Source organism: Peromyscus eremicus, chromosome 12 (assembly GCF_949786415.1).
Source record: "Peromyscus eremicus chromosome 12, PerEre_H2_v1, whole genome shotgun sequence".
NCBI lineage: Eukaryota > Metazoa > Chordata > Mammalia > Rodentia > Cricetidae > Peromyscus > Peromyscus eremicus.
In genome coordinates this window covers 14,956,735-15,028,823 of record NC_081428.1, presented here as the reverse complement: position 1 = coordinate 15,028,823, position 72,089 = coordinate 14,956,735, and the positions used below count along the sequence as shown (strand labels likewise).

Genomic DNA, 72,089 nt, shown 5'->3' with positions numbered 1-72,089 from the left:
GTTACAGGTTAAACACCTGAGCATCTTCAATAGGTCAAAGTCCTTTTTTATTTAAATTGTTTTTTGTTCATTTTACATAACAACCACAGATCCCCCTGTCATACCTCTTCCCACTCTCACCAAGCCTATTCTCCACACCCATCCCCCCATTCCCTCCTCCAAAAGGTTAAGGTTCCCCATGGGGTGTCAGCAAAACCTGGCACATTCAGTTGAGGCAGGACCAAGCCTCTCTACCCTGCCTCAAAGCTGAGCAAAGTATCTGACCATAGGTAATGGGCTCTGGATAGCTCACTCATACACCAGGGATAGTTCCTGATCCCACTTCCAGGGGCCCCTCAATCAGACAAAGCTACACAACTGTCTCCTGTATGCAGAAGCCCTAGTACCATCACCATGCAGGTTCCACAGCTGTGGGTGTAAAGTTTGTGATTTTCTGTAAACTTGGTTCAGTTGTCTCTGTAGATTTCCCCATCATGATCTTGATCTCCCTTGCTCATACAATCCCTCTTCCCTCTCTTGGACTGGACTCCTGGAGCTTTGCCTCGTGCTTGGCTGTGGAACTATGCGCCTGCTTCCATCAGTTAGTGGATGAAGGTTTTATGATGACAATTAGGGTATTCACCAATCTGATTATCAGGGTTGACTAGTTCAGACACCCTTTCCACTATTGCTAGTAGTCTAATCTGGGGTTTGACCTAAGAGAGATGCATGGATCACCTTGGGTAGGGGAAACAAATGAGATCTCCATGAATAAACTAGGGACTGGGGATGAAGTGGGAGGGAGGTAAGAAAGGAGAGGGGATGGCACATGAAAACATGAGGGAACAGGGTGGTCTAGCTGGGGGATAAATCTTGACAGAGGGAGACATTATGGAGTAAGGCAGAAAACTGGTGCTAGGGAAATTCCCAGGAATCCACAAGAACGACCCCAGATTAGGTCAAACTCTTAAAACTAAGATATTATGATTTATTTTATCATTTAATGAAAAATAGAACATGAGGATAAATATTAAGGAATACACCTGAGAAATTCTCAGAGTGGCTGAGACATGATCCTGCCTCCTCACTTCCTCAATCCAAGAGAGCAGACAACCCCTTGGCCCTGCCTCATCCTTCTTTATGTGCCTCTCTATCTCCTCTTAGTCCAGAAGAGAACTGGATGGTCCACACCTGTCAGTGGAATTTGGACTTTATCTTCAGAATGGAGATCAAATCCAATGGTGGTTTGGAACAATCAACATGAGCAAATCTCCCCCAACAGTAAGGGGTTTGATTTAATACAATATAAAGCGAATATTTGAGGGGAAACAGTAAATAATCTATTAAATAAGAGATTACAGAAAACAAGCTTGCATGAAAGTAAGATGTAGTAATTCTTTTTAAACAGGTCATTGAATATCAGGTACTATAATTCAGTTACACTTTGGAAAGGAAGGATAAATTAGAAGTCTGTGGAATTCCTGTTCTGTTATAGTCTGTTACTGAATTTCTGGATTCATTGATAAGCCCGTATATTTACACATCCCCAAGAGTTGTCAATTCTAGAGACAAGACTCAAATTCAGCTTCCAAGGCAATCTCACAATCTGGAACAAGTACTTGAGAGCTTACCCCACTATTGATTGTATCTATAGCCAGTACCAAGAATATTGACTGCTGAGGAAATACTGTATATTATGTTGCACACTCTTATAATTATGTATAATAAATGTAAATATTAACTTTATTATAGTATTAAATATTTGTTAGAAGAATAATCAAAGTAACTTGACAAAAGAATTCATCAAACCTGCATCTTGGGATACAATTGTATTTATTTACTTTTTGAAATAGACCAATATTGCATTGTACACAACATAGGTCTTCAGTATAGTCAGTTTTCCTATCTAATAGTAGAAATATGGAGGAAAGAAAAATTGTATCAGGATTCCAAAATTCTGATGTTATTTTGTATTTAGAAACATTATTTTACGTGAGAGTTTTACAGGGAAAAGTACTTTGGCAGATCAAGGCCAAAGAGTACCACAAAGATCATGACATGCAACAGACCTCACGTAAGAGATTTATGAGGAGTGATGGAGAGGGAAAGAAGATAGACAGGGGGAGGAAAAGATGGAGAGGAAAAGGGAGAGGTGTTGTGGGACAATCTTTTTGTTTACTGTGAAGATGTATCTCTGTCCTCCCTCACTAACCTATGGCACCTTCTGATGTGTGCACTAAAGAGCTGAACGGCCAATAGCTAGGCAGAAGAGGATAGGTGGGACTTCTGGGCAGAGATAGAATCTCTGAGAAGGACAGGAGAGGTGGGAAATTTACCAGCCAGACATGGAGGAAGTGGGAGGTACTGTAATGAGGAGAGGTAGTGAACCACTTTTGGCAGGATGTAGTATATAAATATAAAGGGGTTAATGTAAGATTTAAGAACTAGCAGGAACAAGACTAAGCTAAGGTCAAGACTTCACAATTAATAAAAAAAAAAAGTCTCCATGCCACTTTTTAGGAGCTGTTGGTACAAAGAAAGTCTATTTACAAAGAGGAGAAAGGGGAGGAAGCCTTGATAGCGGGTACTTCACACAGGGTATTTGACTTGTGGTGGCAGTGAAAATGTTTTATATTTGGAGGCTGGTGATGACATGGATGCTGATGCTGTCTGTGTGCGCTGGGGGCACAGAGGGTTTTGAAATTTGAGCAGTTTCCAATAGCAATGTTTAAACTAAATATACAAGTAATAGGAAGACACAATTTTCATCCATGACCTGGTGTGCAAATTGAAGTTTGTTTTTACATCTCTTGTTCTTGAAAACTTCTCAGCACTCAGACAGAGACCTTGCTTTCTCACTTGATTATAATTTCTTGGAAAATAAATGTCACAAAGATATCTTAAACAAAATATACACTAAAATATAGTTATATATATTTCCACAGAGAACTAGGAACATCAGTAAGTATTTTTGTTTGAGTACAACTTGGAACATATTCAGCAATTGTAAATAAAAAGTGTCTTAAAGTTTCTACGACATGAAAAATGAAACATTCATAGATTGTGAAAAATAGTAATGTAAGCAATATAGAAATAAATCAAGTCAAATTTTGTACTATGAAGAAACATAGACAAGATAAAGAATGTTTTTTATAGATAACTAGATTTTGGATATGCATTTTTCCTTTAAAAGATTCAGCATAAGTTGTTCCCAGTTAAAATTTATTAACATAGGGATGAGGAAATGCCTCCATGGACAAAAATACTTCTCCTGAAGAGAGAAGGACCAGAGTTTGGATTCTAGCACCTAAGTAAATGTCAAATGTGGTCCCAGTCACACCTCCAATTTCAAGGATTACTCAGACTTGCTGACTATCATCTTAGCCATAAAATAAACCTCCAAATTAAGTGACAGACCATGCTTCAAAGAAATATTATGGAGCAGAATAGAGGGGAACATTGACAATCTTCTTTGTTTTCCAAATGCTCAAAGGATTGACCTCACAATCTAGGGCATACACATACAAATAAAAACATCTAAAGTATTTATTAGCACATTTCTGTAGAAATATGAGTACTTTTATCATCAACACCCACGAAAACTCACAGGTAGATTTTCTAAACAAAGAAAAATTGACATTTTTGTTTAAACAAAACTTATCATGATTTTTGTAGCTTGTATTACAGCTGCTTCAATCATTTAAAAATATTTTTTGGCATAGCCTTCCATACCCAGAGGAAAAATCTTAAAATAAAATGCTTATATATCTGATAATCTCATTTCCAAAAAATAAAGAAAATAATATGATGACTTTTGCCTCATAGCACCTGTTCAGTATAAATTCCCTATTTGCAATGCAATGCCTATTTATCCCACATGCAAAGCTTCAGGGCAATGTTTTTAATTCTGTGGAATGTAAGTAGCTGTTTTGAAAAATAAAGACATTTTCTTATGGAGAGTTTAGTATTAGAACTTGCTTTATTCAATCATATTTTATCTAGATGATTCCCAAATCACACCAAGCTGTGCATCCTTTGAGTGTGAGTTTCAGACTGCTGTAGAGCATAGTGAGTGCCATTCATATTTATGATAAGATCCTGCTCAAAGCATTCTAGTCCTTTACTATCATGTTTCTTGAAATCCTTCTAACCTCATCCACTGACCATTCTAAAGGACATTTCCATATTATTCTATGTTCACATTTCTAGTGTGAAAATCTGCATCATGAAATCTGCATTATGAAAATAAACATAATAAGCTGCCAAAAACTTCCAGTGCCAGGAATGAATTATTTCTTTTCTAGTTGCTGTTCAGTGAGCTTCTGTAGACCCTCTCAAACTCTTAAGTCCATTGCCTTTGATTGTGTTTACCCTCCAGAACTTGATGGGAGTACCCTCTTTCAGACACTGCATACTTGAGTTATAAGACATCAGTAAATCGAGCTGTACTTATCTGGAGGCAACATACCAATTGTCTATTTTTCATCGTATTAGAAGCTTCTACACAAGTGACAACATTTTACTCAGTTGCGAATCCTATAAAGTACAGTAATGATTACCCTGGCAAGATATACACATTGGTGCAATAAAAGTATGGCTGTTATAAAGATAATTAATTACTTTCCAATTTGACTCATTTGTTCCACAAGAAGAAGTGCGTGTCTAGTACTATAAGTCTAACCAAGAACACAGATGCTGCAGAGCTCACAGACCCAAGGGATAAAGCCATTATTGTTATTCTGCTAAATAGACATAGTATCAGACTGGGTAACAAAGTCCAGGCCTAGACTGATTGCTGCTTTTACTTATTCAAGCTTTGGGAAAGAAAAGGGACACCTCAACAATTTTGTATTCACTGCTACTTCTTTATCTGTCCACCAGAAACTGCTTTCCATAATGCAACAGTATCATAAGAAAGAGTCCATGATTAAAAACTTTCAAATGGAAAGATTATCTCGGATCATGTTTTTGGCAACATTATAATCACAAGGGTTCTCAGGGATGCAGACCAGGAAGTTACAGATGGGATGTTTCAATAAGATTACAGGTGATGATGGACAGATACATAGCCATAAAAATAAATGAAATCTCCTTTTGCCCCCCTCTCTCCATCCCTTCCTCTGCATTCTGAATATATGTATCTGAACTTTCCATACTACTGACTTCAACTATACAGTAGGGATCAGAGGTGGAGTGAAACTCTGGGAATGAAGTTTGAACTAGAACTGTAGACATTGGCAAGGTAAATGATTGTCACCTTAAGTTTCCAGAAAGAATGGAACTAGGCAACCCCTGAAAACTCTAACCTCCAGATTCAAAAGGACAATCATCTGAGCAGCTTTAAATAACTAAATCTGTGTTCATTCCTTACAAAGTTAGGAAACTATAGTAATCACCCAGATATTTCAGAGTTTAGGAAAATAAGCAAAGAACTAAGTGAATGGACTTATTAGCCATTGCCTAAAATGACCATTTGCACTTGTTTCTTCCTAGTCTTCCTAAATACAAGTGTTTGTGAGTTAATAGCCTTAGTTAGTGTTAAAGTCCTAATTTTAGCATAACTTCCAGGACTTTTTCACACATCTTCCTCTGTGAATTTAAGCAATGTTCCCTGAATATTCAACAACTCTGTGTTGCCAAGTACTTGTTTATGAAACATGCTGGGCCAGAAACTCAAAGCACTGCTGGTTTTGAATCCAAATGGCCACAGAGGTTGTTGTCTTTAGATTGTTCATTTTGTGACTCGGCTTCTGAAATTGGGTGCCGGCCACTGCTGCAACATTTTCTAAAACAAGCAGACATTTTGCCCTGGCTAAGACACAGATGCCTCTTTCTCACAGAAGGCAACTCTATTATAGCAAAATAAATAGTAAAAGGACAAAAACAAATCAACACAAAAGCCTTTTATACTTTTCCATGGCAGGCTACCATTTATTTCTTTATTTTATTTTGTTTTGTTTGTTTTATGTATAGCTCCCTCCAACTCATCTGCCCATATACTAATTAACACTTTGACAGTCACAAACAAGACTCTGGCTCTATCTGATGCTAGATACAGTCCATGCTCTGAAATAATGCAGTTTTCACAAACATTATTCTTGTTTTGTTGGAGGTTATGGAGAATTTGATATGAATATTTACAGTTATTATCCTGGCTTGTTTTTCCAAAACATTCTCTCTTTGTAATAAGGGGGATCACAATGTCACTCCCAGAATATTATTTTCATGAATTCTCATCTTCATTTTGGCTGAATGTGTTCTAGTTTCATCACAAAAGTGGATTCTTCACCATGCAATGGAATTCAGCAGGCAGGCCATGCCTTTGGTTGCCACACTCATCTCCCAAAACCGTGTCCAAGAGCATAATAACCATCTGTCAAAATAAGTTGACTGTATTTCCTGTAGTTTTAAGATGTCTATTTTGCAGAATGTCCCTGGCCTGAAGTCTTAGCAAACCCCAGTCCAATCCTCCTAGTATAAAGTGCAAAGCAAAGCATAGTTTATAAACTACAAATGTATGATGCATGATAATACACACACACAAACAAACACACATTTATAATAGGCTAACAAGAAACATTATTCCAAATTTATGGTGAATTAAAGTAGACCCTTTAGAAGCAATCAGTCCATCTAAATTAATAAATAAAAATAGTAAATGGGCATTTATTCAAACTGTGTCCTTTATTAGTCTAAATGACAGGTATTTATAAAAATTATTTGTTTTTTTACAAAACATTAATAAATGAACCCTGAAGAAACAAAAGTTCCAATTTTGAAAGTAACATCACAATAGATTTTACTTAAACTTATTTTTGAGGATAAAAGTTACATATATATATATATATATATATATATATATATATATATATATATATATAAAATTGTTTATTATTAAATACATTTTTTAGATACTGTATCAGGCATCTTCATTTTCCACTCCATATAAGAATTTAATGAAAATGAAATACTTTCTACTGAAAGTAAAGCATATTTGTGTTCCTCTTTTTTTTTATTAGAAATTATTTCTCATACATATGTATATCTGTTCATTCTGTGACTGAGCCAAGCAGTTTTTGAGCATTGAACTCAATTCAAAACTTTATAATGAACTTAAAAAGTATGTTAAAGTCAGTCATTTTTCATTTGGTCTTTTCATTAATTCTTAATCTTTAATGATTTTATTTCTCAAAAGATTTTGCCTTAGGGCCTCATTTGTGGGTAACAGGGTTTGCAATTCAGCTGTTTGATATTTCTTTACCAGTAAATTACAAAGTGATGTACCGTTGTTGTGGCATATAATATGAACATGAGGATCATATGCTCACAGTGTCTCCATTTCTTATCACTATGTAGCAGCGGTTCTCAACACTCCTAGTGCTTAAAGTCTTTTCATACAGTTCCTCACGTTCTGGAAACACCCAACCATAAAGTTCTTTTTGTTACTTTAGAACTGTAATTTTGCTACTCTTCTGAATTATAATGTAAATATCTGATATGCAGGATGGTATTACATGATCCCTGCAAAAGTGTCTTTGGATGTCCAAAGGGTTGTAACCTACAGGTGGAGAACCAGTGCTCTGGGGTGTCATGGAGACTCAACAGAACAGGATGTGTTAGATGCACTGGCCTTGCTGGTTGTCACTGGCAGACCACTCTGTTTCTCTATTGCTGTTATGTTGCCAGACCACTGAAAACCCTGATGACTTGCTAGATGTAGCTGCTCTATTAGAAGCTTATGGATATATGCCACACTTAATAAAACGTCCCCTCAAGTTTCATGTTTTACGTTCTGTTGTAAAGTGTATGAGTTTGGATTGTATTTAGCCAACAGCAACCCACAATTACTTCTCTTTAACAAATTAATGTGCATTTGTTTCCTATATTTACAAAAGAAATCCAGTAGACATTGTAACTATGTCTTGACAATGTGATTCAAAGACAAGGGGCTAACTATTACATGCTTTAACTTACTCATAGTCAGAAGTCAGTAATGTGGGGATTTAACAAGGCACCTCCATGTAGTTAAAAAGGTTTATTTTGGGGTAACTTACAGCCAGTAAAGGGGTTGGTTGTAGGATCCAAGATAGGTGAGGTGCAGTCCAGTAGGGTTCTCTGGAGAACTCTCACTCAGTCTACCATCCAGCATCCAGAATCACGAGGAACCAAGAGGCTGGCATGTCCAGATCTCAGGTCTTAAGGGCTCCCGTCTCAGCCGCACCCCAGAGGCAGGTCTCAGGTAGGCTTGGCAGTGACCAGAAGCCTCACTAGGGGTAATACTTCCAGGTCAAAGCTGGAACAGCTACCATTACATCTCCCCCTTTTGTCATATAAGAAAGGTCTAACATAATACAAAACTATATACTATAGGAATGATTATCAAATATTGTCCAAGAGGAATAAAGGATAATAATGACCGAGACAAGATGAAACTAAAACCAACATGAACAACATCAAACAAGAGACACATGCTAAAATACTAAAACCTAGAGAAATCTGGAGCATAGGTAAATGGCACATTACAGAGATCATTCCAAAAGGTGGCCTATCCTAAAGAACCTGAGTCTAATACTTAATACATTCTAGCTAAGATACAGGAAGATTGTAACTATAACTGTTAGCATTCAATCCCATCAAAGACATGAGAAGAAATATAATAATACCTGAGAAATGGAAGAAGGATACAAGCAACTTTCAGGAGTCTTGCGAGAGTAGACGGAGACAGCTGGCCGCCTGGAGAGTAACCTAAAGTTTCTCAGCATCATTGGTGCATTCAAACTGGCTACAGACCTAGAGTATCTCTCAGACCATTTTACTGTCAGCAGTCAAGGCAAGGGCATATATTTGCCCAGTAGGCCATTTTGTGCCAAATTAAAGACAAACTTTCAGATGTAAATATCTCAGAAGTCCAACATTCTCTCAGGATCAGATCAGTGGTGCCAGGAGCAATCATGTCTCACATCAACAAAATTCTGAGTTATCAAAACATTTAAATACTATATGCTGTAGGTCCTATAAAGTGTTTGAAGACTATCTATTCATCTGACATATGTTTTTGTAAGTCTGAAGAACCTAATATAAGTATAGAGATGACAAGCATAGGTGACTATAAATCTGTAAGTCTTATCTACTTAGATAACCTAAGGACTAAGGCTTCACATAAACAGGGTAAACAGTCTGTAAGCAAATGTACAGTAAAAGGACAATGAGCTGAAAATTGTGACAATACACAAAATAGCTAAAGCAGAAGTAGGAATCTACAATGCAATATGCAATATGGCCGGGCGGTGGTGGCGCACGCCTTTAATCCCAGCACTCAGGAGGCAGAGCCAGGCGGATCTCTGTGAGTTCGAGGCCAGCCTGGTCTCCAAAGCGAGTTCCAGGAAAGGCGCAAAGCTACACAAGAGAAACCCTGTCTCGAAAAACCAAAAAAAAAAAAAAAATATGCAATATGACAATAATCCTAAATATGTACCAACATACCAAATATCCTAAACCGAGGTAAAATATACATACAGTATGACAAAATATAATTTTACATTTGTATTAATATACAAGCATTCAAATAAGAGTAGAAATATATGTACATTGTAACAAATATGATTCTGTATTTATATCAATTCTCGGTCAGGGAGAGTCTCATGCTCTACTGACTGAGCCCAGCTAGCTCAGTCAGTAGAGCATGAGACTCAATCTCAGGGTCATGGGTTCGTGCCCCATGTTGAGCACCACATAATGTGGGGATTTAACAAGGCAACTCCACGTAGTTAAAAGGAGGTTTATTTTGGGGTAACTTACAGCCAGTAGAGGGGTTGGTTACAGGATATGGGAGAGGTAAAGAGAAGTCCAGCAGGATTTTCTGGAGAACTCTGACTTGGTTTGCCATCTAGCATCTAGAATCATGAGGAACCAAGATGCTGGCACATCTGGATCTTGGATCTTAAGGGTTCTCGTCTTGGCCCCAGCCCAGGGGCAGGTCATAGGTAGGCATGACAGTTACCAGAAGCCTCACTAGGGGTAGTATTTCCAGGTCAAAGCTGGAACAGCTACCCACTACAAGTTATCCTTTCACAGAAACTTTCAATGACTTCCACGAAGTAGTAGATATTTCAAGCAAAATGTCAAGAAACAGTTGAGAAAAGGAGTTATACTGTTTTATTTTTCTAAAATGAGTCTTCATTGCATTAAAATGTATAATCCTCTCTAAAATAATATATTTGGAGTGCTATCGTTATAAGTTTGAAGTTTGATCTGAGCAAAGTATAGAAAAACTAGGTCATTCTTATTCTGGGTTTTTGACCAAGTTAAAGTTATTTCACTGTGCTTTGTTCATTGGAGAAAAATAATAGCAGGACAGGAACAGGTCAGGTAGAAAACAGTAATGTGGACAAAGAAAAGTAAGTGTCTAATTCTGAAAATATTTATAAGGGAAATTATCTTCCACTTGAGCAGCAGCATTGGGGAAATTTAACTCATTCCTGTAATTGTTTTTTGTCTTTGGTTTGTCTTATTGTCACTTAAATGTAGTATATGTTGAACATTTAAGTCAGGCATGCTTCAGGTTACTTTTGTGAAAGACCAAGTAGATAGTGTAAATACAAGTGTTTATGTGCTCCTGTGAATCACACTGTAACTGCACTAAGTTGTCCTGGTGTGGTATACCCTAAATTAGGAAGAAATTGAGTGTTCTAAGCTTTGCAGAGAAGGACTTGCTCAGCTCTGAATTTAACATATGAATAATGTTCAAGTAGTTAGGAGGGTTTCCTTTAGTTTCTATTTTTAGTGTTCTTGCAGGAACACCATCTGGAAGAATGCATTACTGTTTTTTGTTGTGGTTCTTGTGTTTGTTTGAAGTGACATAGTTAACAGTCAGTTTCAATTTTGGGACACACTAAAGGAAATTCTCAACCACCTCTTTAAGAACAGTATAAACCATAGGATAACATATCAGCTAATAAAGCTAATGGAGTCCCCGAGCAGGAAGATTTATGAGGTCATCACTGTTATGATGTTATAAAGGAAGAAGGAGTCACTGGAAAGTAAATTATGGAAAAAAATGTATTTTGGAAAATACATTTTTGAGCTCTCACTTTGAAATCCTCTCTATACTGCTAAACCTCCATCTAAATTTATAATGATTTCCCAGAGAACAATGTCCTAAATGATATCTTGGCATACAATTTTCTCTAGGCCATTGTTAATGGAAGTCTTTTCTTTTGCTCGACTTCTACCTCCAACACATTTTTGCCTTGTTGCTACAGACAGTCATGAAAAGGTTATAACATTGGACCTGCCCACAGTCAGTAAGGGGTCTGGGAGAAGCGTTAAGGGCTATGCGATGCCCGCCAAGTTCTGAACAACTGGCTGTTGAAGGATTCTTGTGGAGGAGTAGACGGAGTAGACATTGTTTTCATTGGAGGACTCACTTGAGAGCCTGTCAGGCCATAGCAGACAGCTACAAAGCCCATGGTGGCACAGAAGGCCCTGGTTAAATTCAGTGAGTTTCAAATAACAACATTTACAACAAAAACTATGAATTACAGGTGTGCAATAAAGTCAGGAGGGAGGTTAGGAGAGCAATAATCAGAATGTATATTTCTATATTATGCAGGTTTGAAACTGTTAAAGAACACTAATTCAAAGTTTAAAATTCAATTTCTTTTTTCAGGGACTTAAAGTTCTTGTCATATAGGTCCTTCACTTGCTTGGTTAGTGTTACCCCAAGATATTTTATGTCATTTGTGGCTATAGTAAAGGGTGATGTATCTCTGATTTCCTTCTCCGCTTTTTTGTCCATTGTATATAGGAGGGCTACTGATTTTTTTGAGTTGATCTTGTATCCTGCTATGTTGCTGAAGGTGTTTATAAGCTGTATCAGTTCCTTGGTGGAATCTTTGGGGTCGCTCAAGTATACTATCATGTCATCTGCAAATAGGGAAAGCTTGACTTCTTCCTTTCCAATTTGTATCCCCTTAATCTCCTTATGTTGTCTTATTGCTCTGGCTAGAACTTCAAGTACTATATTGAATAAGTATGGGGAGAGCGGACAGCCTTGCCTCGTTCCTGGTTTTAGTGGAATTGCTTTGAATTTCTCTCCATTTAATTTGATGTTGGCTGTTGGCTTGCTGTAAATTGCCTTTATTATGTTTAGGTATGTTCCCTGTATTCCTGATCGCTCCAAGACCAATGGCTCTCTCTCTCTCTCCGTGTCTACAAGCTTGTGTGTACTTATGAATGCATATCCATACATGTATATCAATGTGTGTGTATGTATGTGTGTGTGGAGGGGGTGTGGGTGTAACTAAAGTCACCTAACATGAAAAAAAGGATAAATAGCATAAATGCTTCTGGAGTAAAGGCATAGATGTGATTTAAATAGTGCTGCAGCTTCAAACAGCTCAGTGGTTATAAGCACCGAGTTCTCCTATAAAAGACCAGGTTCTGCTATCAGGATGCATATGTGAGTCACAGGCATCTACAATTCTGGTTCCAGAAAAACTGACATTGTCTTGTGAAGTCCACAGGCACACACATGGTGCACAGACAAATATGCAGTGAAAACATCAACATGCATGAAAAATAAAATAATTTATAAAACAATACCGTTATAGATAAATTTATAACAACATTATACAGAGTACCATCATGATGCAGAGCAGCGTAAGTGTAGGTTTTATTTAAATATAGAATTTGTCCCTTTACAGCTAAGAGGCAATGGGGAAACTTCATTTGTAGTTTTGACTTATATTTCTCCTAAGTTTCACATACAAAATTACATAGTATATTTGAAGATATCATTACGATTCCTCCTACACAGTTTGGTCCATTTTTTTAATAAAGACGTGTATGGGGCAATCTTACAAAGTTGGAAACTGGGCCTCATTCATTTTTACCTATATTAATTTTATATTTAAAAATTATATAGTCTAATTTGTAGAGGTTCAGTACTTATATTCCTATATTAAAGAACATTGGCTCAAAAATTTGTATATATAATATATGCACTAATTTATACAGGTTCAATATATATATTTCTTTATTAAATAGTTTTTAGCACACAAATTAATATATATAATAAACATATATCATCATATATGTTTTAAAATTCTGCTTTCCCTTTCTAAAGTTTTAGGAATTGACATGTTGCCTGAAATATGGAATTATTTCCAATATAAATGCAAAGTTCAATGATATCCTTCACTCTAACAATTGTTAGGATTGTAATATAATCATTTACTCTAGATTATAAAGCAGTTCACCTTGAACTAAACTTAAAAAATAAATATTTCCATCAGCAAGTACAATACAAATACATAATAACATATGCTTGCGAAGTTGCTAGAGCACAATAAAAATAAGTGAATGAAAATTCAGAGACAATTAAAATACAAACCTATCATTCTTAATACCTTATGCTCAGCAGAGAATTTGACTGACAAAGCACAAAATGCAAGGCACTTTAATCTATCTTAAAAATGAGAGTAAAAGAAGCTAAAATATTATTGTCACTAAAATTATTAAAGGTGCATTTTGAAAATTACTGTATCGAAAAGAATGTAGAATATCCATGGAAACACGACCTAAACTTTTGACAAGTTGCTGACATTCTAGTACATATTCTCCTATTTCTAATCCAAAATTGTTATACTAAGTTACTAAATACTTTGGACTAGAGAGATGGGTCAGTGGTTAGGAGCACTTTCTCTTCTCACTGATAACTGGAGTCCAGTTTGCAACACCCAGGTTGGGTAACACACAACTACCCGAAACTCAGAGTAATCAATACCTTTTTTTAGACTCCGCAGGCACTGCACACGCACAGATCCAAACACACACACACGAGAGAGAGAGAGAGAGAGAGAGAGAGAGAGAGAGAGAGAGAGAGAGAGAGAGAGAGAGAGAGATATCCACATAATGCTTTAAAATGTTAGTGAATTGTTTGATTTAATTTCCTGAATTACAATTCCAACAAATTGCTCATTAATCATCCATTTTTATCAACATTTCTTGTTTTTATTGTTTTTCTTTGTTTGTTTTGTTTTACTCTTTTGAGGGGCCCACAATCCAGCTCCCAAATAATTCACACATATAGAGGAGTCGTGTTCTTACATACAAATGCCCAGCCATAACTTATATTGTTTCTTGTCAGCTTTTCTTAACCTAAATTAACCTGTCTACCTTTTGGCAAAAAACCCCTCTGGTCTTTTACCTTTTCTTACTTCTGTATATCTTACTTTCACTCTTACTCCATGGCTGGCTGTGAGGCAGGGTGGCTGGGTAGTTGGCCCCTGGAGTCCTCCTTCTCTGGCTACTTCCTTTTTTTTCATCTCAGATTTTTCCTTCTATTTATTCTCTCTGTCTGCCAGCCTCATCTATCCTTTCCCCTGCCTTACTATTGGCCATTCAGGTCTTTATTAGACCATCGACTATTTTAGACAGGCAAAGTAATACAGCTTCACAGAGTTAAACAAATGCACCATAGCTTTGCATCATTAAACAAATGTTCTACAACAAAAATAAATGTAGCACATCTTAAAATAATTTTCTATGACAATATCTACATTTTGTAATGATCCAAATTCAGGTTCAAATGAAACTCCTGCCATTTATTTTATTCTGGGAAGGGACTGCTTACTTTGAAATAGTGAAGCTGCACAGCTATAAAACATATGTAAATTTTCCAAACCAGGAGGAATTAAACAGAAAGAGCTTGACTAAACAGTAGAGAAAGATTATAAGCCACAGTATATGTCCAGAATATATTATTTTAATAGTCATTTTATTATTAATCTCTTTTAATTAGAGTTTATTACAATTCACTTCATTTAACAAACACTGAGTATTTTGCATTTTTTTTTTTTTTTTTAGATATGCTGTGTGTGCATAGCCATGTGTGTTGAGGCCAGAGGTCAATGTCAGGTGTCTTCTTCATTCCCCAGAGAGCTTATGTTTTGATAAAACATCTTTTATAAAATCTGTAACTAGCAGCTTGTCTATATTACCTAGCAGGTGAATTCCCAGAAGCTATCTGTCTTGTCTCCTTAGCATAAGGCTACAGATGGATAACTCCCAATACTTTTGGAAGACAGTTGAGGATCTGAGCTCAGGTGGCAGAACAATGGACTCTCTTTACTGAAGTCAATTACTGCAACTATTTTTTTAAAGTGGGTAATTTAATTTTATTGTAATATCCATGACTAAAGAATTAAGAATAAAGATGTATAAAATATGATGCTTTCAATGTATACATCATGTTTTTTTCTTAATATGTTATACAATATTGAGTGGCTAAATATTTCAGGCATACAGGGTCAGAATTTTATAGAGTACTAAAATTGTATATGTAATTTGAACAGAAATTAATACTTTATTTATATCTAAACTGCATGTGATATTACTTTACATTAAGAACAGGGCCATCGAGTAGTAACTGGTTTGAAATTATCTTTAAATCTACTATAGTTCAGGACAGTGTTGGATCAAATATTTCTGAACTATCACCACCACAGAATTTTATGCACTATATCATATTTATATAATAGACAAAATAAAGCATTTTTGTACGGTCTGTAAATTGGCCTTTGCCTCTCCACTCCATAAACTGGGCCATATCTTTATGCCATAACCAAATAAATGGCTTACTTCCAGAAATCACTATTGCAAAGAACAATAAAAATAATAGTGGAATCAACAAGGCAGAGAGTACAGAACTAACATACGATTTAAAACCCATTTAAGAATAAATACACATCATTTTATTCTACTGAAAGCTTTAATCAACTACTTTCAATATTAAAATTGCTAAAAGTCTAAGATATTAACAGTAGTGGAAAGTGTTTTTTTATGACATGAAACAATAATTTTAGATGTGACCATGTAGCCTTTATTTGCATACAGCTCTGAAGTCTAGTGTCTCAGCTCTTATGCTTTCAACTTTCTTACAATGTAGAAAGATGGGTGATCATGTCACAGATTTTATATATTTTCATAAAGCAGAATTTTCTGTAAATTTCATCCTGAGCTCCTGAATTTACTGGCTTCCTCATTCAGCACAGGACTTTTGTTTATCCCTTTATTCAAATACGTTCTAAGCATACAGTCAACTGAACAGCATGCAGTATTTTTAGGAGCATTGCATGTTAGTTGTTCTTTTTGCTATTGTTGTAATGAAAACATGGTATGAAACCAATGTGAAGGAAGGATTATCTTGTGTCGTAGTTTGGGGACACAATCTTTCATGGTAGGAAGACAGGGCAGCAGAACTGTGAGGTGCTGGTTGCCTTGCATCTACAAACATTGAGTGGAGAGCAATGAATTCTGGAGATTCTCCCACTGTTTATTTTGTATTCATCGAAGGAACAAAGCCTATGTGATGATGGTATGTGGCATCCTCAGTGGGAGGATTTCTTCTGACTTTAGTTAATCAGGTATGGGAAATATGTCAAAGACATGCCAAGAGATTGGTTTATAAAGTGATTCTAAATCCATATAAGACTAGCAAGATTTCTCAGCAGATCAAGTTATTTGCTGACACCCTGATATCTGAGTTTTATTTTGAAGATCACATGTAGAAGGAAAACCTGACTCCCTTGGGTTGTCCTCTGACCTCCACAGTTACATAATGAAATGAGCATATACACATACATAAACATATGGATATATAAATATATATATGTGTGTATGTATGTATGTGTGTATTTGTGTATGTGTGTATAAATAAAAAATTGATGTATCATCACAATTACAAGTGAGATTAGTATTCACAGATCCTCCCCTTTCAACATGCTAAAATTATTGCTATTTATATTATAATATTTCACACTTTTCCTCATAAGTTCATTACCATCTCATAATACAAAATGCACTAAAATCAATTCCAATAGTCTACATAGTCTTTAATAATTCCACCACTGCTCAACAGTTTAAGTGCAGATTCTTCTATAAGACTAATACACCTATGTGAATCATTAGCCAGCTAGATAGATGATAGATATACAGAAAGATAAAGGGATAGATAAATAAATAGGTAGATACATGGATGCTAGTTAGATGTCAAAAGTTACATAGTTAAAATATAAAATGGAATGATGGAAACATTTACATTGCAAATGAAAATATCAACATAGCAAGGAAATATGAGAACAACAACAACAAAAAAGCAAGACCAAAATCAAATAAAGGCAAATGCCAAATTCTACAGCTCCATATGTGGCAATGGAATCATCTGTGTTCCCCAGTGCTTAGTGCCACTCCTCCATACAGAGTCTTACATCATACATACAGGAGGCTTCCATCATACATACAGCAGGCTTCCATCATACATACAGGAGTCTTACATCATACATACAGGAGGCTTCCATCATACATACAGCAGGCTTCCATCATACATACAGGAGGCTTACATCAAACATACAGGAAGCTAATATCTGGGCTAACTCCACTCCATGTCTAAAGCTTTACTTGGTGAATAACTAGTGATCCTGGCACTACAAACCTGCTAGAATATTCACACCTACCTTAGCTTTACTTTCATAGCTTTATATAGTCACCTCTCAAGGTTAATGTTCCATGACTCTAGCCCTGAAACAAATCTGCTGGCCTCAGCATTTCTGAAATTATGGTATTAGGATCCATATTTTTTGAAACTCTGACTTTTTCATGTCTGCATAAACACTACCATATGGACAAGACTGCTAACATTCTCTAACAGACTTTATAAATATTAGTTCCATTGGACCACGTTTTCTTCATCCTTTGTGTGATTACTCTTGAGAAAAACTTTCATATACAGCTACTTTTGAGCACAGAATAGTTTTTGAGATTAGTTTATATTTTGTCAATATTGATCCTCCAAATTGTCCTGAGGTTTTCTGGTATATATTGTGTATTTCTTTGTGCATTCCTTGAAATAATTTCTTTAAAGTAGGAATTTAATGAAACCATGACATATATTCCTATAAGATAAGAAAAAATGAAAATGAAGGAAGAGAGAGAAAGAGAAAGAGAGGAGGGACAAGAAAAGGAAAGGAAAGAAAAAGAAAAAGAGAACAAAAAGTCTGGATGAAGCATTACAAGACAAAGAACCTCCCCAAATTCCATGCAGTTGGTTTTTGTGTTGGCCATCTACTTCTGGGCATGGAGTCTTGCCTTAAGATTAGTTGGTATGTCCTGTGAGACTCCATTATAGAACACTATTTTTTTTCAAGAAGTTATCAATTGGAGGTAGTTTCTGTTAAGGTTGTGGGTTTGTGTCCAGTTCTCTCAGCACTGGGACTTCCTCAGGCCCAGACAGTTGTTGAACCTATGCATGCTGTCACAATCTCTGTGAGTTCATATGTGCGTTAGTCCTGCTGTGTTTAGAAACACTTGTTTCCTTGGTGTCCTATACCCACTCTGGTTCTTATACTTTTGCTGCCTCCTTTTCTGCAGGATCTCCTGAACTCTGCATGAGGAATTTGATGGAAACTTTCCATTTAGCACCAGTGCTCCATTGTCTCTCACTTCCTGCACATTGTGCTACTGTAGATCTTTGCACTTATTTCCATCTACTATAGGAGGAAGCTTCTCTAATGATGGCTGAGAAAGACCCTGATCTATGAGTACAGCAAAATGTCTTTAGGAGTCATTTAATTGGTATCTTTAGCAGGACAGTCATGTTTGGTTTTCCCCTGGGACTCAGGCCCTTCAAGTCACACCTGAACAGTGTCAGAAAATGGTTCCTTCTCATGTAGTGGGCCTTGAATCCAAACAGTCATGGGTAGGTTACTCTCTCAAGCTTTGTCCCACTACTGCATGAGTGCATCCTGCAGGCAGGTCACTAGTGTGGCTTGAAGGGTTTGTAGCTGGGTTGCTATTTAGCTTTCTCTGCTGGTAGCATTCAGAGTACCTGATGAATAACCAGAACACTAGTCAATGGAGGTGAGCCCTATGGGTAGGCACCCACTCAAATTTTCTATGTTCTTCATGCTGAGTAGGTGTTGTCTTCAACAAAATGGCCTTGTCATCCCTTTGGGGAGAACAAGCAACAATAGCTTGAGTTGTCTGTGGCTTCCCATTGGGCCCCTTTGGACAACAGCTCAGTCTGTTGTTCTTGGAACTGGAGACTTCATTTAATGATGAGAGATGCTCAGGTGGGGCTCTGTGCCCCTGTCATTTGGTGATTCCATTGAGATTGCATTCAATGTATAATTTTTAGGAAGCTTCTACTATACTGGGTTTCCCTTCTGATCCTTAAAGTGGCCCTTAGTTTTAAGCTGTCCTTCTCTATGTCCCCTGCCTTACTCCAACTTTCCTTCTCCTTCTAGCTTTTATCCTACAATTCCAGTCTCCTTGTCCCCATCCATCCATTAATCTCTGGTCTATTTCCTCTTCCTAGGGTGATCCAATCTCCTCTTCCCAGATCCCTAATCTATTCCTGACATCTGTGGTTGTGTGGATTATAGCCCATTGTTCAAAGTATTAGCACCTAGCATCTACATATAAGCAAATATATACCATATTTGTCTTTTGGGGTCTGGGTTACCTCACTCAGGATGACTTTTCCAGCTACATTTATTTACCTGTGAATTTCATGATTTAGTTTTCCTATTCTCTTCTTTTTTATCAACTGAATAATATACTATTGTACAAATATATCACATTTTATTTATTCATTCATCATTCATTTATGGACATCTATACAGTTTCCAATTTCTGGCTTACAAATAGAGCAGTGATGGACATGACCAATCATGTGTATCTATAGGAATATGAACCGTCCTTTTGGTAGGTAATTCTGAAGAATAGGATAGTGTGTTCTAGAGGTCAATCGACTCCTATCTTTCTAAGGAAACAACACACTGATTTCCATTGTAGCTGAACAACTTTGCCCTCCCACTAGCAGTGAGTCAGTGTTCCCCTTACTCAACATCATCACCAGCGTGAACTTTGCTTTATTAATCTCAAATATTCTGACCAGTGTAAGGTGAAATCCAAAGTAGTTTTGATTTGCATTTCCCCCGATGACACAGGATGAAGTCTTGCATCATGGAAGAGGAGGAAGGGAAGACAATATTGCAAGAGGCAGAGTGTTGAGGGTGATTTGTACACTGCATGAAGATATATAGCTGTGATTGTTTTAATAAAGTGCAGAACAGTCAATAGCTAGACAGGAGGTATAGGTGAGACTTCTGGGCAGAGAGAGAAAGTAAGAGGAGATAATTGAGGCACAGATGAGATACCAACACACATAGATGGAGTTGGACATACAGTGTGAAAGAAAAGTAAAAAGACATATAGCAAAATATATATTAATAAATGCAGATTAATTTAAGTTATAAGAGCTAGTGGAGTCCAGATGGTGGTAGCTGCATGCCTTTAATCCTAGCACTCAGGAGGCAGAGGCAGGTGGAACTCTATGAGTTCCAGGCCAGCCTGGTCTACAGAGTGAGATCCAGGACAGGCACCAAAACCACACAGAGAAACCCAAAACAAAAACAAACAATAAAAAGAGCTAGTGGAACAAACCCAAGTTATAGGCTGATCTTTCCTAATTAATAAGAAATCTCCGTGTCATTATTTGTGAGCTGGCAGCCCAAAGAAAAATCCGACACCAGAGGATAATGAAGATGGAGAGACTGTGTTTTTTAGACATGGCTGCCTAAATAAGAATTGAACAATGACACTATCAGTAGACATGGTACTGTGGAAGTAGGAACATCTCCTGCAGACCCATCATTGGCAAAAACTTCAGGTAACTAATGATTGGTAGGATAGGGAGAATTAGCAACTATCTGTTTTATACTCTCTTTTTCTTTCAACAGCCCTACTTAAACAGTAATGAAAATTTATTTTATTATTAAACACTAAAATGAATTTTAGAAAATAAAATCCTCACCATTTGCAGTTTTGAAACTGTAACAAGGAAAAAAAGAAACATCGGAAATTCAGTAATGGTCAAAGCTTTCAGCTCAGAGGTGTAGTGTTGGCATAGCAACCTGATATTTGCCAGTTTCTTGAAACACACCTTGGAGTAAAGTTATCCTTTCAAAGGTGGTATTGGAAAAATATAGAATTCACATATAGATGAATGAAATTAGACATTCATCTCTCAAGCATCATCAAAATCAATACAAAATGCTTTAAAACATCAACATAAGATTTGATATTTTAAACTGCTGAAGGATATCATAGGGGAAACAGAAAGAAGCATATGCAAAGACATTCTGAAAATCATTCCAAAATCTCTGGAAAAAATGGAATTTAGCAATAAATTAATTGTATAAAATTATGAAGTTTCCGTATAGTAAAACCAAACATCAAATGAGGTGATAGGCAGCGGAATAAAAAAGTCTTGTCCTCCTGTACCTCTGTCTATGGATTAATTCCTAGAGCGAACTCAGAAATTTAAGCATGAATAATCCATTCTGCAATAGTAAATAAAATTAAGGGAGCCATATCCAAAAGTAAACTACAAATGGCTAGGAAATACACAAGTTAAGAGTCCAGACCATCAGCTGTCAGTGACCTGCAAAGTAAAACATCACTGAGATTCCCCCTTCCTCTATTGAGACTGATGCTCACTTGGAAATCAATTAGCAGATGCTAGTGAGAATCCTGGGGACATGAGACTCCTCTACAATGTAGATGGAGTGAGTGGAAAGTGTCGCAGTCCATATGGGGGTTCTTCAAAACACTAAAACTAAAACTTTAATATCCTATGATTCATCTAAACCATTTCTGGGCACATACCCAAAAGAATCTGATCCAGTGAACCTCAGAGACACTTGCACATCAACCTTTACTACTGCATTATTCAAAATAACTCAGAAATACTATAAAGCATATGACCATCAACAATGAATGGATAAAGGTCTCTCTCTCTCTCTCTCTCTCTCTCTCTCTCTCTCTCTCTCTCTCTCACACACACACACACACACACACATACACACACACATACACACACAAACACGAACACATACACACAGATGTACACACAACACACATATACATTATATACATAATTTTATTCAATGGAAACAAATGAAATTATATCATTTGTAGGGGAATGGATGAAAGCATATGTTATCATATTTAATGAAATAAAGCAGATACCAAAAAATAAATACATTTTTTTCTTCCATGTAAAAGGAAGGAAAATTGTGGGACAGAGCCAGGAGAGAGGTTTGGGAGGAATAGAGGCGGATAAAATTAAGATGAAATGTATAAATATTTAAAAGAATGAAGGACACTTAATAAAACCAGGAATTTTAAGAAATGTAAAAGCAGGTTTATATTAATTTTCTTATAATTGATTTATTGTATATTAAGAGACATTAAAACTTTCATATAAAATTAAAAATTTTGTAGTCAAATTAATCAGAGATATGGAGAGAGTATGGAGAGAAGAAAATTACAGAAATTTTAATGTTGCTATTTTCATTTCTGTTATAAAATACCTCTTGTCTAGGATAATTTTCAAATTACATTACTACTAGTTAATATGACAGTATTCACGGGTATTATTTTGTTTATGACTATAAGATGTATCACACTCCTTATTCGGCATATCTATTTGAAGAACTAATTTTGCACTTTTCCTACAAAGGAAAAAAATACATGAGTAGAATTAGATAGTAGAATTAGATAGTGAGAGGCATTGAGATCACAGTAAACACTTTTCTCATTGAAAAGCTCTGTCTACAAGAGAGGTGTTTTGACAAGCATACTTATTATCTCCATGGGCATCAGACTCTGTCCCCCCCTTTGCTGGCATCCACGGACAGGCATTGATCACTGTTAGCAAACAGCTCTTCAGGTGCTGAGCACCTACCTGGCAAGCCTCCTGTAGTCCACAGCAAAAGAAAACTCTAACATTACAAAGTTGGATAACTGCAAAGCTTGATGATTAATTAAGCATTGGAGTATTTGTTTTGCACTTCCTACAAAATTGGAGGAACAGTAATTTTACAAATGATATTATGCCAGGAAAAACAAGGATTCCACTTAAACAATCATTAATGGTCTGGGATAATATAGTTTGTTTCCTTCCCACCAGTGCTGACCTTACAGTGGAGGAAAAAAAGAAAAAGAAAAAAAAAAAGAAAACTGTCCTTTGAATTTTTATTACTGTCATGTAGGACTTATTAAACACTGACACAGTTTTATTGAACCAGGTCTTCTCCAAGCAAGTTTTACAAGGCCTGACATTTAAGAGCTAGCATTTTTAGCCATCCAATGTTGATACTCTTGATAGTAAAATGCCGATACTTGAAAAAGCAAATTAAAATAAAAATGGATCATGGAAAGCAAGTCTGTTAAAGACAGAACAAGAAGGAAAAAAATATCTTAAAGCATAACCTTCTTGTATTAGGTATGGGAGACCCCCTAAGGTTGGGGTCAAACAAGAACTTTTTACTATAAATAACTAACCCTGAAAGAGTAGCCGCATTTACTGTGAAATTAAAAGAATTAAACTTTGGTTTTACATTTGCTGGGTAAAGGTGAGAATGTCGAAGATATTTGGGTTACACACAGGGTTTGACACAGATTTTGCCAGAGAAAGGTAAAGTTCCCTATGTGTATACTTGCATCAAGATTTGTCTGTTGCCACTGCCCTGAGAGATTGTTTTGACTGACGTTTGATGTGAGATGGCCAGCCCACTGTGGATAGTACTATCACCAGACCAGTGGCTATACAAGAAAGCTTGCTGAGCTCGAGCCAGGAAGGAGCCTTCCTCCATGTTTTCTATTTCACTTTCTGACTTCTGAGTTCCTTTCATACTTTCCTCAATGGTGGATTGTTACCTGCAGGCATAAGCTGGAGCAAACTCTTTCCTCGGTGTTGCTTGTGGCCTTAATCTCCATAGCAAGAAAGCAAACTAGAGTACTACATAAGCCCTTGGCACTTTACATAAACTCCACCCAGTATTCTTGAAAGTTCTCTCAGCAATAGTGATGTAGCCTTATATCCTGGCTAAAGGCCATATAATCAATGCTTCATTATTGACATTTGCTCCCAACTATACTAAACTGTAACTATCTGTATGTATCTCTGTGTGTGTGTCTATCATACTATATATATCTATCTATCTATCTATCTATCTATCTATCTATCTATCTATCTATGTATCTATCTATCTATCTATCATCTATCATCTATTTATCTAATCCATCTATCCATTAAACTTAACAAAGTACTGTCAACCATGGTGATATTTTTGTGATAATAACTAAAAATACATAACATTTAAAAAGTTTACTTTTCCATCATGAAGTAAAAGAGGCTTCAAGGCTGCTAAATTGTTTCTTGCCTGAAGATGTAGATATTAAACATTTAAATGTTTGTGAGATGGAATATTTTACATTTGATGAAAATCATGTAAAGTGATCTTGGGAAACTTCTGGAGTATTGCTTAAACAATGCCACTATGGTCAGCTGTTACAAAGAGCACTTTCTCAGTAGCCACATTTACTGAGAAGTCCAAGTAATTAAAATTTGGTTTCACATTTGTTTAATAAAGGTGAGAACGGAGAACAAATTATAAGAGACAAAAGAATGCAAAAGATTTCATTTTGAATCTTTTGAAAATCATTTGAATCTTTCTTAAGAAAGATATTTGAGAATGCAACCTAATTAAATATAATAAGCCGGGCAATGGTGGCGCACGCCTTTAATCCCAGCACTCGGGAGGCAGAACCAGGCGGATCTCTGTGAGTTCGAGGCCAGCCTGGATTACCAAGTGAGTTCCAGGAAAGGCACAAAGCTAAACAGAGAAAACCTGTCTCAAAAAACAAAAACAAAAAAAAAATAAAATAAAAAATAAAAAATAAATAAATATATATATAATATTAAATATTAATATACTATATATTAAATATAAGACATATTTAGTTATCCATCATTCACAGTACCTCCAGAAAAGCCTTCAGAATAACATTTGCTATACTAATCATCTTTTATGCTAATGAATATCTTTAGGGTTGAGATTCATTATTATGTTGAAATGTGTTTTTCTATTAAACTGTTTGAATTTTCTAATTTTATTGTATAAAATATATGTATACCACATATTCATAAATAACATGTAAGATAAAGTAAGAATATGAGTTTATACTCCAAACAGATGTTTACATGTACAGTAAATAATTAAGTATGTGGTATAATTGAAAAGATTTTTGCATGACAAGCAACTATCCGCACTGCACAGGATTCCACTCACTGGCATTACACTTCATTATCTTACAATTATCTTAAGAATATCTTCATTTTCTGGTCCTCTGACTATGGGTGACAGTTATGTGACTTGATATGTTTGTAGGTACCCTGGCAATGAGACCAGATACAAGAACTGGATATTTAAAGCCCATTCCCTAAGGTGTAATACCTTACTCAGTTGTGATGCAGGGAGGAGGGGACTAATCAGCCCATCTTGGTATGCCAGCTGGTGTTGACTACCCAGGAGGGAGGGGCCTTACCCCTATGAGAAAGAGATCATGGTGGGATGTGAGGGATGTGGGAGGGAGAAGGAGAAATGGAGGAAGGGGGAACAGGAGCTGGTATGTAAAATGAAAAAAAAAATTAAATAGAAAATTAAATTATAAAAAATAATAGAAAAGAATTTCTGTACTTTACAGTTAAAATCTTTATACTCTCTTCTGCAAGCATCACTCAAATGAGTATAAAATTTTATAGAGCATTATATACTGCTGTTTGTTTCTTGTTCCTCCAGTTAGATTGCACATATCAGGCTTAAGATGAAGTCAATAAAAAAGATAAGAGGACATACACACTTTCTCAAACTCTATAATGTCAGAAAATATATGCACTACCCAATTTTCTCTATATACTCATTCTCATGAGGGGATATAATATGAATTAGCTTTATTGCTTGTAGTACTGAACAAATATAACTTAAGGATGATGATGGCAGGAAAAAGCATCCCTACTTCATCAACTTTAAGCTATAAGTACTCATTGCTTCTCCCAGAGCATCTGATAGCTTGACTTATGTATCCTTCTCCAGGGCTACAGTTAGAGAGTTGTTTAGTTTGGAGGTTAATGTGACACACTGTACTATGTTTTTATTAGAGGTAACGTCAGTTCAGTTGTCAAAGTCAGCATGTTACTGTCTCCAAAGCAATGAATTTATACTTGATGAATGAATATAGTTGAAAATAATATTACATAGCATCAGTCTGTCTTTGAATGGGTTCACAGACATCAGTAAATGAATTTGTATATGTATCTGTTATGTGTATATAAAATCTCAAGTGTGTTTTCTATTAATATTAGTAAATGCCTTGTGATCTGAGACATGTAAGTTCAAAATAAGACTAGGCAATATGATAAGATTCTCTATCTACTAATTAATTACATAAAATTTTGTGACAAATTTCATAATGCTGGAAGCAAGAAAATGAACACTAACAATTTGTTTCCAAATATCCTTGGTTCAACTATTCAATCTGGTTCATTAACATATGTCAAATCCATAGACTGATCCAAACAGCTGATCTGTATCTGAGTTTGCTTCTGTCTAACTAAAAGCAGTACCTGTATATTATCTTTAAACTACTAAAATAGATCCATTAACTTTAAAATTATTTACTCCTGTTTTCACACAGTTCCAGACTGATGCATGCATATGTAAGATTGCTTTTCTGTCTAGTATCTTTCACGGGTTTATTTCTTTTAGGGAATCCAGGGTGTAGAGGGCTTCCCTTAACCAGTACATAAAACTTCCTAAGCAATCAGCTTCTACTAATTATCGATAAGTTATAATTATCTAACACATTTGTGATATTCTTAATGTATTGTAAGTTATTCTGGCATATGTTTCTCTAACATTTACTTCTTCTCTGAGTTTGTCTTGTCACTAAAATATTAAATAAAATATTGTACATGCATTTATACAATTCCTAAGATTGGATTTAACTATATAATTTTATATCCTTTTCAATTCTACAAATATTAATTCAACATATAATAAGCCATAGCTGTGAATATTTAAATAATACATATTTAATGATTTTAAAAAATATATCAATATAACTTGGCATTTTGTAATTTTCCTTTGATTAATTCTTGACGTTTTATATTAAAATATGTATATATAAAACTGCAATTTAAATATATTCACTTTGGAGAACAAAAGAAAATAGAAGCAGGAAAGACCAATGAGGGAGAAAATTACAGGTCCCACCTCCCTTTCACAGCTATTTATTATCTCTCTGTGTCTCTCAGTCATCTCTTCAATTTTCTCTGCTTTCTCATTAGACCAGTATTACCACACTGTATGTTTATTATTATTATTTGCTATAATATTTCACATGAAGAAGTTCATTGATATTGTTAAATACTGATTAAAATGCCTCACACTTGTATCTTAATAAACATATGTAACTGTAATAATCAATTATTTAGTACATTTGCAACTTAAAATCGTGGTTAATATGCTGAATATCAGCAAATAACTATATTTAAGTCATGTAAGTTTAGTATTATCATTCTGTGTTTCTAATAGCTCTAACTTAATTATCAGTATGTATTTGTAAATTTTCCTAGAAGAACTTTGAACATAAATATCCTAATAAATGCGGCTAAAAAATCACTAATGAAGAACTTATAATAACTTAGATTTTTTTTTTTTTGGTTTTTTGAGACAGAGATTCTCTGTGTAGTTTTGGTGTCTGTCCTGGATCTTGTTCTGTAGACCAGGCTGGCCTCAAACTCACAGAGATCCTCCTGGCTCTGCCTCCTGAGTGCTAGAATTAAAGTTGTGGGCCACTACTGCCTGGCCAATTTAGATTCCTTTTAAACAATGGTGGTTTTGTCCTATTAGAGTGTGAGCATTTGGCAATGTTAAATTCTGCACAATACTAATAATTAGTTGTCAGTGTTTAACTATGTGTCAAACTGAGGTTTTATTTTTTCATATATCCCTTTAACAAAATTTGGCAATGATCTAAAAAAAAAAAAACTTGCATATTCCCAAATGAAAAATACAAAGATAAGTAAGTAATGAAATCTTGACATAAATTTGGGTCAATTGTAAACATAGTATAGTGGGTATCTCAATGTCTGAGGATGTGTAAAGAGAGAGAGATAGTGGTTGATAAAGATCGAGCCATCAGCACATAGAGAGACAGTATTCCTAGAATAAAGAGGAAAGCTGTGGTCCTAAGTCCTGCTTCCCTTGGATGCCTTTAAGTGAAGGACACAGAAGAAATTAACCCACCCTCTTCTGTATCTTCCCTCAGTGTTCATCTGTCTGCCCTCAGTGTGAAGACAAGGAATGACAAAATGTAGAGAATTTAGATATGCAAAATTGATTATGGATGCTCAGAATTAAATAGAAGTTATGCAACACAGAAAACCCTCAGAGATCTTCATGATGTTATCTTGTTTTCTTAGTTGTTTTTTCTGTGTGTGTATGTCTGTAAAATGCAATATAATGAATTTCCTTAGTATAAGATACAAAAACATTTTTCAAGTATATATTATTTGTTTAATTAAATTGTGATATTTTATCATATACAGAATTATCTAACCTTCATTCCAGAAAGTGTCTGTTTTCTTGAAACCTGCCATTGGCAGCCCACAAAGGCTTACACAGGCACAGACTTGAATGGGCAGACATGCACACACATATGTACACCCCACCTTTGTTTCATTCAATCATTGATTTGGGCAAATATGAACGATTTACTTCTCTTTTCTTGCCACGATTTCTTAGCCAATATACCTATATCGTTGAATGAAATGTCTTCCTTTCTGCATCTTACAGTTCACTTTATCAGCCACAAAGATTGTCATTTTTGTTGTTTTGAAAGATAATCAGTTATTCATCACGAATAATTTCACTTTTATACATATTGTTGACATTCACAGAATCATTTTGTATCTAACAATCTGTGACTATCATGAATACTTTAACATACTTCTGTCTTGGCCAAGTAATCAATTTTATTATCAAAATGAAGTTAAACTTAGAATACTTGGCAGGGTGGTGGTGGCCCACTCCTTTAATCCCAGTACTCAGGAGGCAGAGCCAGGCAGATCTCTGTGAGCTCAAGGCCAGCCTGGGCTACCAAGTGAGTTCCAGGAAAGGCGCTACACAGAGAAACCCTGTCTCGAAAAACAAAACAAAACAAAACAAAAAACAAAAACAAAAAAAAACCAAAACCCAGAATAATTGTTAAATAGAAACAAATAATGCGTCTATGCCCCCAATAATTTTATATAAAAACAAACAATACAGTAAATAATCACATCATTAATTCCTGCGTTTGAGTGGAAGGCAGTGTTATCTAGAAAAGCATGCACTGGCGTGTTGGAAGGTTAGAGAAATTCATTCATTACATTATAATGATTTCAATGGTTTTAAGGCATAGCAACCATCTCAAACATAGCAATGAAGTTATAAAACAAATAAATGAAAACTCACTAGATAGTAAAACACAACCCACTCAGTACAGAGACAGAAATGGTGTCTTTATGTCTTTTTCACTTACTATAATTGTCTCTAATCTCATCTAGGACAAAGTCAGGAAGACAAGAATTGTTTGATATGAAGAATCTTAAGCTGTTGTACTAATAGAAGCTGAGAGGTTGAAATACTGCCTTGACTGAGGCTGGAAAGAGAAAATGCAAAGTTAGAGGGGGAAGAGCCTAGCGGGAGGGTCCTGAGTTACACTAAGTACCAGGAAGGAAGGCTGTGGTGCAAACTGGAAGTGAAACAATGAATGGTAACATATCTTACAACAGAGTGTCAAGGGCGATGAGTGTTCTGATCTTGAGAAAAATGGCAGGAATTGAAAATGTTAAAACTTATTGAGCATCACACAATGTACACATGTATCAAAATATCATAAAGTGCCTCAAAACGGCACTTTTTTTTTTTTTTTTTTTTTTTTTTTTGGTTTTTCGAGACAGGGTTTCTCTGTGTAGCTTTGCGCCTTTCCTGGAACTCACTTGGTAGCCCAGGCTGGCCTCGAACTCACAGAAATCTGCCTGGCTCTGCCTCCCGAGTGCTGGGATTAAAGGCGTGCGCCACCACCATCCGGCAAAACGGCACTTTTTTATCTTCATGAAACAGCAAAGAATAAACTTAATATATTTATTTCTAAAAAGTTTATCATGCACTCAAATTTTATTCTCCAGTAAGTAAAGAATGAGGAAGAAACAAATAGAAATGTAATGAATACAAAAATTGATGAGAAAAACAGTTCAAACAAGATAGGAAAAACAAAACAACAATAAAAAACATTAAATTTGATGAGAGAGATAATAATTTCCTGACACATGGAAAAACTCATAAAAGGCAAAGTTAAATTAATGAAAATTCTTGAAAATCCACAAAGAAAAGAGATAGATACTTTCAAAATTATGGCACAAGAGAGAAATCTATGACCAAAAAGAACAGCTTGTAAGAGTCAAAATATGTAATCTTTCTGACATGAAATATTGAAAATTTATTGTTAATATCTTCCATTATATGAAATACTAAATAATGACTTCTATTATCTCAAATTATGCTCAAAGATTCTGGAATTATAAAGTAGTATAAAGTTTTCAGAATGATTAATTATGTGCCCAAATGAAAATCAATAATGAAGTATTTGAAGCAGTAAAATTATATTTTTATCTGTACATTGCACAAGGGAAGAAAGAGCTTCAAACAATTGAGATATAATAAAAATTTTATAAGCCTTCTAAAGTAACAAAAAATGTTTTATTTTAGAATGCAGTAAGTCAAGGCTGTACAATATATAGTTTCATATAACCAAAATGTATTAAAACAAGTGGTGTAACTTTAAAACTAATGTAAAAGAAAAAGAGTAAATTGTATTTTTTAATTTAAAAGAAAGTAAAATAGCAGAAAATTTATTCTCTTTTCTCTTTTCATAAAATATTCATTTTTTCTTTATTCATGAATAAATATGTTTTAGAAATGAAGTAACCCTGGGCTAGAGTGGTGTTTCAATGATGAATTCCTTTCTAGAGATGGGAATTCTGGTTCCAACACCCATGCTTTTCTCTTCCACAAGACATACACATACACACACACCCACACACACACACACACACACACACACACAAACACACACATAAATGTGCACACAAACACACACACACACACACACACACACACACACACACACACACAAGGGCAGCTTTTGAAAATAAAAGTGAAATGAACATAATCTTATTATTGATTTTATATGTTAAGAAGTCTCTTTTAAAATCTAAATTTGCCAGGCAGTGGTGGCGTACTCTTTAATCACAGCACTCGGGAGGCAGAGGTAGATGGATCTCTGTGAGTTCAAGCCCAGCCTGGTCTACAGAGCAAGTTTCAGGACAACCAGCGCTACAGATCCTGTATCAAAAAACCAAAATAAATAAACAAACAAATAAATAAATGAATAAAAATAAAAATAAAATCTAAAGTCTAGAAAACACAAAGGATATTTACTATTAATGTCCAGCAAATCAAATATTGGTAACTAAATTGAGACCATCTAGTTTACACAGATCCAGTCATCTTAAAACATTCTTTAGTTCAGACAATAGGCTGTTAAGACAGGAGGCCTAAGAATAATTGCTGTACATCTGTTCAGTTACAGTAGTTTGGCAGAAACAGTGTCTATGATAAAACTGTTTTTATCTTGTTTTAATTTGTTTGTGCCTTTGTAAGCATATGAATGTTTGTGTTTGTTTTATATTCTTTAAATACAATACTAGCTGTAAATTTGATTTTCTATATATTCAAATAATTAAACATTTCAAATAAAGAATATTGTTACAACTATATCACTGGTATCTTAGACAAATATATGATATCACTATAATATTATAAATTATGAGAAACACAATATCTCTGATAGATGAAGGACTGTATAATATACTCTGCTCCTGTTTAAGAACATGTGAATGAAAATGGATGTCATTAATTATCTAGACTTGTAATTGATGTAAAGACAAACCACCAAATAATAACTGAAATCAATACAGGTGGAAATGAAAGAAAAACTTGAAGTGTTGCTAATAAATTTGCTGAGTTGTTTTTTAATATAGTGTATCTTGATGTATTGTGCCTCTTGAGCACTTACTCATAACAAAACATATGAGAAAAATTAAATATTGATGTGCACAGTAGGATAGTTGCAATGTTCCTTAAGCTTTTACCAAAGAAACAATATTTCTATCTGCCAGGATATTCTCTACTGATGAAATATTTTTTTTCTCACTCCAAAGGAAATCTAACAAGTCATTTTAAACTATGTTTAGCTGATAAGGAATGTTCTTTGTTTTTCAGAGGCAAACAGCCATGAAAAGCAATAGAATGTTGACAGACGGGAATTTGACAAACCTGGTGGCTGGAATGTTTTGAATCATCCTGCATTTTGGATTCTGAGTGAATTTTTGGTTAATTATAAGAGATGTTGACTACATAGTTAGTAAAATATTTCTCTTTTTACGTTAATGCAGAATTCAAAACACATGTATGCAAAGATTCAGATCTCACTTTAAGATTCAGTAGACCAGAAGGCAGATAAAGTGGGATGCAGCTGCATTACTCATAAGCATAATTCCACATATTATATAAGTCAGCATGAAAGATGAGTATAGTGTCTCTATATATCCTGAATAGTTTTTAGAACAAGTTTGCTCACCTTGAGATAGACATATACTACCAACAATTAATGACTTGGAAATAGCCTCGCTTAACATACCAATACTGCTGTAGGCTATCTACTACACTAAAGGTCACCGTAAACTGAAGAAATGATGAAGAGGGAATCAGCATTTCTATTTCTAAGGGACTCATGAAGTGAAACGCATACCGTTCTGTGAGTATTTTCAAAGAATTTTTTGAAAAGAATATTGAAAACAAAATTATATGAAAATTGTTTGCAAGAAAGAAGCCTATTATACATAAAATTGCAGAGCCCTTTTTTGTAGGAAAACTCATGAAGAAAGTGTGCCACATCTTGTAAGTAAGATTAATGTATGGAAACTTCCATATTTGATTTTTGTAGACTCCAGAAAATTAGCAAATATCAAATATACATATTATAAAGTGACACAAAATATTAACTTTTATAGATAATCAAGTAAATTCAAAGGGCTAAGACTTGGGTCATTAAGAACATAAAACCTGTAAAATTATCATAAAAACACAACATAAAATTGCTTCACTTGACACAGTAATAGAGAGAAAATAAATTAAAAAGCAGTGTGTAAATATGTAAATTAGGTATCTAACAAACATATTACTTACATATAACATGGCAGGTGCTTATATACACTATCCTTAAAGTTTTATGTTTTATTAAGATGGTGGTTACATTAAAACCTCATCCTTTTTCATATATTTTTAATTAAAATATAATCACATCATTATTTTAATATAAAATAGAAGAGGCCTTCAGTCAAATAGCCTATGTGTGTCATATAGCTCTTTAGTAGTATACAGGACTTAAGCTGTGCATAATGCATGGCTTTCCTCTTTAATCCACACTAGTATGTTAAAGATTGCACTATGAGGTATGACAACAGACACAGGAGAATAACACCATGCACATATGATAATTAACATTGACTAAAGGAAGGAAGGAATGGAAAATTAGGGTCAGAAAGTCATCCTGAAGTGAAATCCAAAGCAATCATGTATGACAGAAAAACGAAAAACACTGAAGTTAAATTTGAAGTTAATGACATACAAATTATGGATAACTATTATTAAGTTATACATATCATGCAAGTTCAATTTGCACACTCTATCACTCATTTACATTAAATGTTTTCTTGGTTAAGTTTTTTTAATAAACTGAGGCAGAGATGCCTCAATAAATAAAGACAACTTTCCCTAAGCCCGAGGACCTGAGTTCAAACCCCAGGAGACATATGTTGAACAGACAGAGCAAACAAATGGTAGTTAACAGCCCCTTTACTTTGCCATATATGTTCTGAGACACACATACCCTTCCTTAATAAATCCATCAAGAGGAGAGAGCACTATATTTTTGCCAGACACTATGACACAATTGAGATAATGGCATAGGTTAGAGTTATATGCTGATTTAAATAATTCATAGAAAGTATTGAACATAAGTAATCTAGAAGTTCAGTTAAATGTGATAACATGTTTATATATAATATATCGCAATTCTCAGACGTTTTGAAATATATAATAATTTTTAGTATATAATGTATACATATGTATTAGTATGCATCAACAAATATACAAATACATTTGAACCTAACTAATTGTGTACATAAATACAGAATTGATTTTTATTTCCCTGGTTATAATATCAGAAATAAACATTTTAAGTAAATGTCAATATATATCTTACAGAGCAGTTAATATTCTTGTATTCCAATCATTCTCAACTCTGTTTTTGACATAAATACTTATCCACTAAACGCTAAAATATTTCGATTTTAGCTTTCATTTTGTTTTGTTTATTCATTGAACATAGTACTTTGCTTATTAAAGAGCATATCCCTCATACATTTGTTTCCCCTTTCTTTTGCTCTCTTATTCTCTTTTGTTCCCTTAGACAGTTTTCATTATACATTCCTGTCATACATTCATGCATAATTTTATGTGTTTGGAGTCCAGGAACCACAAGCAACTCAAAATGTAATATGTGTGTTTTGTAGACTCATTTAGTGTGATTATCTTCAGTCATATCAAATTTCCTAATTTAATCATAAAAATCATAATTTAATTTTTATTTGTTGCTCAAGAAATAACTCTGTCTTTTGCAAACCAGGGCAGTAGCCTGCTTGGAGTGCCTTTCCAAATTAAAAGGGAAAAGATAGAATATAAAAATAATTTTAAACAGAATAAAAAAAATGTAAGAGGCTAAAATATAAAAATGATGGTGGGTGAGAAAAGACAGGGCACAGAAGAGCTTGCTGCCAAATGGTGGTGGGTATAAAATAAAGGAAGCCGGGCGGTGGTGGCGCACGCCTTTAATCCCAGCACTCGGGAGGCAGAGCCAGGCGGATCTCTGTGAGTTCGAGGCCAGCCTGGGCTACCAAGTGAGTTCCAGGAAAGGCGCAAAGCTACACAGAGAAACCCTGTCTCGAAAAACCAAAAAAAAAATAAATAAATAAATAAAAAAAATAAAATAAAATAAAGGAAGTGTGGCTATGAAGAAAGAGGAGTGGGATGGAGTTCAGAGTCTAAATGCAATCTCTCTATTCTTGGTATGCCCACCGGAAATTTTGCATGTCTATCACACTTCTGAGTGATTTTCTGCTGGGTTGGGTATCAGATATTTTTCCTGTCACTCAATAGGAGAATATTTATGCAAAAATCTGGTCACAACTGTAGTCTGTGTTTTTGTATATGGATCAAATGCATTAGTAAGGAAATAAAGTAACTTTTCCCTGGTGTCATGTAACTAAAAAGGTAGTACAGATTTTAATGCTCTACTTCATGCTCCCTAGGATTGTGTCCCTTGTCTCTGTTGTATGACTATGAAGTTGTGTCTACCCGATGGCTGTCCTGTGAATCTACCTTTGGGTCTCTGGGTATGAGTGTGTCTGTGAATGGCTTGACTGTCCCTGTCCATCACAAAGGGCTTCACTCTGTGTTTTCTGAATAGCATCTTATGGGAAAAGAATGGGATCCTTTAGAGAAAACTTTAATAAAGTTATACAACGGATTAAGTCACTGGTTCCAACTGGTGTTAACTTATTTAGGCAACGAATATAAGTGTTGCTTTTTATTTTTATTTATTTTATTTTATTTTATTTTTATTTTTATTTTGTTGCATTCAACCTCTGTGCTTTCTGCTTTCGGCAAATGATACACATGCGTTGTTCTGAACCAGGAGTTTGGAAGAGTACATAATTTAAGATTACAGCAATGCATTTGTTTAGATAATAAAAGGTGATTACATGGGAAACCCAAGGCAAGCAAGGTTGATGGTTACATTGTTATCATAAAAGCAGACTAAACTAACAGTTTATGAACACAGTAGGTTGACAGTCTTAAATTTTATGTGACCCCAACTTATTATGAACTCTGGCTGTGAGGCCAAGCAAAAGTTCCAGTCTCTTAATAGAATAAGAGATATTTCATCGTAGTGCACTACTACACTTCAGAAGTGTAGTTGTGATTACTGCTCAAAGCCCTCTTGTTCCTATCTGAAGTCATATGCACTACTCAGAACCTGTGTCTGTTTCCTCTGTAGACTCCAGCTCTGACCAGTTTTAAGACCTGTTGAATACTGTGTGGTTTGAACTATAAATTTATACCTCATTTTCTAACCATATTCCACTGTCCATGGTTCAGTTTATAATCTGGGGACCATTGCTCTGCATTTTCTAAGGGTAGGCTTCCTGGGAGGTCTCAGACTTTCCAGCTACAGGCTCAGCAGGGGTCTGCGTCACAAAGCACTCTTCCATTGCTCTTTCAGAGTGCTGAAAGGGATGTTCCAGGTATCTCTCCTCTCTTGTCACTGCTACAAGCAACTATTGTCTCTCTTCTTCCCTGTTTTACCTCATTAAAATCTATGTCACTGAGAGTATCATGCTGACTCTATGAGGCTCTCTGTCTTCCATGGTGGCTTGGGACATTCATCCTCTGTCACTGAAAGGAGCAATTTCATCAGTGACAAATATCAAAGGCAGATTCTAATTATTTTTTTCTTTTCTTTTTTTTGGTAAAGTTTCATTTTTATATCACAATTAAATTAGAAATTTTGGGCCAACACTCATTCATTTTTTTCAGATAGTTGCTATAATTTTTTCTCAAATTATTACCTGGAAATTATGCAAAGTATAGCCTACATGTTATTTACCATCTTTTTCAAGTAGTATATGCAAATACTTGTAATAATTATCTAAAGCTGTCATGACAATATGTTATATGCTGCTTAGCTTACAGAATAGAAAATTATTTCTGGATTCCTAGAGACTAAGTTCTGATGTGAAAGCATTAGGGTTTTTTATGAGGCTGCTGTCTTTCATCTGAAGGTGACTGCTTTCTTCCTGTGTACTCAATGACCCTTTCCTTTGTGTGTGTGCCCCCATTCACCTAAAGATATTTCACATATTTCAGTAAGTTCCCCCTCTTCCATTCTCATTTGTTTTATTTGTCTCTTCAAATGTAGTCTCTTCAAATAAGGTAGCATTTAGGATTAAGTTTTCAAAATATTTTACTGAGTAAAATTTGATACATAATGCAAAATCCTACACATATTCAAATACGGATTGTTAACTAATATATAAATGATCTGCAAATTTAATTTATTATATAAGGCTATTCTCATTCCAAAATACTTTACAGAAGCCATTAAAAGCCACCAGACTAAGACACTGAATTATTTAGTTCTTTGAAATGACTATGGAACACCTTGCATTATAGAGATACCATAATTTACTCTGCCTAACTCGTAGGGATTAGAAAACAGTTCCTTAGACACTTTTAATCATTAGTAATTTTCTGCAATAAACAACTTTTTGGACATCTTTTTGAATGTTACTTTTCATTATTATTAATTTGTTCTTTAAAAGGTGTGATTGCTGAGAACCTCCTTGTAGATTCCTGGAAGATTCGCTTGTGGCAGGTTTTCAATCTAACTCCAAATTGTCCCCCTTTTCCAGTAGTCTCTTTCAGTATTCTTCTCCTCTGCATGCCCTCAGTCTGATCACTCATGTTCTCTTCCACACCCTCCCTCAGTCCACTCAAGAAATCTCTTCTATTTCATACCCTTCCCAGGAAGACCTGGGTGTTCCCCCTTGAACCCTCCTTGTTACCTAGCCTTTCTGAGGCTGTGGATGTTAGCATAGTTATTCTTTATTTTATAGCCAATATCCACTTACCAGTTTGTGAATACCATGTTTGTCTTTCTCAATCTGGATTACCTCACTTAGGATGACTTTTTTCTAGTTCCATCCATTAACCTTCAAATGTCCTGCATCCTTGTTTTTAACAGCTGTGTAATGTACTTCATTGTGTAAATGTACCACATTTTCTTTATCCATTCCTAAGTTGAGAGACATCTAGTCTGTTTCCATGTCCTAGCAATAGCAGATATGTAGCCTTAACTGGCCATCTCCTCTGACCAGATTGGTGCCTAGCTAAATTGTCATCAGAGAGGCTTCATCAAGCCACTGGTGGAAACAGATGCAGACTCACAGCCAAACATCAACACTAGGTAGAGTTCCAGGAATCCCGTAGAAATAGAGGAGAACGGATTGTGGGAAACTCAGGAGTTCACTGCAAGTAAACTTACAGAATCAACTAACCTGCACTCATCGGGTCTCACTCACAGAGATTGAAACCACCAGGGAGCCTGAATGGGACTGACCTAGGTACTCTGCATATATGTTACATTTATGTAGCTTAGTCTTCTTGGGGGGCTCCTAACAGTAGGAACAGGGGCTGTCTCCTGATCTTTTACAATCTTTTGGTACCCTACTCATCATACTGGGTTACCTTGCCCAGCCTTAATACATGGGGAGGTAATGAGTCTTAAGGCAACTTGATATGCCATGTTTTGTTGATACTCATGGGAAAACTGTCCTTTCCTAAACAGAAAAGAAGGAGGAGTAGATTGGAGGCTTGGAACATAGCTGGGTGGTGGAAGAGAACAGGAGGAGAGGAAGAAGGGAAAACTGTGGCCAGTGTGATTGCTGTATCAAAGGCTTCAGGTTTTTAAGTTTTTTTTTTTTTTGTTTTTTGTTTTTTGTTTTCCTTGGTTTTACGAGACAGGGTTTCTCTGTGTAGCTTTGCGCCTTTCCTGGAACTCACTTGGTAGCCCAGGCTGGCCTCGAACTCACAACAGAGATCCTTCTGGCTCTGCCTCCCGAGTGCTGGGATTAAAGGCGTGCGCCACCACCGCCCGGCCCAGGTTTTTAAGTTTTAAAAGAAATTACATAATTGATTTTTCAAAGTAAGGAAACTTGTCTGCAGCAAATACAACTTATGAATCCTTTTGTGATTATCCAGAGTAGTAGAGCTATAGCAATTCATCTTTAAATTGACTTAATTCATGAAAAGTATAAATTAATTTTTATTCAATGAGTCAATTTTACCACTCTCTTATTGATTTGTACTTTTGCCTTCATTTATTGGCAAATTAAGTTTTCTTGTGCTTTATGTATCTTTTTTTCTAGCAAATTTATAATTCTTGCCTAGATATTTTATCTCTGTAGGTAACAACTGTTCTTAAATCATCTACTGGGGGTCTATATCAATTAGTGGCTGAGAATGACAACTACTAATTTTCTTGATATTACCTAATTCAAGAGACTGAGAACAGACACCAGAGACAAGAAAAGAGAAAGCTCCAAAACTCTGAAATAGTTGCCCAGGAAAGCAATGACTGACACATGAATAGATCTTGAACACATGACTTTTTCTCCCTTAAAGACATTTAGTAAATTTCATTGAATTTCAGGTATTGGGCTGTATGTTTTTGTCATGCTCTCACTTTGGCAATGAAAACCTGACAAAGCCAAAAAGCTTTATATATGAATGAAGATATTTGAAGCACAGAATCCTACGGAGAGCAGTAGGTTAACAAACGCTGATGCCATATAGCTATCCCTCATTTTAGAACACTCAATGGACACAGGTTAAGAAAGCAAATGGCTTTATCTAGGCTAAAAAGACAGAAACCAGTGGTATGCATGTGGAACCCAAGAAGGAAAATTGGAAGCAAATTTAGGAAACTTACAATGAAAAATCCTAAAGTATGAAGATGTGGTTCAAAATCGCAACACCAGAAAGAGTCACAATGCAGATAAAGCCTGTATAATCACTTCATGAAAATAGCTGAAATATAGCAGCATTTAAGTACATGAGAAAACAAACTCATGCAGAAATAGTGGCCGGAAACAAAGGGCTAATACATAGGCTTTAAACATGTAGTTTTTAAACCGAATGAGTCATATTTTATGCAATAGTTTACATTTAAATATAAGATAATAAGAATGTACATTGACATATGTAATGTAGCACTTTGGATAACTTTTTTAAAAAAAAAGATCTGCAAAAAAAATGAAAGAGGGGCTAGGAACATATTTCAGTGATTAAAATAGCTGCTGCAGAAGCATTAGGAGAAGAGGTAGGATCCTTAGAATCCACCCATACGCCAGTTAAGCATACCAACCAGTCTCTATTTCAAATGCTCTAGAGGAGGAGAAGCAGGATGCCTGGAGTAAGTTAGTTAGCTACATTATCACCTATCTGCAAGTTCTGCATTCATATGAGAGATTCTGAATTGGTAAATAAACTGTAGAGCAATCAAGGGTGACTCCTGAGGTCAACTTTAGTCTCCTAAATACAGATGCACACATGGACATTTGACCTTGCACTTAGATGTGTACCAAATGCATGGAAACACACATGCACATATAATGTGCATAACTACCATACATACACTAGAAAAATAAACACTAATTAACAATAAAAATGCAGATTAACCCAAAGTCAAAATTGCATCTTCCAGATCATACACCATACATCATACATAAACATAGGTGTTAAAATTCTCTACTTAGAAATGAGGCCCACTCCCCAAGTGTTATCTCATTATTTTAAATTCATTTGTAATACATATAGCTGAGTTGATGTTTGGTCCTTGAAGGAAACCTACTAATGATTTAGTAAGAAATAGCCTTGAATGCATTGGCACAGGAGACAACTTCCTCAATGTAATACCAGCAACACAGATGCTGATATCAACAATTAATAAATGGGACCTCTTGAAATGAAAAGATTCTGTAAGGCAAAGGACATTGTAAATAAGACAAAATGACAGCCTACAGAATAGGAAAAGAGCTTTACCAAACCTACATCTGACAGAGGGCTGATCTCCAAAACTTATAATACACTCAAGAAACTAGACATCAAAATACCAAATAATTCAATTAAAAATGGGGTATAGATTTAAACAGAGAATTCTCAACAGAAAAAAACTCAAATGGTCAAGAAACACTTAAAGAATTGTTCAACATCCTTAGCTACCAGGAAAATACAAATCAAAACAACTCTGAGATACCATCTTACTCCTATCAGAGTGACTAAGATCAAAAATTGCAAAAGACAGCCTATGTTGGAGATGATGTGGAGTAAGGGGAACACTCCTCCACTGTTGGTGGGAGTATAAACTTGTATAGCCACTTTGGAAATCGGTATGATGGTTTCTTAGAAAGTTGAGAATCAATCTACATTAAGACCCACTTATACCAATCTTTGGTATATTGGTGAAATTATTAAGGCCACTCCACGTAGTTAAAAGGAGATTTATTTAATGGCGTAACTTACAAATTAAGGGATAGGTAGGTCGCGGGGTCTGGGGAAGGTGTATCGCAGTCCAGCGATGTTCTCTGGAGCTCTCCTCGGTCCACCTCCACCATTCAGGGTCCCAGAACAGAGAGAGCGCTGGCCCATCCAGATCTCAGGTCTCCAGGCATGTCCCTTGGCCCTGCCTTGTAGGCGTGACAGTTGCTGAAGTCTCAATGGGTGTTGGAACTTCCAGATCAAAGCTGGAATGGCTACCCACTACATCGGTATATACCCAAAGGATGGTCAATCACAAGACAAGGACATTTGCTCAACTGTGTTCATAGCAGCATTATTTGTAATAGCCAGAACCTCAAAACAATCTAGAGAGGCACCTCAATTGAAAAATGGATAAGGAAAATGTTGTACATGTTCACAATGAAGTATTGCTCAGCTGTAAAAAGCAATGACCTCAGGAAATTTGAAGGCAAAAGAATAGAACTAGAAAAAGAAAATCATCCTGAGTAAAGTAACCCAGACCCAGAAAGACAAAAATGGTATGTACTCACTAATGAGTAGATATTATATGTAAAGCAAAAGATAGCCAGACTGCAATCCACAACCCCAGAGAAGCCAGGTAACAAAGAGGACTCATAAGAGAGAGGCATGAATATCCCTGGAAAGAGGAAATAGATGAGATCTCCTGGGTAAACTGAGGATGAGAGGTGGGGAAGGAAGGGAATTTGGGGAGGGTATCATGAGGGATTTGTTGGGTTGCCTTGGGGGGTGGGATGGAGGTGGAGAGTAATGCAAGATGTCTTGATAGATGGGGGGCATTTTGGAGTTAGGCAGAAACCTGATACCAGGGAAACTCCCAAGAATCTACAAGGATGATCACAGCTAAAACTCCTAGCAATAATGGAAAGTGTTCCTGAACTGGTCTTCTCCTGTAATCAGACTGGTGACTACTCTAATTGGCAGCAGAGAACCTTCATCCATTAACTGATGGAAGCAGATGCAGAGATCCACAGCCAAGCACTGGGCTGAGCTCTACAAGTCCAATTGACAAGAGGGAGGAGGGATTCTAGGAGCCAAGGGCCTTAAGAACATGACCCACATAGACAGCTGACCTGGACTCATGGGAGCTCATGGACCCTGGACCAACAGTTAGGGAGCCTACATGGGACCAACCTAGGCCCTCTGCATGTGGATAACAGTTGTGTAGCTTAGTTTGTTTGTGGGGGCCCTAGTGGTAGAATCAGGATCTGTCCATAGCACATGAGCTGGCTTTTTAGAACCTATTCCCCACACAGGGATGCCTCCCCGAGTCTTGATGCAGGGGGAGGAGCTTGCTCTTCTCTCAAGGTGATATGACATACTTTGTTGACTCCCATGGGAGGCCTGACCCTTTCTGAGTGGAGAAGGTGTGGATGGGAGATAGATGGGAGGTGGGCAGATGGAAGGGAAACTGTGGTTGGTATGTAAAATAACTGAAAAAAAAATTTAATAAAAAGAAAACAAACAAACAAAAACAGAAAGCTTGTTATCTGCTATAGCTTTTCCACCCAAACTCTAATACCAAAAGCATTAATACACGCAGGAACATCTGTAGTAAATGAATCATAGGCAAACACACAACACAGCAAACAAACAATAAAACCAGCCAAACAATAAAGACAAAACAATAAAATAACTCATGACCCTTAATCATAGGCACTAAAATATCTATTTTTAAATGTACAAAAGGAAAACTGACACAAGAAAAAAAGGAGAGATGTAAATTTATATTTATGGATGGATATGTTTTGTACAACTATACTTATATATAATTGGCTAAACAACAGACATAATTATTGTATTTAATTTCTTAAATTTTCATATGTACAAAAATGATTCTATATGGAAAGTAATGAACTACAGTTGTCTCCTTATGCACATATTAGAAAAAAGTTGCTTTGATTGTGTATGCATCGTAAGAACATTGCCTATGGGGAATATGGTAGTATGGGCCCAGTGTGTAAAGTATTTGCCATACAACCATGAGGACGTCAAAAGAACATCTGGATCCCCAGATCTGGGGAGAGACAGAGCTCCAGAGCTGATAGGCAAGAAAGCAGAGTCAAAACAGCAAGCTCCAGGCATGATGAAGAAATACTATTCCAAAAGGGAAAGAAGAGTGATTGGGGAAGATATACCACTCTCTATTCTGGTCCACTCACACATAACAGTGATATACCTTTAAATGGACTGTGGCCATGATTCTACACTCTTAACAGAACACTATGTAGGTATCTTACTGCTAACTATGGCCACTATATTACATTAAGGAACAATGAAATTTAGTTATTTTGTACAATTATAATTTCATACTCACAGAGTTATTTGCTCTCAACCACTCTTATTCCTTTTATTGTTTTTAAGTCGAAAAATGCTCAAAATATGATTTTCTTTTATTTTGTTTTGTTTTTTCAAGACAGGGTTTCTCTGTGTAGTTTTGGTGCTGGTCCTTGATCTTGCTCTGTAGACCAGGCTGGCCTTGAACTCACAGAGATCCACCTGGCTCTGCCTCTAGAGTGCTGGGATTAAAGGTGTGCACCACCACTACCCAGCTACATTTTTATTTTTTAAGATTATATCATCATTACAAAATTTCCTCCTTTCTCTTCCTCTATCTGAAGCCTCCCATGTAGCCATGTAATAGCTCCTCCTGCTCTCTTTCAAATTCATGGCCTCTTTTTAATTGTTGTTATACACATACTCACAAGGATGTGTGTGTGCATGGGTCAGTATGCTTGTATGCACTATTCTTTTGTCTGTATACATAGGATTCCTAAAAGGAAAGACACAATGTTTGTCCATCTGTGAATGATTCATTTCAGTTAGCATGATGTTCTGTAGGTTTGAGTGCCTTGACACATCTGCCAGCATTTTATATTCACAAAAATTTATCAGACTATCTTTATGTTGGATAAGAAACATAATCTCAATATATTTCAAACATTTAAGTCATTCTAGAGTTTGCTTTCCCACTATAATAGATTCACTATAAAAACTGATAATATATAAATAAATATTAAAAAATCCCCAACAGAACCTACATTATTCATGAATCCTATAAATAATGTAACTGAATACACCAAAATGTAAATTATAAAATATTTAAAATGGATTTATAACAAATGTTATAAAATTCTATTAAAACAGTATTTAGTTAAGAATTTAGAAATTTAGACATGTGGAATAGAAAATAAAATGATATTCATTTAAACTTAATACAAGGTTTTATTTCAAAACCTCAATTAATGTAGCAAAATCTATAGTAGTAAAAGTAAAATAAAGGTAAAATTCACACACTGAAAATTTACCTAAATAAATTATGGTCTTTGTGAGAGCTTCTAGATTTCTAGGAATCCTGGTATTCCCTACCACAAGCATTCATATACATACACACGTCTGTATGTGAGAATATGCATAAATATGTGTGTGCACCTCTAAGATAGGTACACTCACTGAAGCATCAGCCACTTGGCACTATTTTTATAACATTTGCTTCACATATTTTAATTAATTACCATCATTGTTTTCTGGTATGTAGCTAGAGTTTTCCTGCCTGGCCCACGGTCAGGGCAAATCTCTCTCACCCGCCAGTCCCACAGCCACTCAGACTCAACCAAGTAAACACAGAGACTTATATTGCTTACAAACTGTATGGCCGTGGCAGGCTTCTTGCTAACTGTTCTTACAGCTTAAATTAATCCATTTCTATTAATCTATACCTTGCCAAGTGGCTTGTGGCTTACCGGCATCTTCACATGCGGCTTGTCATGGTGGCGGCTGGCAGTGTCTCCCCCACCCAGCTTCCTGTTCTCTCAATTCTCCTCTCTGTTTGTCCCGCCTAGACTTCCTGCCTGGACACTGGCCAATCAGTGATTTATTTATTGACCAATCAGCAACACATTTGACATACAGACCATCCCACAACACTGGTATGCCTTTTGGCCATGGGAATCAAATGTATGTGACTTTTCTCTGTGATTATATTGTAGTGTGTAATGTTTGTTTCCATGCACATATGCACATATGTGCTGTCATATGCATGTTCCATGGCCTCTGAGTGGCCTTTGGAATCCATTCTATTTGTCTACCACGTGTTTGAGTTAAGTTGTCAGGTTGTAGGCACATGCTATTATCCACTGAGATATGTATATCACTGGCCCATAGAGTTTTATTATTTAATGGGCAATTTATTATTTAATGTTTAATGATTTACTAAAACTTATATATATATATATATATATATATTAACATAAAATAAAGCTCTATGAAATAATCTAAGAAAAAGTATGTATGGTTATAAGTAGCCGCATTTGTTATATAAAATTTGCACAATGATGTTAATTATGACTTATGATACGTATGAATAACAATTTTTTCACATAGTTCATACTAAAGCATGTATATGTGGGGTAATATACAAAATGCATGCGTAACCGCCTGTGCTTCCTTATTGGGTCAAGGTCACCTGATACATCAGTGAGAATTTAGGCTGATTGGTGGGCCACAGCACAACAGAGTCTGTGACAATTTTGTTTAAAGCTATCAGACTTTTTAGACCTTTATCAGAAACAGAATATAATAGCCATTGCCAGGATCAATACAGTTGTAGTTTCCAGGATACAGTAATGTTTTCAAGCTATACAGTGTACACAAGATTAATGTCCAAGAGCAATTGTCCTGTCAAGCTTTCATGTTTCCTTGGCTTCTAATAGAATATACAGAGAAGCACAAAGCAACCTCAGTGCTTTGCTGCCCAGGGGAGTGCACTGGTCTCTCGGGAACTGGAAAACACCTAGTACCCCAGGATCCATGGACTCTAACCTGTCAAACCTATGAGGCATGCCTCTCAAGGCAGCTAGGCTAAGCCAACAACATGGTTCCTTGCAAGTATGTTTTATTTCCCTTAAAGCCCTGTTCTCACTAACACACAGCATTTCAATGAACAAGTAATTACAGTCATTGTAACTCTTCATAGCATACCACGCAGATAAAAGAGAGAGAGAGAGAGAGAGAGAGAGAGAGAGAGAGAGAGAGAGAGAGATCTATTTTTTATATTATTTTATTTTATAATTAACTTAATTTCACACATCAGCCATGGATTCCCCCATCCTCCCTCATCCCACCCCTCAGCCCTTCCCACCAATCCACCTTCCACTCCCACCTATTCTTATCTCATAGTTGAAAATGAAATGTTTTCTAACTGGTCCTTACTATACATCTACTTTTTTACGGAATCAAATATTAATTGCTGTAGAAGGATTCAAATCACCCTGAGGAGAAACTTTTTTATCTCCCCATGAATAAATACAGCTTTAAGGACACTACACAAATATTTTCTTATAAATAAAGTCTCGCTTTTTATCTTTCCTGACACAGAATCATTCAGAATAATTATGAAAAATTCCCATCTGTCCCTCATTGTTTTTGTGTAGATTTCAAATTGTAGCAGAAACTCAGAATTTCTAACTTGCTCAAACCTCCAATGTTCACTAAATAAAATGTTTTATAACATCCTTCAAAATGAAATCAAAATCCCAGAAATGTGTCTCATTACTTACTAGATTTTACTGTGTTCTTTGGCTTAATTTAGTAACTGGTCTGTGATCATTGTATAACATTATCTCTGCATTCCCATTCTTAAAGAACAAGGTTACCTAAATGTAAAGCTTACTTACACATAAAGTAAAACCACTACTTCTTTTTCAGAAAGATAATTTAATTTATTTTTATTTTTTTGTTTATGTTTGGGCATGTTCACATGAGTACAGGTACCCATGGAAGCCAGAGAGGGAGTTGGATTCCTTGGAGACGGATGTGAGCTGCCTGATGTGGGTGCTGGCATCCGAACTCAGGCCCTCAAAATGAACCCACCTTCTGACATGCTCAGGACCCTGGAGTCCTTGGTTATAAAACTTGTCATTTTCTCCTCTTCCATCTCAGTCATTGCTCAAAGGAGCATGGGTATTCATAAGAGACCAAGAGACTTCAAATCCTGAGACACTAACATTCTCTTGTGGAGGGAGAAGCAGTGCTCCTAAGAGCATAGAAGACTCTGCCCCAAGGGTGTGTAAGCATTTAACAATTGTTAGAGAGAGGGGAACGTCTTCTTCAGTGATCAAGCTGCCCATTAGTTACCCATGATCCTGTAGGCAACCCTTTACTATGCTGTTATGAGCAACCCTCACTCATGTTCCCATAAGGAACACTTTGCCCTCACTCCTGTAGGCGAACCAAATTAAACTCACTGGTCTGACAAGTTGGACATGGGTAAAACCTGTTTTTAGCCTGCCATTGCATGTATCATCTAGAGTACTTAGAAACAGGTGCCCCGGGATCAGTTATACAGCACCTACATACATATTGAATTTGCAGTCCTTTCATTTGAAAGGTAAAGATTGATAACGCTTGCCCCTGACAAGCCTATGTCTTCCTTTCCTTTTGCTTACTGAAATTCCTTCAGAAACACAAAAGTCTTTCATCATCTAGCTCCTGCCTGCTTGTCCAAAGTCATCATCACCACTATCTCCCAAGATATTCTACACTCAAATTACAAATTTCTTTTTCTTTTTTGGTTTTTCGAGACAGGGTTTCTCTGTGTAGCTTTGCGCCTTTCCTGGGACTCACTTGGTAGCCCAGGCTGGCCTCGAACTCACAGAGATCCGCCTGGCTCTGCCTCTCGAGTGCTGGGATTAAAGGCGTGCGCCACCACTGCCCGGCTAAATTACAAATTTCTAATGGGCTTCATAGATCAAGTCCCATGGTCTACACAAGCTGGCATATTTCTGTAGTAGCTTCATTCCAAACACACTGCTTTTAAAAGATACGTGAAGGTGCCTGGCTATTTACTTACGTTTGATCGCAACACACCAAACTTGAATTTTAGAATGTGTACAAACTTGTTTTCACTCTTTTCTGCACAATGACAAAAACATATTATTTTAACAAACAAATTTCATTTTGGGGTAGAGAATTTCACTTGATTTCTATGAAAATGAATATGCGGCCGGACGGTGGTGGCCCACGCCTTTAATCCCAGCACTCAGGAAGCAGAGCCAGGCAGATCTCTGTGAGTTCGAGGCCAGCCTGGGCTACCAAGTGAGTTCCAGGAAAGACGCAAAGCTACACAGAGAAACCCTGTCTGGAAAAAAAAAAAGAAAAAAAGAAAGAAAATGAATATGTATCCAAGTTATAGGCATATAAGCTGAGTGTGGGCACAACTTCTTGCAACTGGGGAACGTAAGGGTTTGCTATCATAAAAAATTTTCACAGTGTCTCTTCATTTTGTTTATTTACTTAATTTAAAATAGTTTCAGCAGTGTGTCTCATTGATTACTTGAAGACTTTAAAATATTTTATAATTCAAATCCATGTTCAATAGAGACAGGTTGTTTTAAAATTATTTGCTGCATAAAAAGCCTATACCACATCTGAATCTGCTTTACACTTCCTGCATTTTAAAATGGTTTCCTCAGTTATTCACATAGGAAATCTATCTTTAAATGTATGTAACGGGCTTTCAAAAATATCAGCGCTGTACTTGACAATGTGAAGTATGTTTTATATTCAAGCCTTAGTGATATTCTTTATAAAAAGCCATTCAAAATGACTTTCATAATGGCAAAAACTGTTGCAACTGCCATTATTATGTAAACACTAGCATATTGCACACACAAAGTTAAACCAAAATAAACAGAGAATTGTCATAATACTTACTCCTAATTCCATTGTTTTTAAGAAAATAAAAATCCTTTTTTATTCACAGGGATCTAAAGTTTTGTCAACGATACTTTATGTGAAATCTACAAGAATGGAAAATGTGGTAACTTACCAATTAGCTGCATTGTACTCTGCCTCTTAAATGGATACAATGCTTATAGAATTTCATTTTAAGATGGATTTTTCATGCATATTCATTAAAGCCTGTTCTTCTGTCAAAGAGAAGTGTTCTGTTCTGGAAATAGAGGAATGGACAGTTTACTCCTACTGTAACTCACAGTTTCTTTTCCATAACAAAGAACCAGTGATGAGATGAAACAATCCTTATCATGGCAAAGAGAATTACCATAGAAAAACCAAGCAGAAGAATTTGGATTGTGAATACAAAGTGTTCTTGACATACTGCAGAAAAAAAAAATCGAAAGAAGTATCCATTGTTTTTCAATGTATGTGAATGAGGACTTTTCCAGTATATGGAAGAGTTTTCAAACCTATGGATAATGAACACGTCTAGAAGCATGAAGCAAATGTATTCGCCAACCTGCAACCAGAGCCAGAACTAACAACATTACTGTAATATTGGAGGATTTTCTGTAGAGAGGCTTTATGCCCAGAGTGTGAAAACCTGACAGACAATTTAAAAAAATTAATAATAAATAAATAAATAACACAATTATTACACAAAAAAGTGAACGAAGAAATACAAATCTCACCCTGAAATAAAGTTATTTATAGTTAATTAAAAAATGTAGTGAATCAATAGATTAATTATAATGGGTTATAATTGGAGTTATCAAATTTGATTGGTTTCTTAATAATTTGAATTTTTTAAAAATGCTAACATAATTGGAAAAAGTAGATGAAGTATGAATATGAGAACAGAGAATAGATATGCATAAGATATGTGGAATGTCTTTACTTGAATGATATAGTTAAATACTCCTTTGAGAGATTAACAAAAGACTAGAAAGAAGGAACTGAGAAAAGTAATCATTAACAGGAACCCACATTTGCAACAAAAAAAATGCCTATAATACCTTAAATACTTTCAAAATAATAAAGCTCTAAAGTTGAGAAACAATATAAAAAACACAAATCTAACAATTTCCATAAATTTTATGTCTTTGGTTATATTTTCCTTAGTATCTATTTCTTCTTCTTGTTAGTCCTTATTGTTCACATTTTTCTTGTATTTTATCAAAATCAGATATTGACATATCCATGTACATATATTTTGAGTCATGTTAACATAGATTGTAAACAAAAATTTAAATGCATGTAAACATATCAATGATGACTCTGATAATATCAGAAATGTTTATCATTCTAGTAATAAAATCATGTTACAGATAAATTGCTAAAATTAAAAATATACCTAAAAGGATGATTAAGTTAATTAATATAAAGAAATCTTCCAAAAATGTCTCATGTTATGAGGTCTACTATCTCTTGAAAATTATTTCCATCAATTATGTACTCACTAAACCTTTCTTGATATAATGTTGTTTACTTATTGAGGAAAACTTTATTATTCAAAATGATAAAATGACCTGATATACCAGCAAATATTTTAGAAAGTTTAGAAGTCATTAAGCAATAGTAAGCCACAATCAACATCCCTTACAATCAATAATCTGTGTCACCTAGAAACAATATCTCTGGTGGTTTAAATAAGTATGACCCCCATAGACACATGTGTTTGAATGCTTGGCCACCGGGAAGTGGCACTATCAGTTGTAATTGCCTTATTGGAGTAGGTATGGCAATGTTGGAGGACATATGTCACTGTACATGCAGGCTTTGAGGTTACATATACTCAAACTATGCCCAGTGTGTGATACAGTTTATTTCCTGTTGGCTGCAGATCAAAATGTAGAATTATCAAATCCTTCTCCAGAACCATGTGTACGTGCATACCACTATGCTCCCCTCCATGATAAACCTCTCAAACTGTAAGCCAGTCCTAATTAAATATTTTCCTTTTTAAGAGTTGTTGTGGCAATGGTATCTCTTCATTGCAATAGAAAGCCCAAAATAAAATAACATCTAGTGGACTTTATAATGGAATTTATAAAGTGCACACTTTTTCAAATTTTAAATTTTAAATTTGAAAAAATTTCAAATTTTTTCAAGTGTATTAGTTGATGATATTTTAAAGAATCAATTCAGTAAATAAATGACACTCTTGCATGAATAATTCTCCCTCTGAGCAGCTATTAAGAGGAAATCTGCTGTTGGGAGTGAGAATCATTCTTTTACAAGAATATGGCTTCTGGTGGGCTTGGCATATTCCAATGGAGACACCACATTCATGTACAAATCGGCAGCATTGCTGGACTAGTAGATTAAAACAACAGCAGAAATAGAGACAATTGGGATGGAGGGATGTTGTCAGATTGGAGGAGGAAGCAGGGTAACTGATCATATTTCATTTTATGCATCTGAGAAATAATAAAAAACAAAGAAAAATTTTTAAAAAGAAAATTTGATTCTGGTATAAATGTGTATGCATAATACCTGTAACTTTTTTAACTTTATCTGCAAACTATAAACATTATTTGAAAGGATTTGAAGCTATATAGTTCAGAACAAATTTCAAAAGCTCTATTTACACAATAATTATAAGCCATCATGAAAATAAATGTTTTTCTTAAAAAATAATTTAGAACTTGTCTTGATATTTAAGACTTGCAATAGATATTCAATTTATTATGTTTGTATAAAACGGCCTTGTGTACAACACATTCAAATAATGACATAAAATGAATTCATATTTTCTTCATTTAAAATGTTTTTGCATCATTAGGAACTTCATCCACTGTCAAATATACTAACTTAAATCATGAAATAAATAAATGAAAATTGTTGGCTGCCAAGAATATATTTAACATGCTATATTAAATTACATAATTTATTATGGAATTTTTTCTCACTTTATATCTTTTATATATTACTGTTCTTTATTATTGTTTTACTGTAAAATTAACTAGAATGTAAATAAAGGAAATTAATTCCTTAAAATTTTAAGACCTTTTCCAAAGAAAAAGAGTCCATGCATTTGAGAGGGAATGAGAGGGAAGCATATCTGGGAGGGGTTAGAGGGAGGGAGAAAGAAGGGAGTAAATTATATAATTATATTTTAATTAAAAAAACAGCATTTAACACCTTTAGTCTGAACATTCAATGATATGTAAATTTTGACTAATGACATCTATTCAAATAGACCTGGACACTTTGGAGTTTTCAAATTCAATATGGTGGTTTTTTTTTGTTGTTGTTGTTTTTTTTTGTTGTTTTTTTTTGTGTGTGTGTGTCTCAATATAATTTTTTTACATGTAGTTTCAAAGTTGTAACCACAAATGCGGTTGTGTGTGTTTGGATATCTCTCCTCTCTCTGTAGGAAACAGGGCCACACTCTGAAGCCCAGTATACCCTGAAGTCACTATGTAATCTAGATGGCATCAAATTTATGGCATTTCTCTTGCCTCAGACTAACAAGTACTGTGATTAGAAGTGTGAACAAGCATGCTTAGCTAGTAACTGCAGTTTTCCCTTTTGTTGAAGATAGATTCTTTTCTCATACAATATATCCTGATTATAGTTTTCCCCTTCTACTCCTCACAGTGCCTCCCCCCTCCCCTTCCATACACATTCACTCTTTCTGTCTTTCATTAGAAAAGAACAGACTTTTAAGAAGAGACAATGAACAAACACGACAAAATAAAACATAATAAAATGAAGCCAAAACTATCACAGCTAAGTTGGATGTGGCAACCCAACAGGAGAAAAAGAATCCCAAGAGCAGGCACAAGAGTTAGAGACCCACTTGTTTTCACAGTCAGGAGTCTCATAAATATACCAGTGTAATAGCTATACATATGTACATACATACATACAAACATACATACATACATATGTGCATACACACGCGGAATATAAGCAGAGGAACTGGTGCAGACCCATGACAGCACTGTGCTTCCTGCTTCAGTTTCTGTGAATTCATGAGCACCATGCTTAGTTGATTCAGAAGGCCATGTTCTCCTTTTTCTACTTCCTTTTCTGCGGGTTCTCTGAGCTCAGAGTAGAAGGATATAGTGTAGATCTTCAATTTAGACTCTGTCTAGCTGTGGGTCTCTTTGTCTATTCCAATCTGCTGTCAGAAGAAACCTCTCAGGTAATAACTGGATAAGCTACTGATCTGTGAGCATAGAAGACTATCATTAGAAATCATTTTACTGATTTTTTTTTAACCAGTTGTGTTTGGTTTTACGCTTCATCACTAGACTATGTAGTGTCAAATTCTTGGTGACTCAAGCAGTTTCAGGTGTGGGATGCTTCTCATGGAGTAGGATTTAAGTCAAATCAGACATTGGTTGGATACTCCCAAAGGATTTTGCCACCATTGCCCTAGCATAGTTTGCTGACAGAACAATTTGTAGGTCAAAGGTTTCATGTCTGGGTTCGTGTTCACATTTCAATTTCCATAGCCTGCACAGTACCTGCACATAAGGGTAAGGCCTCTATGTAGGCACCATCTCATCTTCTCCATATTCAATGAGCTGTGTGGATGTTGTCTTTCACAATGTCCCCAACCTTCACACCCCAACCCACTTTCAGTTACCTGAGAGTAACCTTTTATCTGAGAAACAGCCTTGGTTTTTTGGGGGGATCTATAGAAACCCTTTGGCCAGCAACTCAGTTGAATGAACTCTAGTCCCACAACTGGAAGCCTTATAATGGCTATAAGAGATGTCCAATTGAGACTCTATATCCCCCACTACTAGGAGTCCTCATTAAGATCACCTTCATAGATTCCTGGAAGTCTCCTTTGCACTAGGTTTCATGAATCCTCTTCATGACAAAAGTCCTGGAGATATTATGGGTACAAGGGAAATACCTAATACAACAAAGATGATTTAAAGCAAGCCTATTTCCAACATCAAATTAAATGGAGAGAAAATCAAAGCAATTCCACTAAAACCATGAACAAGACAAGGTTGTCCTCTCTCTAAATATCCATTCAATATAAACAGAAAACATGTGAAAACTAGTTATGTCTGCTAGCTCATTTAAATGCTGTGTACACTCTCCTCTCTCTCTTTGTGTGTGTGTGTGTGTGTGTGTGTGTGTGTGTGTGTGTGTGTGTATGTGTGTGTGTGCAGACTCAATAATCTACAGTCTTAACTACCAAAAGGTGCAATAGCTATATTTTAAAAAGTAGTGTATTTGTGTTTCTGTCATGAGTTTTTAGCTATACTTTTAGAGTATTAAGATTTAATATGAATACTATTTCTGCAAGCATATTGCTCTTCTCAGCATATATTTTATTATAGCCATAATAATACAGGTTCTTATGGCATTAATAATAGTCATAATGAAATACAGTGAAAAGAATGTTGCATTTCATCTTGGAAAATGAAACTTCTATGGCTTTAAGTAAGAAAGTAATAATATCTTCTATTTCTAAAGAGTCATAATTACTTCCAAACTTATTACTCAGAAGTATGAATTACATTTTGTATAAAATGATATATTTGATTCTTACAAACACCTTTTAAATATTTGGGCTCTTATAAATGGGAAACCATGAGCTGTTCAGTGACACAGAACAGTGTCTTCCATTTAGTTTCACAAGAGGTGGCTTAACATTTACTGCAATTTAGTCACCTTTAAAATACTTCTTATTAAAACATTTTCTTACCAAGGGGCAACCATCCTTCCACTGTGCTCACATGGAGAGTTAAACCTGGTGTTTAATTCATAGAATAGAAACCAAAAATAAACTTAATGACTAAATAGATATGAATGACTTGTTAAGTATCAGAAAATTTCCAAACATTTTGTTTCAAATATGTATAAAATGTATTCTGGAAAAAAATCTCAGTCTTTTTTCTTTCGTTTTCTTTTCTTTTCTTTTCTTTTCTTTTCTTTTCTTTTCTTTTCTTTTCTTTTCTTTCTTTAACTTAGTTCTTTGGAGAATGTATTTTGATCACATTCACTACTTCTCCCACAACTCTTCAAGAGGAATTTTTTCTTTTTTCTACACTCCCATCCTCATTTAAAATTATACAATACAATAAAAGTAAAAATATCAAGATCAGTTAATGCTAGCCAAATATATTTATATGTGGTGTTCTGATACAGCATGATATAAGGGACTACATTCTTACAAGAAAACACTAAATGCGTTTTTTAATGGTTGTTGATAGGAAATTGAAATTTCCTCTAATTTGCTCTCCTACTTTTTGGGGAGAGGACGATTTAGGGATTGCTGGGTAGTAGAGGATAAAATGTGGGTTTGAGTTTGTGATCATATTTCAATGTATGAAATACTATTAAAAAAGAAAGAAAGAAATTCTTGTCTAACCTGACAAAATACCAACTGCAAGTAACATCAAATATTTGTTTCTTACAGTTTCATAACAGAATAATAATTATTGAAGTTTAGTATGAAAATTCACATATTCTAACTTAATTAATTTTCAATATACCAAATTAAAAGTAATTATTAAATATTTCTTCTCATTTCTTACTTTATTTGATTATGAATTTCCAATTTGAAAACACCATAAGAAAAAGGTAAATTAAAACAAAACTTAGACTTTCATACATTCATATACTGTGTTTTTATAATAGTAATTTCTCCTGCTCAAGCCATTCGAATTCCTCTATTTCTGTATTAAGAGATATTTTTGTTGTCACAGAAATTAATGACTATAATAACAACAAAAAAATCTATTATAACATTTTACAATGCATAAGTAACAGATGCTGGGAAAAAAAGAGTCAGTTTTCTCTAAGAGTATTGACCCTGGTATGTCAACCATCCCCTGCCTCCCCACTAGCCCCCTCCACCTCTCCCAGTGACAGTCCACAATCCCAGACTATATGGGTAGTGCTAGTTGGACTTGATGGGTTTGAAAATATATCTGATTCAGAGCTGAGAGGTAGCGAAGGGGACGGATCTGGGAGTAGTGGCATGTGAGAGGGTCAAAGATGATCAAAGCACAAAAGACATGCATTTGTCTTATTTAGGATGAGAATGGCCCTCATAGGTTCTTATGTTTGACATTTCCTCCTCACTGGAGCAGGTTATGAAGGATTAGGAAGCAGGGCCTTGTTGGAGGAAGTGCTTAACAGGGAGTGGGCTTTGAGGTTTCAAAAACCGAAGATATTCCCAGTTATTCTCTCCCCCTCTCTGCCTCTCTCCCTCTTTCTCAGCCTCTCCCTCACTCTTCCTCCTCTTCTCAGCTGCCTCTTGCTTATGGATCATACATATATATGGTGTCCATATATATGGGCACTCAATCTTCTGCTCTGTGACATACAAGCCTGTCTGTTGCCATGCTCCCTGACATTATGGTTATGGACTATAATGCCCTTTGAAACTGCGAGTCCAAAATTAAATGTTGCCAAAAAGAACTAATAAAACTAAGAAAAAAAGATGGCATGATGAAATATAATATATTATTTGGAGTTTTTAAAAAATACATATAAGACTAACATGTTGCCTAGAATATTTTCATTATTACAATTCTGGATTTCATTATTCACCCAAAGAAATGCTAATTTTTTCCTCTTCAAATACAATTCACTAATAAATAATATGCTTATGTGTTCCTTTTTCAGAGACGTTATTCGTTCTTTGATTGATGTGTCAGAGTATTTAGTAAAAAGTGTTTTTTTTTTTTTCACTTTGAGTTTTCTCATCAATTTTGCTAACACTTTAAGTAGACCTCCCTAGTTCCAGGGGCCAGCCCCAACATTGGCCAGGTCCCAGAAAGTGGTTAAGGACTATGTGAGGGGAGAATTGAACCAGGCCATGGTGGTGGTGGGGTCTCATAGCCTGACTGACAAGCAGCTAGAGTGCTTCTTTATTTATTCATGTTTCAGTAAGCATGGATAAAATCACATTGTTACAAAACATAGATCATAACATTTTTTATTTGTAGACACGTGTTCAACTTCCTCTTGTATATCCTTCTAGTCTTCATTGAAAAACCATGCATAAACAGAGTTGTCTTTTACAGTAAAAGCCTCCCAAGCATGCAACATGTGGAGACCAATACCTAAAGTGGCACAGCAGCCAGCATGAGGCTCAGCATTTCTGGATCTTTGTCAAGCAGCTGTGCTGGCTTTGGTACTTTGCCCATTCCTATCAGACATGGCTATGTTGCCCTAGTCTTTTCCAATTTTGTCATGAGTAACTCATGCAAGGATATGGCTCTGATGTTATATATGATTGATATATATGATTGGTCTTAATCACGAGACAGTCATTCTGCCTGATCATACAACAACACAGAATTGGTACAAATGCAGAGATATAATGGGAATAAAATCAGGGCATATTTGTTTCCTATGAGAGAGATGGATCAATAGCTAGAAGCTCATGTTGTTCTTAGAGAGGACCAAAGATGAGGCCCCAACAACACTGGCTGCTCATAACCAAATTTCATTACAGCTCCAGGAGATGTGCTATGCTCTTCTGACCTCCAATGGCAGTGTAGTCATATAAAAAAATCTTGCACTAATATACATACTTATATATGTAATTTAAACACAAATTTTTTTGTTAAAGTACAGAATAGACAGAGCACAGGTACTAGTACTGAGCCATGAAACTTTTTTACTCTATGAATAATTAATTATTCTGGAATTCACTTTATGTTTAAATTATTCGCTCTTCCAATGTTGACTGTTTGAAATTCTCATCTTGATATTCACAAATGTCTTGCTAGAGATGTTGTTTTGGTAATTACATGTAGTGTAGGTTTCTCATGGAGGAACTCAACACACACACACACACACACACACACACACACACACACACACACACACACACAGAACCAGAGACAACTATAGGGCATTAGCTGCTGTATTTAGTCTTCCTGTGTTTGCTATTATAGACACATTGGCTTTATGTGTCATTTGTTCATAGTCTGCTTTTGGCCAGAAGCACACTGCATTTTTGGCTTACTGTTAATGACAAGCATGTGTTATTTTGGACAAAATTGCTTAGATTTTTTTCCCAAGAAAGTGAATAAAAACTATATAAATGTTCAATACCAGTATGATTGGCTTTTAAAGCTTCAGAAACAGTCCATACTGGGTGTTGTAATTATTTCCAGAAAAAAAGTAAATGAGAATCAGCATTTTGTGGGCCAAGACAATTAAGATCTGTTCAATTTTGTCTCTGCTTCAATATGTGATTAAAGCTAGAGTTACTTTCTTTCAGCTGGTCATATTTCTGAGTCAAACACAGTCTTTAAAATGAATTATGCATCAACTTAAATTTGTTACATTTAATGAAATCCTTTTCAGAATGCACACTAAGCACCACCTTAAGCAATTCTGAACCCTGCACTTTTGATGGATATGTATTTCCCTTTTCTTTTTTCTAGATGTAACTCTACACAGAAGTAGGATAGGAAGCTGCTTTTTTACTGAGAAGGATTGAGTTTAAAATGCTCAATGCATATGTCATGTTTGCTCCATTTTTTCCCCAGTGTAGTATTTCAAAATTTTTAATTTTCTGGAATCAAAATTCATCTGAAATGATGCAAACAGTTTGTTTTTTCTAACTTCAGTAACAAAGCTTTAATATTAATATTGTACTCTGGGTAGATAAAAGAACACAAGGACTCTGGTGTTTCTTTGTTATTATTCTGAATGTGACACACATTGTCTGCCATTTTGATGTAGCCTACTTTCATCTGAGAAAGTGAATTAAACTTATATATTAGCAGAGCAGATTAGAACATTTTTATTCACAGTTCAAACCTAGAAAATTGTACTCTCTTATTTTTTCATGACATGAAAATATTTATATAAAACAATCATAAAGTGTTATTAAAATAATTAAGCTATTGCAGGAAAGTACACAAACATACTTAGTTTGAAACTGGTGTTTTATGAATCACTATCTCAAAATTGTAATATGATTTCTATACTCTAATACTTCAGGTCACATATATTACTACCTCTAGTTTATGAAATGTTATGAGAATTTATTGATATGCGAGAGCAGTAACAATTATACTAGATATATGCAAACTTTCAGAGGAAATAATTAAGTCTGACTATAGTAGGAGGAAAAGTGAGAAGTCACACTTTCAAAATCCAGTGTGAAAAAATATTACAAAAGTATGCAAGTGGCCTGGGAGGCCTACATTTTCTTCTAGGAATTCTCCTCTGGATAAAATGCTAACTGTTTCTTGCTCAAAGTAACATATACATACAAATTCATTAAAAATACTACATTTTATTCTGTGTTGAGGACCGTAATTTTATTATTTCTGGGGTAATCTGTTAAAATAAGTATGGATTCTTTAAACAATTATCTCTTCAGTAATGTGTAAAAGACTGAATTCTATAAAGCTCTGGTGGGATCTGTTGCAAAAATGTTTAATGTCCTGATTCAATTAGTGAAATAACAACAGTATTCAGCTGCTAGGGTCAGGGGAAAGATTCCTTCTAGGGAATATCTAAACTTTGACATTCATATGCAGTGATTTTTAATCAGCAACAGAACACAGGGCCTATTTGTCTTTGTTGTGCTATATATTAAGACTTATGGTGGAGATCTGAGCTTCAGTACATAAGATAATAAAAATTAATGCCAGACAAAAAGATAGAAAATAAATAAGGTCAAAGGAATATGCTACATTCTCCACTCTCAGTTTTGACAGTTACCTCTTTTAAAATTGCAAAGTAAATTATACAGTGCAAAAGACAAATAAAAAATGACCCTACCCTGAAGTATTATGGTAACACAGAAACAATTTTATGTCTGACATTTCTTGCAGTTGAAGCTGATGAGAAACCTATCAAAGTCAAGGTGAATCCATTCCCTCATTCCCCCTGGAGAAGAGAAGTCAGAATGCGTAGCTCTTGAAATAAACCCTTCCAGCAGCAACAGCACAGAGATCATCCAAAAACGTGAGAGTTGAACACAGCCATAACATTGTTGCCTTTTCAGTTATCTATTTTGATGATTAATGTTGACTGTTAATGTTACAGGATCCGGAATAACCTAGGAGACAAACTTCTAAGCATGTATGTGAGGGAGTTTCTAGACTGAGTTCACTAAGGACACACCTTAAATGTGGAGGCAGCTTTCTGTAGAGTGGGATGCTTGGACTGAAGGAAGAGGACAAAGCCAAACAAGCATGAATGTCAAGATTCATCTCTGTCTGCTGCCTGGCAGTATATATCCCATGGAGCGCTCCCACCGTCACTACCCTTCCATGGTAGGCTGGACTCTCAAACTGAGAGGCAATTTAAACCCTTCATTCCTTCATTTGATTTTCTCAGGAAAATTCATGGCAGCAATGAGAATTATATTTAATGAACTGCTATAATATTGTTTTTTCTAATGAAAGATAGATGCCACAAGATAATTATATCACTCATACAGCAGACACTCTATACCTACATTACACATTTCAATTAGCCAACTACTAAAAATATTTCATGATAATTGAAAACAATTCATATTAAGGTTGGATGTGTACTTGTAGTTTTCCTTGATATTGTTCCTAAAACCCTTCAATAAATAATTATTTTATAGAACAAATTTATATATTTAGTGTTACAATATTCTAAATATGCTTTAAAGTACCCTGGAAGTACAGATGGTGGACTGAATAATTAATGTATCCCAGAGACTCAGGCCTTTGAAGACTTAATCCTTCCATTATTGGTACTGTTTGGTGAGGACAGAAGTAAGGGTCTTGCTGGAGGTAGTATGTCATTGCAAGTGGGCTTTGAAAGTATGTAGCCTCCATGTATTTGCTATTTGACCTCCCTGCTTCATACTTGAGTTTGGAGGTGTGGTATCTCAGCTCCCTGCTCCCACCATCACTCAGGTTGCTTGCTGCCCTGCCTCTGCCCTGCCATGATGGATACCTCTGGACCTCTAAACTCAAGTAGACTTTCATTTACTTAAGTTGCCTCCATCATTTTACAGTGGCATTTTACCACTGTAAAAGAGAAGTAGTGAATACATGAGTGCATAAAAATATGGCCCTATTGTATGTAAAGATAGGATGTATGTAGATATAAATATATGAAAAAGACCTGTCTCCAGAACTCCATAGATAGAAAAAAAAACACTTTTTTTTCAAAAATATTGATTTCCATTTCAAATTATATTTCTCACATATTATCACATTTTATTATCTGGATATAAGCTTATCTTGATAAAGTGATACATTATGTGAGGAAATTAATGATCATTAAATATGATGAGATTCTATGATCAATTTGAACTTTTAAAAATTTGAAATGGAGAAGGTATGTCTACAGCCTTTATTGGTCTACACTGACCTTGACAACCATTGGTGAGACTCCACCTCCTGTGCTGGATTCCGAGTACGTCTTTGTGGTGGTTGACTTCTTAATTGGAGTCTTAATCTTTGCCACCATCGTCGGTAACATAGGTTCCATGATTTCCAATATGAATGCAGCCCGGGCAGAATTCCAAGCAAGAGTCGATGCTATCAAACAATACATGAATTTCCGAAATGTGAGCAAAGATATGGAAAAGAGGGTTATTAAATGGTTTGACTACCTGTGGACCAACAAAAAAACAGTGGATGAGAAAGAAGTCTTGAGATACCTACCTGACAAACTAAGGGCAGAAATCGTCATCAACGTCCACTTAGACACTCTAAAAAGGTTCGAATCTTTGCCGACTGTGAAGCTGGTCTACTGGTGGAGCTGGTGTTGAAACTCCAGCCCCAGGTGTACAGTCCTGGGGATTACATATGTAAGAAAGGGGATATTGGGCGAGAGATGTACATCATCAAAGAAGGCAAACTTGCTGTGGTGGCTGATGATGGAATCACACAGTTTGTGGTGTTGAGTGACTGCAGCTACTTCGGCGAGATCAGCATCCTGAATATCAAAGGCAGCAAGGCTGGGAACCGAAGAACAGCCAACATTAAAAGCATTGGGTACTCTGACCTGTTCTGCCTCTCAAAGGATGACCTCATGGAAGCTCTTACGGAGTACCCGGATGCCAAAACTATGCTGGAGGAGAAAGGGAGGCAGATCTTAATGAAAGACGGTCTACTGGATATAAACATTGCGAATCTGGGCAGTGACCCTAAAGACCTGGAAGAGAAGGTCACGCGAAGGGAGGGGTCCGTTGACCTCCTGCAAACACGATTTGCCCGCATCTCGGCTGAATACGAGTCCATGCAGCAGAAACTCAAGCAAAGGCTAACCAAGGTCGAGAAGTTTCTGAAACCACTTATCGAAACAGAATTTTCAGCTCTTGAGGAACTCGGAGGAGAAAGCGAGCCCGCAGAGTGAAAAGCTGGACATCAGCAGAAACATGTATATCTCAGAATCTTCTTGAGCACTTGACCAGAGACTAAACACCAGAAGAAAATGATTCATCTGAAAAATTTTTCTGCCAGGAAAATGTGTGTGGTGGATGACATAAATCCATTGTGCAGTACTACAATTAAAGAATCGTCTACCCCTGGGATTTTCACAATGGGTAGTGTGCAAGGACGTGAACTGATAACCATGTCTGTGTCAGGATCTGGTATTTTCCCCACAGATGTACCTTTTCTGTAATAATTTTTGTAAAATTGAATCAGTATCTCTCACTCTCAACCCACTTGCATTGTTGAGGAGTCACATGTATTCAGTGTAACTGTGTACACTGTGTTTGAGATAGAGTTTTATGAAGAATTAGAATGCAATAAAGTGAAATTGATTTACAAAAAAAAATGAAATGATAGACTAGACATGTTTAAATTTTAGCTAGAATCAAAGGAGAGCAAATTTATAGTCTGACATTCTGAGATTTGAGTTTATTAGTATTGGTTGTAAACCTGAATTTTAATTTAGCCCAATAATATGCTGTTCTTGCAGGTACACAACTTAAGGAAACTCCAGTAAGAAAGCTAATCTCATGAACTGAAGTGTAGGGAATAATCAGGAAACTCTGCCCTGTGCAAACATGAAGGTTCTGATATCTGGCCTAAACTGAAGTCTAGGAGATACCCGGAAGCTCCACCCTTTTCAAACAGGAGGCTCTGATTGGCTGTCCTGAAGTGACATTCCCAGGAGCTACATCTCTGGTGATATTTCTCACATTACCCACCACTCAGAGAAAACACCTACAGGGTGATTTCTGTAATAAAAGCACAAACACATAATTTTAACTGACAAGTTTACCAATTCCACCGCATTATGTAGACATAATTAAAGGTAGAAGGTTGTAGTTGAATATTTCAGTTTTTATAAAAATATTCTCTTTGGTGATAGACACTCAATTTCCTAAAAGAAATTGTTTTTAGTTTAGTTTGTTTGTTTGTTTTTGTTTTTATGAACTCAATAAAAGAGTGGTTGAGACTGTTATTCTAGTTCAGAAACAGAGTTAGCCTCAGCTCATAGATACTTTGATACTTCAATTCCAGCAAATTCTACTGAACTTTTGTTCTCAGGTGCAGCAATACAATTTTGTGAAAATATCTCTTAGTTTCAAAGAGACTGGAACTTTTGCTAGACCTCACAGGCAAGGTAATAACACACCTCGAGGTCACTGAAGACATAGGACTGGTACCTGCTGTTTCTGTGCTCTTTGTTAAACTAGCCTTGAAGAGAATACTATATCAACCATCATTCCTTGTCTTGGATTATACATACTCAGATTTTCCAGCTTAAACTAATGCACAGCCTGAATCTTCAGTCATTCTCTCTTCAATGCACCTAACACAGAGAACAATGTATGTTGAAACAATCTATTGCTGTGTTCCTAGCTCCTGATTTCTCTTGTCAAGCAAAATAATAAAAGATATTTTTAGTGTCTTCTTGAAACACAGCATGTACTGCCCTAAATATAAAACCCTGACAGTCTATGGTCAAATTGTTGATGTTGTGCCTTCTGTGTGTGAGAGATAACAGGAATTCTAATAATGTGAGTACTAGGTTGGTCACCATGAAATATTTTCTGGCAAAGGAACTAGAACACCACACAAAATTATGAAGACATTCTATGAAGATGAAGTCACATTTATAATCACAATTCTTAGTGTTTATGAAATTAAAAGCTGTATGGAAATTAGTTTTACATCATTAAATTTAAAATATTGTACTTTAATATAATCCTGTTCATCACTACATATTGGAGAATATTGCTGCTAAAACATATAAAACATATAAATTGAATTTTCAGATACTTGGATAAAGAATAAAAAGAAAAGAAACTCATGTAGTTACTACTAAAATCTAGGATGTAAGTTTCCACAGAAGTTGGAAAATATGATTCATTAGTGATTTTAAGAATAAAATGTTAGTTTAGAATTCAATGCTATTGTAAGCATCTTAATTTTCTTTTAAAGTTTATTTTATATTAAATTTATTAGTGTACTTATGTGTTTGTTTTTATAAAGTATGAGAAAATTAGGATATATGTGTAATTGTTGTAGTTTTTGAACTACCGTGATGGTGGTTATGCTTGTGTGGGTTCTTCTATAGGAATGAAAGTGGAAAATGTTTTCTTTCACCTGAGTGCTCTATTTATATTTCCTTTAACACTGAGAATTAAACCATGGAATGGCATGTGTTAGCTAAGTATGACACCACTTAGCGGCACTCTTAAGCCAAGATGTCCTGCGATGGAGTCTCACTATATAGCTCAATTTAGCTTTGAATGGATATTCTTTTTAGCATATATGTTCTGTGGACTGACATTAGAATTGGGTGTCACCACTGCTGGGAGAATACACTGATCTCAATGGAAGGTGTGAATTTCCAGTGATAGAGGAGGAAAGGAAGATTGACCTCTAGATTTCTGGAAACATCATGATAAGTCTTATACTCAATGAATTGGAGGTAGAATAAGAAGAATTTAAATACAGAAATAATTTATACTGTCCAAATAATTATAAGTAACTTAAGAAAGGAATATTAGTAATAATATTAAAAACAACATTCAACAATGAACATCTGCCCTCCTGACAATATCTACAAGTTGATTCTAAAATGAAAACAGTCTAGGACTTTGAAGAATTCTGACTTGAATTATCAATAGAAAGACACAGTCAAGTTACAAATTGTAGAGTTTATATAAAAGTAACAACAACAACAACAACAATAACTACCAAATGGAGAAGAGGATGAATAGTAAATACCATCCAGGAAGAATCCTGAATTGAATTTACACATTCTAATTTGTAAAGTGTGTTTTCCTCCAAACTTTCTTCAAAGTGATTTTTCCCATTTACTGTATACGTAGAATGATCCTATTGTTCTTTTTCAAGTCGCACAAATTCTAAATGGTCTTGTAATAAAAACTCAGAGGCAGATTTCAGGGTGAAAGATGAAAGGTCAGAGCAGAGCAAGCCATAGCCACCACCTCTTACCTCACCAGCTCCTCAGCCTGACCTAGTGTCTGTAAGAGAGTTAATTCCTCTCTCCTTTTCTTTGTATTCTTTTCTCTGCCCAGCCATATCACTTCCTGTTTCAACCTTCCTAGTGCTGGGATTAAAGGTGTATGGTCCTAAATGGTGGAATTAGAGTTGTATGCCACCACTGCCTGGCTCTTTGTAGGGTAGTTGTCTGTGCTTCCCCTCTGAAGCACTGCCCCTAGTAGGCAGCAGGTAACTGCTAGGTACCTGGCCCGCCCAGGGCATGGCCGAATTGGGTGACCCCTTAAGACTGGAGATGCATATGGACTTACACTCTTGGCTATCTTGTGATCCTGGATGCAGGATTGCAGACCAATAAGAATTCTCCAGAGAATCAAGTTGAATTGCACATCACCTCTCCTGGATTCCATAACTAACTCCTTTGTTGGTTGTAAAACACCCCAAAATAAACCTCTTTTGACTATCAGATAAACTAGTGGAATTGCCTCATTAATTGCTGCTTATATGGCACCCAAAGTGGGGCACAAACCCATGACTTTGAAATGAAGAGTCTCATGCTCTACTGATTGAGCTAGCAGGGCTTTCTTTAAAGCGGTAAAACAACTGTATACTCTTCCAGATTGTAAAGCTAGAAAATGAGAAATTAATTAAGGAGATTAACAGTTTTGGAGTTCACTTAAAATACTAAAATCTTAAACTCCATTAATTACCCTAAAATTCATAAGTAAACATTCCTGAAGCTACAGTAATTATTTTCTAATTTACCCCCAGTGCTGACAAGTCTCTATGGTGATACATTTGTAATCTAAGAAATAAAGCTTGCCTGCAGATCAGAGGACAGAGCCAGCCACAGAGCTCTCCACAGAGGTCAGGCAGAGGTGCCACATACCTTTAATCCTAGCACTCAGGAGACAGAGACAGAGATCCATTTGGAATCTCTATAAGTTTAAGGCCATGTTGGGCTGCACGAGATTAATCCAGTTTAAAATAGACACAGAGCTGTAGGAGTAGCTGTCTGTGCTTCACCTCTGAAGCACTTCCCTTAGTGCTTCAACAACTGGGAGAGTATACAGGATGACCTCAAATTCTTCATCTTGTCTCAGTCTACCAAGAAAAGAGATAACAGATGTCCCACACAGGACCCAGGTTTGTGTTCTGTTCATAAGAATTAAAATAAAAAAAAAATAACCCCAGTATGTATTACAATGTAGCCCATGATTTAACAAATTTCATTCACCATTCTAATGTGATTTCAAACAAGATTATTTTTGTTTCCTCTTGGTTTTAATTATGTAGCTAATACATTCCATTTTATTTAAAATTTACTTTGCATCAATGTTTATAAACCGTTTTCAACTGCACATTTGAAGACATCTGTTTCCATTATGTTTCGTTTTGCTGCAGCTGTTCTGTCATTGACTCTGATATCAGAATTTTATTTTCCTTGATTTTTCCATTTTGTTTTCTAGATTTTAGAGGAAGTACTTCATAAAAGTTTAGATTAGGCCAATCAATTTCTTATTATTTCAGTTCTATATTTGCTTTACAGCTTATAATTTGCTGCAAAGAGAAGTGAACAGTGTTGATCTGAGGATACAAGGAAATAACAACCACAGATGGATCTTCAGGGAGTTGAGTCTTGGCAAACACCTGGCCATTGCAGCTTCCAATCAGCCCACTGGAACCAGAATTGGTGCACAGAGTGAAGTGAACAGGGAGCAGATCTGCTTCCTTCTCAGACCACAACTAGTAAGCTTTATTCAGACATAATTGCTGTTTCTTAATACTTCAGAAACAAAGAATAGATGTTGTCATTCTTAAAGTAAAGGGAGGAATGAGGCCAGTTAATTGGTCAGTGTAATACACATGCATTTTAAATTATATATATATATATATATATATATATATATATATCCATTATATATATCACTACATTTTTTAATATTAATCCATTACTTGAACACATAAAATGAAGAAAAATGAAGAGAACATTTAGTCCTTCTTACATATTTTTAAATTATTCATGATCAGCATATATATTTAGGAAAAGTAGGTATGAACAATGATGATGCATAGCAGACTGAAGAGATTTAAAGTGATTTTCAGAGTACTATAATTGATAGTTTTAATTTTGAGGTATCTAAGTAGTTAATATTATCATTAAAATGTTGTTGAAAAATAGTCAACTTAGAAGGCTTAGGTGAATTGTAACTGCTCAGCATCACAACCATATTAATTCCTGAAACAACAACAACATTAAAATGAGCTCTGACTGAATATTTAGAATCTACCATTTTAATATGAAAAGTAATGTAAACATTAAATTTTCTGGATATTTTTTCAGTTTATTACAACAGTTCTTTTCAACAGAAGGCAAATCACAAAATGTTTATGTATCAGAGAATAGGTAGTTTTGACTCTTAGGTAATTGTCTTTTTAACAGAGATACAAAATACAAATATTTTATACATTTAATTCCTTAATTCATTCCAAGTCTCAGAGTCTCTGCATTATGGATTGCTGCATAAGATTTGAATTATAGCCAGGCGGTGGTGGCGCACGCCTTTAATCCCAGCACTCGGGAGGCAGAGCCAGGCGGATCTCTGTGAGTTCAAGGCCAGCCTGGACTACCAAGTGAGTCCCAGGAAAGGCGCAAAGCTACACAGAGAAACCCTGTCTCGAAAAACAAAAAAAAAAAAAAAAAGATTTGAATTATACAGAATAACATGAATAGAATCTCATAATAACAACACTTTACATATGAAAATCACCAAATGTATGATTGTGAATACAAACAAACAATATGGTAAATATGTAATATTTCCTTTCCTTTGTCTGTTTGTGAGCTGTTTCTAATACTGGTGAGGAAGGGATGAGAAAATTTATATTATAGAATAATCACAATTAAGTTTCTTCTAAAATTTATAAATAAAGTATTTACTGAAATTTTTACATATAATACTAACTTCACATACCTGTGAAATATTTAAACACAATTTGATGCATTTAAAATATTGAGGAGTCCATTTCCCTAGTAGAAGATACTATAAAGCAATCAGGAAGTGTTTGCTACATTATAATGGACATTTTTATTCTGTATTGTGACCTTATAGATTTGATAAGAATTACTTCATTATGGATCAATGTTAACTTTGTTTTCCAGTATAGTTTTTTCTCTTGCTAAAAATTCTCAACAGTTTATTTATGTATACATATATATGTATATGTATATATATGTATATTCATATATGTGTGTGTGTGTGTATGTTGACTGCATTTACCCTCATAACCCTTTCTTAGTCTCACTCCTGCAGATCCTGTCCCCTTTACTCCATTGCTGTGTCTTGTATGTTTCTTTGAGTTGCTTATTAACAAACATTTAAGAATAATTAGGCTTGGTAAATGTAATCTGTCATCCCATGTCAATGGTTTATGTATATTTCTAGGAATTAGATAGTTTTGAATTTCCATTAAAATACTGAGGTTTATAGTTATGAATTATAAGTTGAAAACTTTCTTTTATACCAATGAGAAAGAGGAAAAAAAGAATCTTGTCATACAAAATAGTAAAAAGATACTTGAAATTTTTACATGAATAACTACACTAATTGCTGGGGCCGTTCCATGCTCACATAGCTATTTATCAAAGACAGAATGATAAATATATGCTGTAGTTTATAAACTCCTTTGGAAACTATTAAAATAAATTATTCATGTTCTGTATAGTTGACTAAATGTGAATGCCTTGTGCTACGTATTCAGAGATTTAACTCTTTACAAATGGGGTATTATTTCAGTGAGGCACATATGCACAATGCCTTTAAATGAATTATTGGGATGAATAAGTTCAGGAATTTTTAAAATATGAAAAATTCTCAGAAACTATAATAAAGTATCTTTTATGAATTATTAGAATGGTTTAAATGCATTCAAAAACTGGACTATATGAGATTTTAGTTGTAAGTAAAGAATATTATGAATACTAGCACATAGAGACTGGAGCATTCTACCTCTACACCTTGTTGTTGATATTATTTTTATATCAAGTCAGGTAGATGTTCTTCAAAGAAAGATGTTGCATTCATTGCATTTAAATCTTTTGGACCTGCTACTGTTAGTATCACCTTCTTTGTACCCATAGAAAGGAAATTACTTCCTTTTGTTTTCTCATCAAATTATAATTCAGTTAAATGGAAAAGTATTCTATTCTTTGATCACATACTATACAATGAAATGAACACTGATGAGATTACCTCTGAACTAATTAACATGATAAGAGGAAATATTGAACTGAAAAAGTGATGTTCAATATTCATAAATTATCCATTCCAATATTGAATGAGTCTGTTTTTCTAAATAAGTTTTTGCATAGTTTGATGTTCATAAATTTGTTTGTGTATGTATTTTTAAGACACATTTTATATATTTATTTATTTTCTATTTGTGTGTATGTGTGTATCTAGATATATGTCATGTGTGTGCAGGTGACAGTGAAGGTCGGGAGTGTTGGATATCCTAGCGTAGGAGTTACACGCATATGTGACCCATCTGATATGGATGCTGGAAATTGAATTTGGATTCTGAGGAAGAGTAGCCAAATGTTCATAAACATTGGGTCATCTCTCTCTCCAGTGTGTATTCATTTTATTGATTAAATTTGTTCTTTTGAAAGTCAAAAATGTATATAATACATTCTAATTATTCTCATCCTATACCATTTCTTATCTCTATCCTATACTTCTCTTTCCCACTCTCACCCAGGGTCCCTTTCCCACATTCATGACTTTTCATTTTCTTTTGTAACCCACTGATATTAACCAGGACCTTCTGTGTGACCTCATGTTTGGAACTATCCATTTGAGCTTATTGGGCTATTTGGTATTCAGTTGAAAACCAAGACTGGCTCTGCTCCAGAATCCATCACTGGCTAATAACTCAGTCAAGAAGGATAAGACTCTAAGATCCCCTATTGGTTTATAACATGCCCAGGGGTTTTCACAGCCAGTGCAGGAAATAGAAGTTGTTATGCGATAACACTTGCAATGGTTGTATCATGCCTTAGATACAGCATTTCACATGACTTCTGGCTTCCGGTTGCTACATTTTTTTTATTTTTAAAATCTCCTCTGCAATGTTCCCTGAGACTTAGTGAAGTTAGTGTGAACAGGCTCTTCAGGAAGGCACAGCTACTTATCATGTATTCTAATTATCTTGGGCAGGCATGAGTCTGTGTATCTACCACTCTTCCCTAATTACTTAATCTTTGTCATAGAAATTCTATATTTTCTCCTTATTAAAAATGTAGTTACAAGTTACTTAACAAAATAGAGCCAAGGTGATTGCTTAATAAAGTTGTAACCAGTATACATTTTTTGCAAGGTAAAATTTTTATGGTTTCTGGTCCAAATAATTCCCTCTTTGGACCTACTTCACATAAAACAACATGGTTCAAAACTCATCAACACAAAAACTAAATGGCAGGGCCTGCCTAGGTGATGATAAATGATAAAACTAAATGCACAAAAGTAGGTATGTGGTCACATTTGGCCTTGTACAATGGGATAGAGAAAAAAAGACCTGGTGCCTGTTTGAATTGCATGGTGCAATCTCTGGAAATTGTCCTGAGTGGATCATCTTCAAATATGCTATATCAGCTGAGAATACTCAGGGAAAGTGGAGAGGAAGACATATGGAAAGAAGTTCCAGAAGAGATGAGAGGGCTCAAGATTGCATCCCCTCCCTACTTTCTGTATGAATTACACTGTAACAGAAGTTTCCCCAAGCCTTGAGAGGTCCTCCTGTGCTTTGGCATTGTCAACTGGAATCGGAATATTTTCTCAGATGAAAGAAACACCCGTGGAAGACTTCTTGCAAAGATTATTTTCTGATTAGCTTATATTAGTGTATATTAAGATTTCAGATTTTCATAAAAAAAACATGAAAAACAGCTAAACATACGCATACTTTTTTCCTCATAAGTGGTATCTTAAATTACTTTAATTTTCTATGTTTCTTGCAGATATATTATATATTATTAGTAAATAAGAACTTATCTGTGTTGTTAATTTCTATAAACTTTGTTAAAGTAAATTATCACACAAAATTTTTTTCCTCCAAAGTTTTGAGTAATTGTTTATCTACTCTCTTCAGCTACCTAAGGTCTATACATAAGTCAGAAAAATTGCTATGTACATATTGTCAGTTTTTGTCTATCTAATACAAACTATTATTTCAATGAAAAGGTGCATGAAATAAAATATTTAATGCTATATCTGATTAAATTTTGTGTTATTTAATTAGACTTCCTTTATAATACAGAATATATGGAGGACTAGATATTTGGTTTGTATCCCAGAAAAATATATCTCCCAAATTACTTCCCTAAATAACTCGGTAGGGGTTGATCTCATTCACGCTTTTGGAAAAACTATTTATCTGAACATTGAAACCTCAAAGTATCTTTAGAACAAAGAGAAGTTATCTTTCCCTTACTCTCTGTTGATTTCATGTAATAAGGACTTCAATATCAGTGTATTTATGGTATTTATCAGCAGAAGATTGTTTGTATTTAAAAGTATTCCATAATCAAAAAGATCTAGGAAAAATGGTAGACCATTTAAAGAATGAATCACTGATAGTTAACCTTCTGTGTATGGCTGAGAGTATGGAAGCATTGGGAAATTCAGACAAGTGATGTCAGAGCCACTGA

At 35.3% G+C, this 72,089-nt stretch overlaps 1 protein-coding gene across 1 annotated transcript; it reads left to right on the top strand.

The window, feature by feature from the left end:
- The first annotated feature begins 23,465 nt into the window (after window positions 1-23,465).
- Window positions 23,466-62,309, top strand: LOC131922860 (cGMP-gated cation channel alpha-1-like). Its single transcript, XM_059277708.1, is given in 3 exon segments — window positions 23,466-23,521; window positions 61,287-61,660; window positions 61,663-62,309. Coding segments are annotated over 3 exon segments (1,077 nt in total).
- The last annotated feature ends 9,780 nt before the right edge of the window (window positions 62,310-72,089 follow it).